Raw genomic sequence first — 72089 nt, forward strand, 5'->3', positions numbered from 1 at the left:
AAGCAATTGAAGAGGATGGCAAAAATGAGAGAAATTTGTTTGACATGTCGTCGCCGGAGTCGCGGCCAGCGGCGGCGAAGAAGCTGGAGTGGATCGTGTTCGGGGGTGGTGATGATGGGTTTAGGATGTTTATAAAAATAATTGGGGAATTAATTAGGGAGTAAAAATCAGAATGAAAAGTTTAATTTGGTCAAAATTATGATTAAACCAGTTGACCGTTAGTTTTTAACGAAAATGTTGATGGAGGACCAAAATGATCAAATTTCAATGTGCAGGACCAACAAATCCAAAAGATAATGCTTAGGACCAAAAACGTAAAATGGTCATATGTTCAGGACCAATTTTTGCCTTTACTCTAGAAATAAATACTAACAAATTTTCAGGACGAATAGAGTATTAGCTACATTTATTATATACCTTGTTTTCACTCACAAGTTGTTAGTCTTTGATGCTCTACATATACACAACTTATTTTGATGTTTAAAATTAAATTGAGACATAAATATGCAATTATGATCTCGTAACCAGTCGAAAGTTTATGTCTTCATTGTGGGCTTGAGTTTAGAAATGTACGTGGGATATTCGAGAGGATTGGACCCTTTCATCAACATAGTAAATAACGAAGCATAATCCATGTATAAACACCAGCTGTACCATGTTTTTAATCACAAAATTTGGGATATCCATGGAATATTTTTTAGTCGTACTCACAATTTTTGTATCCATCTACGTGTAGGATACCGTTACAGTCCCAATCCTGCTCACGTGGTTTATCATATTTATATCCACAATATTTTCTACTAAATCTAACACACACACACGCGCGCGCGCTAGCAAAAAATCATGAGTTGTGAAAACTATGATCCCTGTTTCCCGGACCAGCCCGTAGTGGATATGTACCTCCCAATATGGGCCAGCCTCCCCGCCTTCCGCCACAAGCCCGCCTTCATTTGGGCCGAAGACCGGGTGGAGGGCCCCTCCTTCTTAACCTACGCGCAGCTCAACTCCGCTGTGCATTCCATTTCATCGTCGTTATCACAATCTTTGCACAAGGGCGACACTGTGGTCATACTCAGCGGGCCGGGCCTTGAGCTGGTGGAGATCATCTTCGCTTGCCAACGAGCCAGGCTTATCGCGGTTCCCGTCACCCCTCCCCACCTCTCATTAGCAAACAATCACAACCACCACCACCTTGTGAGGGTTCTCTCCCAAACGAAGCCTTGCGCCGCCTTAGCCACACGCAGTTATATCCGCGCTGCAGGTAAGGGGGTATTTAGACCCCCCCTACCAACTTTGTTTTTTAAAATTGTTTCTTATTTTATAAAATCTTTAAATTTATTTAAATTTTGTGTAAATTAATGCAAAAGCTCCTATGAATAACACAGAATATGTTTTTAAGTATTATTTTCTGCGTCCGTTTCTGACTACTACGCATGACTATGCAGGAGAATACTCCTCATGCACGAGCAGCCGTCTGTCGACGCTTCTGGAACAACTCAGATGGATCGCGACTGAGGATTTGATGGAACAAAGCGAGCATCACGAGACGTCGGGATATGAGGGATGTAGAGCGAACGAGGTGTACTTAATTCAGTACACCTCGGGAGCCACAGGCATCCCAAAACCCGTCCTCGTGACGGCAGGCGCCGCCGCTCACAACGTCCGGGCGGCGAGGCGGTCCTACGACCTTCACCTGAATAGCATGATCGCGTTATGGCTGCCTCAGTACCACGATTGCGGGTTATTGTTTCTTTTGTTGACTGTTGTATCCGGGGCGACGTGCGTGCTGGCATCACCCAGCGCGTTCGTCGCCCACCCTAGGATGTGGCTGGAGATGATCACCGAGTATAAGGCCACTTGCACCCCCGTCCCCTCTTTCGCGCTGCCTCTCGTCGTTCGACGCGGCGGTGGGACCTCCGGCCTCCACCTCGAAACCCTCAAAAACCTAATCATCATCAACGAGCCAATAATCAAGGCTTCCATCGACGAATTCGTCCGAGTTTTCTTGCCATTGGGGCTTAATCCATCGTGCATATCTCCATCTTATGGCTTGGCAGAGAATTGCACCTTTGTTTCGACGGCGTGGAGGACCGGCGGCGGTGGCGGCGGTTTCCCAATTCATTTCCCAATTCACAAGAATCTGCTGCCTAGCGCGAAGCTGCCTACTTCAAGAGAAGAAACGCTAGAGGAAGATATCGAAATTATGGTGGTGAACGAGGAAACTCATGACCCCGTCGACGACGGCGTTGAAGGTGAGATATGGATTTCTTCCCCGGGTACCGCCCTTGGGTACCTCGACCACCCGTCGCTAACGCGTGAGGTCTTTAACAGCCGGCTACGCGACAGAGTAGCCGGCTGCTACATCCGGACCGGCGACAGGGGAGTAGTCGTTGGAAAGGAGAGGTATCTCTACGTGATGGGACGGTGCTCCGATGTGATCAAGGGCGCGGTGCATCCCCATTACGTGGAGACAGCGGCCTATGGTAGCTGCCCGAGGCTGCTGAGGCCAGGATGCCTCGCAGCGTTCGAGCATCGGGGCGTGGTGATGCTCGTGGCCGAGGTGCTCAAGCCCGAGCTAGAAAATAATGCTTTGGTGAGTGTGTGTGAAGGGATTCGGAATGCGGTTTGGGAGGAGGAGAGGGTGGAAGTGGGCGTGGTGGTTCTTGCGAGGAGCCGGAGTGTTCCGAAGACGACGTCGGGGAAGGTAAAGCGATGGGCGGCGAAATATGCGTTTGAAATGGATGAGTTAAAGGAAGTTGTGAGGGTGATATTTGGTGAAGATGGATGCAAGTCTACAGTGTTTGGAGAGAGAGTATGTGAAAATAGAGTGAGGGAGAGAAGTAAGGATCGGGCGGTTGTTGAGGAGGAGGAGAGACAAGGGATCCTTCTTGCTGGAAATCGTCTTTCCTTACAATCCTCGTTGTAAGAATAGTTGTACTTATTTAATAAGTTGCATGCCTCTCTTTGCTTTTACATGAGTGATCGTGATCGATATACAGTAGTCCCTTCGTTCCTGAAAGTTTATCACACTTCTTTTTTGTACTTATTTTTGTAAAAATAATAATGAATAGTTGTGAAACCCGATTTTGTCAACACTTGGAGGCTAGCTCCATTACTTCTCATTCCTCGCTCTTAGTCCAAAAATCATTTGAAGACTTCAGTCATCTGCCGAAGGGGAGTCACCACCGTTCCAGCCAGCAACCGTAGTTAGAAGATCTACAGTTTCATGGCTCTCGGAGCAAACAATCTCTACCGTTTTGCTTTTAAGTTTTTCGTAGTTTAAACTCGTGTTATTTTCTTGCATCCGATGTGGATCGTAGTTATTTTCTTGTTTAAACATCATGTGCTTTGAATCTCGTTTAAAATGAAGTTGATGTTTGTTTTCTCTCGAATTTCAGTTATCGCTTTATTTCTTTCTGTCTAGCTAGTTAGATCTAGTAATTTCATGTTGATTTTGTTATTTGCATCTTTGATTTATCTCGTAGGCTAGATCTGGTTATTATGCAAGTATTACAAGTTTCTAATTGGTTTAACTCAAAGAAAATGTCTAAGATTTGTCTCCGTTTAGTTTATGTTACCTTGATTTCATGTTGATTTTGTTATTTGCATCTTCGATTTATCTCGTAGGCTAGATCTGGTTATTATGCAAGTATTACAAGTTTCTAATTGGTTTAACTCAAAGAAAATGTCTAAGATTTGTCTCCGTTTAGTTTATGTTACCTTGCATGTTAGTAGTTTGAGTAACCGTAGGATTCTGCATGTTTAATCGTTTTGATTTCGAAATTGAGTCCAGATCCGAATGTTCGCAAGTTTAACTCAAGCTTTTGTTCATGGAGCCTTCATTTCTCTGCATTTTTGTATTACTTGGTGAGGAAGATAATGTCACAATCTGATTTTGGGACCACTTTATGCTTTTAACCACCTTTCACCTTTTGTCCTTTAACTTTTTCAGTTTTTTCTGCAGATCTGGTAGTTAGTTGGTTAGTGCAGTCTGATATTTTCTTTTACTTTTGTCTGTCCATTTATAGAAATTTTGAACTTTTCACATGCACCCAAGCAGTCCAGTTCTTATATTTACGTACACAGCCATATTTTGAGATGATAGTAACTTACTGGTCAGGATAGTATAGGTTCCCTTCAGTTTCACGTCTAGATTAAACTCAACCCCAAGCGTGGTAGCAAACCAACCCTTCTAGAATGTCGTCTCAATTGTATTACGCCTACATCTATCTCTCGATTATACTATACAGTAGAAGTGGGTGAGGTTTTGATAACATGTTTTAGGTTTCGTGTCAACGACACGACTAGGTCTGTGGTTCCCTCCTGACCAGCTGAACACACGACCCTGCTCAAACCTGCCCTTTCAAATGGCGCCGTTGCCGGGACGGATGGCATTTTTACATACGATTGTTGCATGACACTTTGGTGTATGTATTTTTTATAGTATTTCTTTTATTTTTGTTTTCCAGTTTATGAGAAGAGGCCCAAACTTCGAGCATTGGAGGCCAACGATACTCCCGCGAGGAAAAATACTTGTCACCACATGTTCTATCTTGTCGACCGCATTGTCTGATCTAGGCACGAGCAGTGACGAGGAAAAGGTTGCACTAGAGGAGCAGGAACCCAAATCACCAATCAAGTTAGAGGAAGGCGCAGCAAATATGGCCGAACTTATAGAGGATGATCGTGAGATCGGGTCATTGAATGCTCATTCTGATGGCGAGCCTCCGCAAGCTATCATTGCCCCAGCTGGGCAAGTTGCGTGTGATGTAAAGCAGCACGTTATATGTAACGCCCCACTTTTTGAACCCTAATTTTCGAACCCTAAAATTTTTGCATTAAATGTTTTAATGCCGTGAAGTATGTGGATTAATTGACGAGTGAATTAATTGTTTGATTTCTATGTGACCTAATTGTGCTTTGGAGTTGAGTTTTGGTTTGAATAGTCAACATTGTTGGAGAAATGACGTGGCCGTTGAATGGTCAATATAGTTGAAGACGTGACGAGAATGTGGAATAATCAATCTTGTTGAATTATGACGTGAGTGTTTGAATATTTGATGCGGGGTGAGATATATTGTGGTGAATTATTTTTCTAAGGGTGAATGAGATTAAATAGGATCATCAATAATTAACTTGCCCTTTTTATTTGAAACTTTCGACCCCTACCTTATTCCTAGGGAGATTTCGAAAATTCCCTTATTTAAGGGAAGAAGGAATTGTTTATTATATATTTTGATCCCTTATTTATTCCCTTCCATGAATAAATATAAAAATTCTAGCAAATCTTACCGTACCTAAGGAGATCTTGCCATATCCTATTTTTATTAAGATTTAAATTTAATTCCTTGTGGGAGAAGGAATAAAAAAATCGCCTACTCCATATATTATTGGGGGGGTTATTATTTTTATTCTATTCCGTATTAGTTTATTCTACTCCGTGAAATACCAAATTAAATTATAGGCTAATTAAATAGCCTAGATTTCGAATTCCTCCTTATTCCTCTCCAAAAATCACGCCAACTACACTCTACCATATCTTTCAAATCTTTAATTTATTTAATTAAAGATATTATGTTTTGCACTCTACAAATACATGAGAAACCCTAAACCTAGGAATAAAAAAAACACCTCCCTCCCTTCCCTCTCTCTCCCACACGATTATTCTCCTCCATCTCTCCTTCTCCACCAATTCTTCACCAATCCCTTGTTCTTGCATCATTTTGGAGTTGGAGATTCCAGATTTATTGAAGAATCGAGCCACTTTTCGCTTCTACCGATTGTTTTCGCAAGAGAAAGGTATATTTGAATCATCTTTCTCACCCTTACCTTTGAATCCATGTTTCTTGATTCCCTCATGCATATAATGACTTGTTGGTGAATGATATGTAAATGTATGAGAACATGGTTGTGATATCCTTTTGAAGCATGAATATATGTGCTTGGGTGAATGATGGATAAACCCTAATTCGAAATTGTGAAGCATGAAAACTGTGGCGTTTGGACAGTAGATTCCGATGTGTGTTTGACTGACCAAATGATCTTATTTTGGCATGAATTTTTAACTGAGTACAATTTGAGATGTCCTCTGTGTCGTGTATAAATTTCAGCCTCTTTTTGACGAAAGATGAATTTTTAATGAAATTTTGAAATCAATTGTGCAGTTCTGTCAGAATTTGTATTCTCGACCAGTGAGTTTCGTTTTTTATTTGACCGACCTAAACATGTGATTTTGATGTGAAATTTTAACTGGGTGACCTTTGATGTGTATACTAGGTTGTGGTAAAATTCAGCCCCAACGGAGGTCGGATGGATTTTTAATGATTTTTACAAAATGACTGCGCAGTTCTGCCAGATTTCTTTTATGTTTAAATAATACTTGTTGTCAGGTTTGAATGAAATACTTGATGCATGTGTGTCTAAGGAACGTATCTTATGGTGAGGTTATGTGTTATACGTGGAGGTATACTATGGTGTGTTTCCTTATGTTGGTAAACGTTTGGGATGGGTTATTTAAGAAAACGATGAAAGGAACGATAGGACATGCATGTTTTTGAGTCAATGATTGAGACTGAATTGTGTTACACATAATTTAAAGGTAATAACTCGCGCTCTCAGCGTGATAGCAAAGGGAAGGAAGTACTTGAGATCTAAGCAGACGAGGTGTGCTTTCTTTTAAATAAGGACGAGGTCCTAAATATTTTTATCGATGGGAATGAAATTGTGTTTATCATGCCTTATTTGATTTTAACGTGCCTATCTGATATGGCTTTATGCCATTATTATCTAAATCGAATTCGGGTCCTCGTAGGGCCGCAAACCCTACTTGGACTAGTGTACACCTATGGTAGACCGTGTGCTAGCGTACAGGCTGGCCAGTCTAGTGACTTGGTTTGTGGCCACATTCCATGTCATGTATTGGCAGATATGGTTAACGTCTATGGGAAAATGACTGATCAGTCGACTTTTACAATGGGAAATGATTTTGGTACCTCGGGCCTTTCTAAAAATAAAACCCTGATGGATACTTGAAAAGGGCATGATAAATAAATATTCTTTGATGAACTGTTTTCGGCGTTAAGTCCACTGAGTATTATTATAGTACTCAGCCCTGTATGTGTTTTCCTTATGTGCAGGTTGAGCGGCGACGAGCGGTTGGCGGTGTTGTGCAAATTAATTAAATTGATATGATTGACTTGAAACTCCAAGTGTCGTCGTGTCTCCACACATGACTTCACGTTTCTCTTGGATGCTTCCGCTAAAACATGATTTTCTTATCTTTTGGTTGATACTGAAACTATTGGATTACTGTTTTGGATTATTTTGATCCTTGCCATTTTGACCTAAATTATGATAGTCACTCTTCATTTTTTTTCTTTCTTCATTGCTAAAGCGTGACCTTATTTTCTTATACTTAATTGTTCATTAAATACTTTGGTCAAACCTCTTGATGAAACTCTAGCCTATTGTCCTTGTTGCATTTAAGTCCGTTTAAGTCGATCTGGACCCAAGAGTCTTGTTGAGTCAAAGTCTTTTCATGTGTAAATTGATAAATTGATAATCGTCGAAGGCTCAACACCACGACTCGTCTCCGCCCAACCACGAAGAAAGAGGTAAAAATATTTTGTGAGTTTTGGATTGAATTACATAAGTTTGGAATTTTCGATGGGAATCGAAGCTAATATGACATTTTGGAAATTTTGCTTGGAATATGAAATAATGAATATGCATGGATATGAAATTGTTATGTACGTCTATGCAAAAAAAAATGATGAATGTTGTTATGCAAATGAACTTGTATTTTACTCGATAAAGAAAATCGGCAAATATGTGTTAAACCTATATGAGATGGATGAATGAAGTTTTATATGATTGTGATTATTCAATTGCATTATGAGACAATATCTATGAGAGTGAACTTGAGCATGCTGCTATAGCTAATTGTAAATCGTGTGTGAATGAAATTTTTATTTGGGATTGCATAATTCGCGTGAGATGGTGAAACGCGAAGTGTGATTGCTATTATTCGACTACACTATGAAACAACTCATATTGGAAACGTTTTTCTCTTGCAACCTTACATAATTACAAATAGTGCGATGAATGTAAAACTTTATGATAATAATGAACGTGGAGGTGCAAAATGCCTAATGCGAGGCGAGCAGCCTATGGGGAGGTCGGCGTACTGCGATTCAACGAAACGCGAAAACACACGAACCTTTTTGCCTCAAAAATGAAATTTCATTCATTCTTGATATGATACTACCCTCGGGTTTAGGGTTTAGACCTCCGCTTCGTCCACCTGCGCATAAGATCCAGTCGGGTCAAGCCCGCCGGTGGAAGTATCGTTATGATGAAGAGCCGCATGTCGCTCACGTTCCTAGGAAACCAAGGCTTAGGGCACGTACGTCTAACCCTTTGGTCATACACGGAAATGTAGAGGATAGGCGCGCGATAACCCCTCCGCCCCCACATGCTGGAGGAATGGACGAGGAAGGGCATGGATTGGATATGGAAAGTGTTGGAGATTCCGAGGACCCGGAAGAGGACATGAACGGAGTTGACTAAAGATGATAGTCTTGGAATACATTGTTTTGCGTCCCCCATGTTTTAATTGTTTTATTCGACTTTCACAATTTTCGCCATATTTTTTTTGCTACCCTTCTACCGTTTTGCGTTTGATACTAAGACCTCGTTGGGCAACGTTTTGATTTGATATGCCATGGGAAATTTTCATCTTTTACCACCTTATGGTTCAATAACCTCTCATTATGTCTTTTTCATTGCCATTGTGTAATTTGTCTTTGCTATCTCATCCAATCATCACATTACGCCATCCTATTATACAACCATCTTTCAATGTCTTCTTGCATCTCATAATTCGCTACTCAGTAGCACAACTGTCTTTGTGACATTAATGTACAATTGCCCCTTTTGCTAATGAGCAATGACCCTTTTGTCATCCTATGGCGCAACCGATCTTTGATATGATAAAACTTTGACACTGCTCTCTTGCTATCCTTCTTTGCGACGGACTTTTGATATCTTGTGTTGCGAGAGCATTCCATCTTCCTTCTATACAATTGTTCCATGGACGTTGGTTGTCAACTGCTACATGACTATTGCAAATTTGGAAAATAATTCGTGTTAATGCCGCCGGGATGCAATAACCTAGAACCGACACCTCAGCCAACGAATGAGGAAAACGTGACGCAACCGATTCCACCGCCACCACCTCCCCCACCCCCAGTCGATCGGGAAATAGTAAAGCTTTTCCTAGAACAGAAACCGCCCGTTTTCGATGGAATGAGAGAACCGGCCAAGGCCGAATCATGGATACGCGCACTGGAGCGAATTTTCGCAATCCTAGGATGCAATGATCGAGAATGGTTAAGTTGTGTAAACTACTAACTAACCGCCGCTGCTGACTTTTGGTGGGACACAAGGATGAAGACAATGCCCCGAGACCAAGCAGAAGGAATGACTTGGGAAGGCTTCAAGGCGGAAGTGTATAGCAAGTACGTGCCGAAGAGCTACCGGAAGGCGAAGGCGTCTGAATTCTACAATCTGACCCAAGGACGTATGACCGTGATGGAGTATGATCGTGCACTCAACAGCATGACACGATACGCGCCTGATCAAGTCGATACTGACGAGAAGTTGTCTGATAAGTTCCGCGAGGGACTAAGGCACGATATAAAGATGTCATTGGCGAGCCGTGGGAGACTCCCCTATGCGGAAGCACTTGCTCTAGCACTGGATATTGAGGCAGCGATGCCTAAGGAGAGAGCCAAGGAAATCACTACCTCGTCATCACACCACTCCCGGGAGAAAAGGGAGTGGGATGATTCTAGGACTCCATATGACGGAAAACGGTACCAGTCGAGTCAGCATCGATCTCAACACGGAGGAGGACAACATACTTCTAGTCAGAGAGGAGACTACCGATCCAGGGCACCACAGTGCAACGTGTGCTCTAAGTATCACTTCGGAGAATGTCGACATCAAAACGTTACCAAGTGTTACAACTGCGGAGGGAATGGTCACTTCTCTAGGGAGTGTCCGAGCAAGAAGGAAGGATCGGGATCGAGGCAGAACGATCAAGGATCCCGTCAGCAGCCAAGGGCACCGCAGGGTGAATCGAGAGGAAATCGCGACCAACCGTCACGACAACAACAACCCCACCGCCCAAGACTTCCGACTTAAGCTAGAGCGTACGCGTTGGAACAAAAACAACCGAAGATGGAGCGGGGTGATCGCGAAAAAGGAAACCTGACAGGTATGGGTGAAATTCTCGACACTCTTGTTGTTGTGTTGTTTGATACGGGCGCATCACATTCATTCGTATCTGATTTGTGTGTGAATACATTGAGCTTGCCTGTTAGCAAATCTGAGCAGAAGATTGTAGTGTCTTCACCAGTGGGTGGGACAATAGAAATCTCTCGAACATTCTCGAACGTAGAAATCATTATGGGAAAACCTTAAGTTAGTCGCTCACAACCTACAAGTCATGGCAATGGGGAATTCTGACATAATTTTGGGAATTGATTGGTTAGCTGTGAATTTTGCTACTATTCGTTGCAAGGAGAGACAAATATCTCTGCAAGCTCCGGGGGAGGAACCCACCATATACTATGGAATCTCGATGAACCGGCGAACATCTATCATCTCCGCACTTCAAGCTAGTACGATGGTGAGAAAAGGCCATCCTGCTTATCTTGTCTATCTACAAGGAGAGGATAAAGGAGAAAGGAAAGTGGAAGATGTTGTCGTTGTACGAGAATTTCCAGACGTTTTCCCCGAAGCTTTGCCTGGACCACTGCCAGATCGACAATTGGAGTTCACAATCGACCTAGAGCCAGGGTCGGCACCTGTGTCCAAGGAACCATACCGAATGGCGCCTAAAGAGTTAGCGGAGCTCAAGATACAACTTCAAGAGCTTATGGACCTGGGTTTCATTAGACCTAGTGTCTCACCATGGGGCGCTCCTGTGCTTTTTGTCAAGAAGAAAGATGGGTCGATGAGGATGTGTATCGACTATAGAGAGTTGAACAAAATGACCCTCAAAAATAAGTATCCACTGCCGAGGATAGATGACCTATTCGATCAACTCCGGGAAGCCGGTGTGTTCTCAAAGATGGACTTGAGAGTCGGGCCATACCGCATACAATACCGGAAATTACGGTATGTCAAAATTCTATACCGATACCGTACCGAATTTACGGTATACCGGAATTCCGATATACCAGAAATTCGGTATGATAATTTTTGATACCGTTATCATACCGTAATAACGGTATGCGGTATGGTAACGGTATACCAAAAAAAACCTATTGTATCCAAAATATTTATATATTACATTTAAATTTTTTAAAATTTTAGAGAATTCTATTTTTTAAATTTTTTTAATATAATATATATATAAATGTAATACTCCCTCCGTCCCATTAAATATGCAATATTTCCTTTTCGGCACGGGATTTTATGTAGTGTTGTTTTGTGAGTTAATGAAGAGAGAGTAAAGTAAGAGAGAAGAAAAAGTAGAGAGAGTATTGTTTCCATTTTTAGAAATGTTTCAATTTTTATGGGACAGAACAAAAAGGAAAACGTTTCATTTCTAATGGGACAGAGGGAGTATATATTATAGCATATATATACCGAAGATTCGACATACCGTGGATTCGGCATACTGCGGTATAGAAAAATTGATACCGTTACCGTACCGAAACACTGCGGTATGGTATCATACCGTACCGGAAACTGCGGTATACCGAAAAATCGGTATACCGAAAAATCGGTATTTTAAGTATTTTACCGGTATGGTAAGTTCGATATTTCGGTATTTCGGTATAATTTCCCACCCCTAATTGAAGGTCCAAAGGGAAGACATACCGAAGACCGCTTTCCGCACAAGATATGGTCATTATGAGTTCGTTGTAATGCCGTTCGGATTGACGAATGCACCCGCAATATTCATGGATTTGATGAACCGAGTATTCCACCCATACTTGGATAAATTCGTCTTGGTCTTCATAGATGACGTACTTGTCTACTCGAAGAATGAGAAAGAGCACGAGGAGCATCTGTGAATCACCTTGGAGTCGTTGAGAACCGAGAAGCTATACGCCAAATTCAGCAAGTGTGAGTTTTGGCTGAAAGAAGTCAACTTTCTTGGTCACATTGTGTCGGCAGAAGGAATCCGAGTGGATCCCGCCAAGGTTGAGGCTGTACAACAATGGAAGGCACCTTCGACACCAAACGAGATTCGAAGTTTCCTGGGTTTGGCAGGATATTACCGAAGGTTCATAGATGGATTCTCCAAGATAGCGAGACCAATGACCCAACAACTCAAGAAGGGGGTAAAAGTCAATTGGACCCCGGAGTGTGAAGCAAGCTTTCAACTTTTGAAGGAGAAACTGACCACTGCACCAATCTTAGATGTGACAGAGCCTGGAATGAGCTACGTGGTCTACACTGACGCTTCGAAAGTGGGACTTGGATGTGTTTTGATGCAAAACAACAAAGTGATTGCCTACGCATCACGACAGTTGAAGCCACACGAGTTGAACTATCCAACCCACGACTTGGAGCTAGCAGCAGTTGTACACGCCCTAAAGATTTGGAGACATCATCTCTACGGGGTACGATGTGAAATCTTTACGGACCACAAAAGCCTCAAACTTTTTCGAGCAAAAGGATTTAAACATGCGACAACGAAGATGGCTCGAATTGGTGAAGGACTACGATTGTGACATCAATTACCACCCTGGCAAGGCAAATGTAGTGGCCGATGCCTTGAGCCGGAAAGGTCATTCCCAACTGGCCACTTTTCTCACCAAAGAAGAGAGCTTGATACGTGAATTTAGCAAGATGCGTTTGGAAGTGGTAAGGGCACCTGAAACGGTGGAAGGCCGAATTGCCACCTTGGTGGTTACACCTGATCTAAGAACAAGAATTACTGAAGCCCAATGAATGGATGTGAAATTGGAAGAAATTCGAGTCTAAGTAAGAACTGGCGAATCTGGGATTTTCAGTGAGGAATCCGACAATGCCCTCACCTTCGAAGGGATACTTTGCATACCAAGTGACGAAGGACTCAAAAACGAAATCATGAGTGAAGCACATGAGACTCCTTACACCGATCACCCGGTGAGTACGAAGATGTATTAAGACTTGAAGAAGTGCTTTTGGTGGAATGGTATGAAGAGGGATATAGCGGCATTTGTGGAGCGCTGCTTAGCCTGCCAACAGGTGAAGGCTCTACATCAACGACCGTATGGAAAGCTACAACCGCTAGAGATTCCCGAGTGGAAATGGGAGCACATCGCCATGGATTTCGTGACAGGATTTCCAAGGACTCTTAAAGGGAACACCGCCCTTTGGGTAGTTATAAACCGACTTACCAAGAGTGCACACTTCATACCGATTCCCATAACCTATGGATCAAACAAGCTAGCTCAAATTTATATAAGGGAAATAGTGCGACTGCATGGAGTACCAGTAACGATCACGTCTGACCGTGACCCGAAGTTCACTTCAACATTTTGGATCAGCCTACAACGTGAGCTAGGAACTCGATTAAGTTTTAGCACAGCGTTACACCCACAGACAGATGGGAAGTCTGAAAGAACGATCCAAACTCTCGAGGATATGTTGAGAGCTGTGGTGCTCGACCGAGGAGGAAGTTGGGAGTCCACACTACCACTGATTGAGTTCGCCTACAACAACAGTTTCCAGGCAACAATAAACATGGTGCCGTATGAAGCCTTGTACGGGAGAAGTGTAGATCCCCGCTCTACTGGGACGAAGTTGGTGAGAGAAGAGTACTTAGACCCGATGCAGTTGAAGAGATGGTTGGAATTATTCGACAAATTCGTGAAAGGATAAAAGAAGCTCAAGACAGACAGAAGTCCTACGTGGATGCCCGACGCACAGACTTGCAATTTCAAGCTGACGACAAAGTTTTCCTCAAAGTATCCCCGTCGAAAGGAATAACGCGTTTTGGTGTCAAGGGAAAATTAAAACCGCGATTTATTGGGCTTATGAAATCCTGGAAGGAGTGGGTTCTGTTGCATACCATTTGGCGCTACCCCCAAGCCTTGGAAATGTGCACAACGTCTTTCATGTGTCGCAATTGCGGAAATACGTGTTTGACCCAAAGCACGTGATTCACTACAAAGAAGTCGCTTTGAACTCGGACTTGAGCTACGAAGAGACCCCCAAATGATTTTGGTCCGAAAAATCCAGAACGTGAGAAATAAACCGGTTGCTTACGTGAAAGTACTTTGGAGAAATCATGGGCACGAAGAAGCCACGTGGGAGAATGAGGACAAGATGATAGAATTGTACCCTGAACTCTTCTCATGAGGGTACCAAATTTCAGGACAAAATTTCTTTTAAGAGTGGTAGGATGGAACGCCCCACTTTTTGCACCCTAATTTTCGAACCCTAAAATTTTTTCATTAAATGTTTTAATGCCGTGAAGTATGTCGATAAATTGACGAGTGAATTAATTGCTTGATTTCTATGTGACCTAATTGTGCTTTGGAGTTCAGTTTGCAGTTGATCCGAATCAAAATGAAAACTGCAAACAAGTCACAAAACAGTCCCCGAAATTCCGGCAAGGAAATCGGCGAGAGAAAGTACATGCAAAAAGTAAATTGTTTCTTCGCTCCTTATCGGAGCGGTGTTACACCTTCCAACTGAACAAAACACCACACTATACTACCCTAGATCTCTCATGGAACCAAGTGCGGGAGCTAAGTGAGTGATTTTAGAGAGCGACCCGAAACACCTAAGGAATTTTCTAGCTAAGAGCCTCTCTTCCCAAAAAAACAAAACTCCCTTCTTTAATATTTTTCCTCGTATTTATAGGCACGGCTCCAATCCCTAGGGCTATCTGTTTTTGTGGTTTGACGTTTATGCCCTCGAGGATTCTGTTCCTTTTATTCACTTTTTGCTCATGTTTCCTCTGCCCTGGTAAATAGAACACGTTCCTGGGTCCGACAGAATATTTCATGCACCTGGACTTATAAATGCGTGTTAGCACCGTAGAAAACACAGAATTTATATCTAAAATAGATGCATGAAACGAGTCTTATCAATAAGCACAAGATAAATTTTATCCCATAGAAAAAGGCGAAGACGAAGAGAATGGTATCCCTTAGGGGATAATTAGATGTCAGAATTTTATCTTTTTTTCCCTTCAAAACTCAAAATGACCAATTGGTGTATAATTAACTTAAATGCATAATTCAAGCTATGAAACTCAACAATAAACACATCAATCTATTAATTAAAAACTACAAAAGAACTAGGTTATCAGTTTCCTTACTAAACAAGGTTAGGGAGAAAATAAGACCAAGACTAAAGAGGAATATGAGGTTTATGTCGTAAAAAACCAGTTCTTTGAAAATTAAAATGGTGAACGCAAATGCTAGAAAAAATAGTACTATTTGCTATGATAAAAATGGTGGAAATTGGTCCTCCCAGCTGAGTTGAACATTAAGATATCGAGCTAGAGACGGTAGAACAAAGTGCTGGTTGGGAGGCAACCAATGTTCCTGAGTTTTTGTTCCTTTAATTTTTCGTATATAATTCATTACTATCATTGTTATGTTATTACAATAAAATAAAATAAAAGAGAGGAATTTAATTAGTGGATGTTGACACCGTCTCAGCAGACCGCTAACACCATCGTGGGTAGCTAAATAGGGTGAGTGGACCAAAAGCAGAAGCCCAACAGATGAACAGACCGCAAGCAGACACACGCAAAAACATATTAGCGGTCCGCTGAGATGCTATCAGCGGTTTGCTAAGGAAAGCTGGCCCAGATTTTAGCTATTTAAGGTGAGTTTTCTCTAACTCTTTCATTGCATTCTCTCCCGAAACCCTAACACCAACTCCCCGCATCTATAATTTCATGATTCTCTCTATAATTCACACTCACACTCTAAATTCTCTATCCCACTCCAAATTCTTAATGCTTCTAAGGATTAAATTGAGCTTCAGTCTCCTACTTTCTAAGCCTTATGCTTGAATTCTTCCATTGAAGTATCTTTGTTGTTGCATGGAATAGATTATTTGGATTGAACTATGCATGGCAATATTTACACTTTTATCGTAGTTCTACGGTTTAAATGCCTAGAAATTTAGGTGCAGGATTAGGCCATCTGCAACGCTGTCTCTTATTTGTCTATTAACCGTCTCATCCCTTAAATATTCATGGGCCCCACTGTACTTTTCACTCCATCTCTTAACTAAGAGACAGAACCTGCAACCCTCCATCTCTTATCCGTCTCTTAACCATCTCTTAACTTACTATTCATTCAATTTCATTTTTTATTTTTATTTCCAACAAATTCAATTAATAAAAACACATTTCATTTAATAAATAAAATTATAACATAAAATAAAAATACAACTTAAAATTAAAAAAAAAACACATAATTAAAATCCTAAAAAATAAAAATTACATAATTTAAAATACAATTTTATAGGAATTAAAAAACTACTCCGCCGACGAATCATCCCCCGAAGGCGGTGGCAGTGCACTCAAGCTACCTGGAGGCGGAATACCAATTTGTCTTGCCATATACTCAATTCCGGCAAAATGGGCTTGATATTGTGGAGGCGTCATGCGGGAAATATCCGCCATCGTGGCGGTCAAGTACATGGACAATAGGGTGTTCGAGACCGAGCCCGTCTGGCTTGATTCGCCTCAGCTCCTCCTCCCTCTAGCCGCCTTGGTCCCTTGCGGCTGACGGCGCCCACGGGAGGACCCCCGGCATCGTCTGTCGTGCCCTCAACCTCCTGCGAGGCAACCTCTTGTGCGGCGCTGCTCGAACCGCCCCCACTAGACGAGTATTGGCCACCCGCCGTGTGCTTTGTGCGCTTCGAGGTCTAGCCCGAGCTGGACCGGACACCGTTGGCCCACCTTTCCTCGTCTTTGACGGCCTCCCAAACATCGACATGTCTGAATTCTTTGCCGGTGTCTTCGAAATAGACTCGCAAAGCCGATCTCAGAATGTCGGCTCCCGTGGCTCCGCTTTGGTTATGAGCCGCTTCATTCTTGTAGATGCCACAGAATTTTTTGACCTCTCTGTCGACTCGGTCAAAGTGAGCGCGGAGCATCTTCAATGTGCGGCGGCGGGACCCCTTCGGCTTAATCTCGTTGTAAGCCTCGGTGACCTTTTCCTAGAAGCACGTCTGGGTTTGTTGATTCCCGCCGATGGGATCGTACGAGACGCTGATCCAGGCGTTGTACACAGCCATCGTGTCCTTGTGGCTGTACGGATGTCGGCCTACATCCTCCTCCTCCTCGTCCGCCTCCGCCTCTTCCTCCACCGCCCTGGAGCTTCCACCGCCTCGTCCTCCTTCCGGAGTGGGTTCATCCAGATAATCCTCCCGAATTTGGGATAATCCCTGCGAACTCCTCAGGGCGGAGGGACAAGCGTATGCGTCAACATCAAAATGGGGTGGTTGGTACCCCGTCGGCATCGACGAGCCCTGGGTGCCCGACGTCGACGAATCGGAGCCGGAACCACCCAAGACATTGTACATGCCCCCCCAGTTATCAAACGCGTTGATGTCAAACCTGCCGGAGCCGCCACCGCCATAGTTGCCGTCGGTGGACATTTTATGATGACAATTGGAGAGGTTAGATGAAAATTGGAGAGGGAATGAAGATGATTTGGGAAGAATAGATGTGTATTTGTGTGTGAAATGAGGATGAAATAGGAGTATTTATAGAGTAAAAAAATTAAAAATAAAAAAAAGGAAAATGGTCGAAAAACGGTAATATTACCGTTTTCAATTTTTATTTTATTTTATTTTTATTAAATTCGAATTTTTTTTAAAAAAATTATTTATTGCGTCAGCATGACGAAGCTCACTCGCAGGCCGGCGAGTGGGCGTCACGCATGGCGTCGGAGCGCGCCACGTCGCGCTAGCGCGTGGCGAGATAGCCTGCGATCTGTCTCGGTGGGACGGGCGTCTCGGCGAGACCTGGACGAGACGGGACGCTGCAACGCGTCTCGCCGCCGTCTCGTCTCGACGGGACTAGATACGAGCCACCCACGGGACGCGTTGCGGGTGGCCATAGTATTCTTGTTGTGAACTGTTGGTGATTATTTTTGCATATCCCTTGAGTTTCATTATTTATCTATTATGGTCATATCATTATGAGACTATTATTAATTCTATGAATTTTACACATTAATTATAAAGCCCATTGGATATTTCTATCAATTGGTTTGTTGTTGAATAATATTTTTAATAATTTGTTAAATGGTGGATAGATGATACTCTCTCTGTCCCATTGAAGATGACTCACTTTTTTTTATCACAATCAAAATGACTTATTACTTAAAATGGAAACACTTTATCTCTAATTTATTCTCTCTCTCTTACTTTACTCTCTCCTCTTAACACACAAAAAATAACTGCATAAAATCTCGTGCCACCCAAGGAAAGGGTCATCTTCCCTGGGACGGAGGGAGTATATTGTTGATTAAGACCAAAGTTCATGATTTTAGAAATATAAATCTTATTAGATATTTCTATCAATTGGTTTGTTGTTGAATAATATTTTTAATAATTTATTAAATTGTTGTTGATTAAGACCGAAGTTCATTATTTTAGAAACCTTGCGTTCCTTAAAAAAGGGGCGCGTGAGTTCCTCTCATTCTTTATATATAAACTCAAGGTTAACTTTCTTGTTTTCTGTCATGTATTTGTATTGTGGAATAGAAATTGATCTTTAATTTGTATACAGAATTGATCTTTAATTTGTATGCCGAATTGATCTTTAATTTATACATAGAACTGAATGTATTGTTGAATAGAACTGAACTTTATTTTATATAATATATAAAATTGATCTTTTAACTTATACTACATAGAATTGAATAAACTCCAAAATATGTGAAGTTACTAAATCAGAGTGCGTGTGTTGTGAAATGTGAAGTAAGGACCCGTGAATAGTTAAAGAGAGCATATGATAAAATTGATTCCAAAGTTGGATAAAAGTTGTACGTCTTGTAACTCTTTTTTTTTAGTCCGTCTAATAAAAATATATATTTTTTAATTTTAAAAAATTATTTCTGTAAAACTCATTCTCCAGTAACAATACTATAATTATTTTTTTTCCCTATCTCTATTATTTTATTAATTTTATATTAAAAACTATATTAAAGTCAAAGTATATATTCTTTGGACACGGGGGAGATATAGGAGTAAGGAAGACATTGCCATTGCTTGGGGGAAAGCATGGGACTCTGCCACAATTTGCAGACCACACTACATCATGCATTCGCACGTCACTATTGCCCCGTCTTTTTCTCAATCACAAATTCATTAATTGGATGTGGTGATTATATGGTATTTCTAACAATAAATAGATACCTAAATTTTACTGCCAAACTAGTACTACTAGAATACTTTACTGAGAATTATTTATGTGAGAAATATTGCAATACACAGAATTAATTAACATAATTAGCAAAGTAGATGAAAATTAGAGTATGATTTGATCCGAATTTATCCCGAAATTAATCAGGCAGTAATGGAGTTGAAAAAGGAGAAGATGGGATTATGTGGGTGGATAAATGTGGTGTTGAAAAACAAAAAGCCTGCGCAGGGGGTCATATCTCCCATACATAATTCATCTCCCCCCCCCCCCCCCCCCCAATTTTGCCAATGTGACATCTCAACAAAATCCTAAATTTTCTAATGATATTTTATACACCATCTCATCTGATAATAAAAAAAATTTAAATATTACGCATCGGTGTCTCAATCTAGGCGAAACCTATTCCGTTAAGTAATTCCCTAGGTAATATTATATTATTGTATTAGAATAGTAATTAATTCTCATTTCTTATATTTTATTCTCTTGTCTTTTTTACTCTATTATCTTTTTTTATTTTTATTTTTTTTTCATCTTAATTTTATTTTCTTTATTACTTTATTCTAGGTCTTACTTCATTATTTATAATTTAATTAATTAAGCATCACTATCAATTTAACTAATTAAGCATCACTATCTCCTAGTGCCAAAATTGTTTTACATAAGCCGGAACACAAAGAGTATTAATAAGAATGAAACACAACTTAAATATAGCGTTGATAACTTTAAAAACAATACATGAGTGTTTAGGAAGAGGTAGATTGAATGACAAATTAAAATTATAGATATATGAATTATACTCAATTAGTCATAGTTTAAGTGAGACCCATGCCAATCTAAGTTAGATGTTTCTATTTTACATATAAATTACTCTTTTCATCCTAGCTTAAGTAAGACGTATATATTTAAATAGTACTTTCTCCGTCTTAAAAAAATATATGCATTTAGGATGGCACGCAAATTAATGCACAATTAGTAAAGTAAGAGAGGAGAATGGTAGTTAAAGTAGTATTAGTGGATAGTGAGACTCACATTATTATTAGGCCATCCACAATGGGGCGCCCTAGGCGCGCCCTAAAGCCCGCCCACCGCCACGTCAGCATTTTATCCTCCTGCCCTTCCACCTGCAGTAGCATTTTACTATTGTTTTGTTATTTAATTTAAATGTTTTCAAATATATAAATGCATTTCACTAGTCCACCTCACAAGTTGTCGGAGGTGGCAACTTGTGCGCCCGGTGCTTGGTCCGCTTCTTTCTGGCGGGGGCGGTAGGGCGAGTTGGAGACGGCTCCATGTCGGAGAGACCCTACAAATCCGTACTGAAGTCTGGATCGTACTGCGTGTTGGCGTCGAATGACCGATATTCGTCAGGTTGTTTACCCGGCCACCGTACGCCACCTCCAAACATCGGGCTACTAGGACTTGAGTATCCACCGGAATCCATTTTATAGCGTAATTTGAGAGTTTAAAAGTTAATCGAAAAGTTACAAATGAAAAGTGAAGCTGGGGTATATATATAACAAAATTTTCGAATTTAAAAAAAAAAACTAAAACGCGTTGCATCGTCCGCGTCGCCCACAGTGGGCGGACGATGACGCGGATGATGCCCTATCGTCCGAGCTTCGTTCCCGGAATAAGCGTCGGGCGCGGACGATAGCATTGTCCGTCGTCCGCGGTGCCACAGTGGCGGACGATAGCGTCCGCCCCATTGTGGATGGCCTTAGTGTTTAATAGTGAATTCAAGTGGTAGAAGTTGTAAATAAATTGATGTATATGGGTAAAATGTGAAGGACAATTCTAGAAATGGGATGTACATATTCTTGTGGGATGGAGAAAAATGGAAATTGCACATATTTTTTTGGGACGGAGAAAAAAAATGGAAAGTGCACATATATTTTTGGGACGGAGGGAGTAGTATTTAGTGAACTAAATGAAAATAGTAAAATAAGAGATAAAAAAGGAATAAAGAAGAGTAAAATATAGTAAGAGATAATATAGTAGAAGAGGTAAAAGATTTAATAACCGTAAAAAAATATGGAGTATCTCATTTAGGATGTGTTATCCCATAAAAAATAAGCTCATTTAGGTTATGAAGAAGTAAGTACTTTCGCCAGTTTTCAATAGATGTCTCATACTCCCTCCGTTCTACTATTAAATATGAAACATTTAGTTTTCGGCACGGAATTTTATGTAATGATGTTTTGTGAGTTAATGAAAAGAGAGTAAAGTAAGAGTGAGGAAAAAGTAGAGAGAGTGTTGCTTACATTTTTAGAAACGTTTCATTTTTGTTGGGACGATCCAAAAAGGAAAACGTTTCATTTTTATTGGGACAATGAGAGTATTTGACTATTGTGACTTTTAAGAAATTGTTTGACGTTGTGAAGAAAAGTGGTTGTAAAGGTTTGTGGAATTTGTGTCATACTTATATATATTTACTCCATCCTTTTAAAGTAGAAACTATTTCTATTTTGGTCCGTTCATAGAAACCTTTTGTTTTAGAAAAAAATTTGTCGTATACGAGATTAGACCCATTCTCCACTAACAATACTTCAATCACTTTTTTCTTACTATCTCGTTCTTACTTTACTAATTGTACATTAAAATCAGTGTCATTGTAAAAATTTCCATTTTTGATTGACAGAAAGAGTATTAGTTCTACTTACGAATAATACTATTATTTTCGTCCCAACTAAGATGACACACTTTCATTTTTAGTTTGTCACAATCAAGATGACACATTTTTATTTTTGGTTACTTTCTCTCTCCAGATAATATATTCATCTATTTTTTGTCTCTCCAATTAAATATTCAACTCTATATCTCTTCATTTAGAGCATCCGCAATGGGGCGGACGATAGGCCGCCCGATGCCTCGGGCGCGCCATCGTCCGCCCACTGTGGGTGCGCGGACGATGTCCGATGCATCGTCCGCGCCCTATAAATCGTCCGCGGAAGATAGGGCATCGTCCGCGCCATCGTCCGCTCACTGTGGGCGACGCAGACGATGGCGCGGACGATGCAACGCTTTTTTGTTTTTTTTCTATTTTTTAATTCCGAAAAATTTATTTATATAAATACCTCCTACCCCACCTTCATTTGTAACCTTACCATTCACTTTTCCACACTCAAATTACACTATAAAATGGATTCCGGTGAATACCCAAGTTCGAATAGTCCGATGTTTGGGGGTGGTGCTAGGCCGGGTACAGACCCTAACGGATATCCTCGCTTTTTTAATCAATGTAGGATTTGCCGTTTTTAATTAATCGTGGTATTTTTTAATTATTTTGCATTGTCGTATTTGAAAACATTTAAATTAATTAACAAAACAATAGTGAAACCTATAGAGCGGCTTATAGGGCGCCCCACTGCAGGTGGAAGTGTAGGAGGATAAAATGCTGACGTGGCGGTGCATAGAGCGGGCTTTAGGGCGTCCCTTAGAACTTCATTAACCTCGGCCCGGTTTCAGGCCCCAAGTCCCATCCACGTAATCATTCCCCCAAATTTGAGTCCCAGGCCCCAACTGCTCTAACCCTGTAGGCCACAACCCGGGCCGCAACTAATAAATGAAACTATTCACAACTTCAACCTATTTTACACTTAAAATAAAAAATGCCAGAAATTTATAACACGGAAAAGTTAATTTTCGATCGAATTACAACATAGAAATTTAAAAATACAAAAAAACCATTAAAAACATATCGTCAATGCCGGAACACGTTGGTGCGAGTCCAAATCTCTTCGATTAGATCGGCTTGGAGGCGAGTGTGTTGTTCCTATTGGCGCATCATAGCTGAACGGGCCATGACATTGCGGATGTCGGGAGGAAGCCCTGCACGGGCGGGGCTATGACAACGTAGTCACTCGCGGTGCTGGCGAGTGGATCGTCGCTCCACAAAGTGACATTTTCTTCCTTGTCCTAAACGATCATGTTATGCTTTATGATATATGCATACATGATGTGTGAACGCTGCCAACCACAGGCCGCTCCCTTCACAATAGCCCACCGTGCTTGGAGGACTCCAAATGCACGCTCCACATCTTTCCGAGCCGCCTCTTGCCTTTGGGGAAACAATGCCCTCCGTTCTGTTGTCGGACATGTGACAGTCTTCAAGAACACGGGCCATCGAGGGTAGATCCCGTCTGCCAGATAGTACCCCATACTATACCGACGGTGGTTGGCCGTGAACTCTACGTTCGGCGCTCGCCCGGCACACAAGTCATTGAACAATGGAGACTCGTTCAACACATTGAGGTCATTGTTGGACCCCGTGAGACCAAAGTAGGCATGCCAGATCCACAATCGTTGGTCGGCTACGGCCTCCAACACAATCGGTGGATGTGTGCCCTTGTGCCGCTAGTGTATTGTCCTCTCCAAGCCGTTAGACAATTATTCCACTGCCAGTGCATACAGTGGATGCTGCCAAGCATCCCCGGGAAGCCGTGGATCCGCTCGTGCAAGTTCACCAACTTCCTAACGTCGTCGGTCGTTGGCTTTCTCAAGTATGTATCCTTGAATGCTTCAACGACTGCCCGACAGAATTTAGCTAGCCACTCCCATCCAGTATGCTCGCTTACATGGAGATACTCATCTAACATATCTGATGTAGTACCGTAAGCGAGTTGACGTATGGCAGAGGTGCATTTCTGCAACGCCGATATACTTTACCGGCCCACAGCATCGGTGGTTTGGCAGAAATACGAGTCGCGAGCTACAACTGAGTTGACAATGCATAGGAACAAAGGTCTCCGCATCCGGAACCGGCGACGGAACATCTGATCACTCCATCGCGGATCGGTAGAGAAATAATCTGTGAAAAGCCGCAAAGCAGCTTGTTCACGGTCTCGGTGAATATACATCCGAGAACGTGGTACCCGGATTTGTTGTTCGTTCCAAGCTTGAATAGCAGCTTGGTATCGTTCCACTTCGTTGTTGATTTCTTCTTGGATTGCCGGCACCGCCTCTTCTAACAATCGGGACATTTCAGCTTCGAAAAATGTTTGACGAGGAGGCATTTTGTCGAATTTTAGAAAGAGAAATGATGTAGAATGTATATGAAAATGGATGGAGTGGTATTTATAAAAAAATTCAATTTTTTTTTAAAAATAAAAATTTCGTTGCGGCCCGGCCTGAACACGAATTAACCCTGGGCCGGGCTGCGTTGCGTCCCGTCCCGAACCATCTAACGCGAGCCAGGGCCGGACCCCGGGACTGTCTCCAGGCCGCAAATCCTCCCCCTCCAACGCGACGCTCGGGCCATGACTCGCTTTTTGCGGCCCGGCCGCAAGCGTTAACGATGCTTTTAGGGTGCCCCACTGCTAATGCTCTTAATACTTACACCCAATCATTCTCTTTTCAATTAACAATATTGACCAACAACTCCTAAAATCTCATGTCGACTAAGAAATGTGTAATTTTAGTCGGAATGGAGGGAGTAGAAAAAATGAAATGAGATATTTAGAGACTGTCCAAATATGACAATATGAGCTACTCCATCCGTCCCATTCAAGATAGTTACTTTTCCTTTTTTGTTTGTCTCAATCAAGATGACCACTTTCTAATTTTGAAATAATCTTTTCTCTCCTCTCTCCTCATTAAAATATTCAACAACCTTTTTCCTTTCTACTTTATTTTATCTAACAACACTTCCTAAAATCTCATGTTATTTAAGAATGTAGTCATCTTGAATGAGACGGAGATATTATTCAAAAGAGACGGAAGAGAGTTACGTTTTTATCATGCTATATATTTGAGAATTTAAAGTAAATTATTATCCTTATTAGTAGTAGAATTCTTGATTGAATAAGAAATCCTATTGGTATACGTGGGTGGGTAGAAAAATTGGGGTGGTGTGCAATAATGAAGGGTGGGATGGGACCCAGTGGCAGGGCGTGGGAGAGGACGAACATGACATTGTCGGTTGTTTTTTGTGTTCAGATCGATTGTTAATCTCATCATCAGTTGTTTCCCACTCATCTCTCTCTCTTCCCCACCTTAGCTTCATCACAAGCAACCAACCTGTCTCTTGTTGGATACTTAGTTGGCTGTTGGAACCACTGCAACACTCACTAGCTACTCAAATTCTTCCCAATTTTTCATTCCCCTCTTTCCCCTTTCTCTTCTTCACCCAAGCTTTAATAACCCTAGCTTAATTAGGTCTCTTTTCTCTCACTCAATTCCACTAATTAGGTCTTCCAATTAATGGACTTGGATGAGAGGGTTGTTGGGATTTGCACTACAAGTCTCAATAATGCTACTATCTTATTATTAGTTTAATTTTTAGTGGTTGAGATAATATTTAGGGTTTATCAAGAATGTCTTTACCTGGCGAAGACAAAGAAATGGTGCAATTAGGGTCCGACCCGCATTCTGGCGGATCCAAACTACCCATCTACCGCGAGTGCCTCAAGAACCATGCCGCAGCCGTCGGCGGCAACGTCACCGACGGCTGCGGCGAGTTCATGCCGAGCGGCGACGACGGCACACTCGAGGCTCTCAAGTGCGCCGCCTGCAGCTGCCACCGCAACTTCCACCGGAGGGAGCCCGTGGCGGTGCACCCGCTCCCGTCCCCCTCCATGAGCCAGCACCACCACTGGAGCCCCATGGTGCAGCCGGTGAAGATGGCCTTCGCTGCCGCCACGGACTCGTCGAGCGAGGAGCTCAACTTCCACGCGGCCGTGGCGGCGGCGCCACCCCCGCCGCAGTTCGCGACGAGGAAGAGGTTCAGGACCAAGTTCACGGCGGAGCAGAAGGAGAAGATGCTGGAGTTTGCGGAGAAGTTGGGGTGGCGAATCCCCAGAGAAGACGACACCTCGGTGCAGAGATTCTGTGCCGAGGTTGGCGTCAAGAGGCAGGTTTTCAAAGTATGGATGCATAATAACAAGACTTCTTCTTCTTCCAAAAAAATCCCCCAACAATTTTAGAACTTTTAATTCTTGTATTGTCACATTACTTATTTATTATTATCATCTTTAATCGAATACGGAGTACTACATTACGCTACTCCCTTTTGTGTTATTATGAGTTAAGAGAGTAAAGTAATGGAGAGTTTGTTGTTTCCAGTTTTAAGAACGTTTTATTTTTTAACATGATAATCTAAAAAGGAAAATATTTTATTTTTAATAGAATAGTTTAATAGAATAGAGAGAGTATTAGTTTAGATGATGAGCATCGTATTCTATGTTGATATAGGGAATATGCATGCTTCTTTCTTTCTATTCTATTTACATTCCTTCAATTTTATTTTATATGTTGATATAGGGAGTATGTTTCATGTTATGGTTGTTTGATTAATGGTTTGGCTAGAGTTGTGGTTTCAACTGATATTGCATTTAATTTACGTGTACTAACTCATTCATATTGATGATATATTTTAATATTTGTACATTTATGAATGCATAATTGGTCCATGTTTTTCCATAATAGAAAATTTTTGTAAATTTTAGTTTGTTTTTTTATAGATTTCTGTATGTATTTTTTGTGCTGTATACGATTCAGCAGTATTTAGTGCTGCAAAGTTTCCAAGAGAAGCAATAGAACTCGTGCTATGAAAAAGCAAGCGAGTTTTATAGTGAATAATGAATTTTCACATTTAATGCAATTGGACTGTGAAGATCTTTTATTATACTTTTCCGTCCTCTAAAATTTGTCACTTATTTCCATTTCTCTCTGTCCCTAAAAATTTGTCACCTTTCACTTTAATCATTTTTTGTAGTGAATCTCATATTCAACTAACTCATTCTTACTCACATTTTATTATAAAACTAATATATAAAATTAGGACTCACATGCCACTAACTTTTTTAGCTCACTTTCTACTACATTTTTTTAAACCCGTGCCGAGTCAAATGGTGACAAATTATGGGGGACAGAGGGGTTATTTTATTTTTGATGTTCTATGTTTTTGTGAAAACATATGAAGTTCCTCATTACAATGTGAATCAAGCTAACTAGCACAAGAAGTAAACCTTTTAACAATTTCACTTATGGACGCTTACTATGTGAATCAAGCTAGTGCATTGGGTTACGATTTAGCTCAGAGCATTAGCAATAGACGCCCTTCTCGGTGCCGAGCTACCGCCGTGCGGGACGGCGGTCGGGAAAGGTGCCATTGCTAACGCCGAGCTGTGGGGGAAGGGGAGAGGCCCCTGAGAGCACGGGCATGGCCGAGGAGCGCTCAGCTGTCGCTCGGCGCCTATTGCGCGCCAAACGACCGCTGTCCTTTTTTTTAATTATTTCAATCTATATATATACATTTTGTTGCAATTCATTTTATTCACGAACTCTAGAAGCAATGTGACCAGATAAAGGCCGTCCATCTACAAGAGCAATTTTCGCTCGAAGAACAACGGGCAGACCATGGACGATGTAAAAGAGTTGTCGTACCAGCAGTTCCCTGAGGCGGACAATTCGCATGTTTTAAGTATTGGGATGCCTATGTGGTCCTGAAAATTCTCCCAAATTCGAGTAGGGGATAGCTGCTGGCTTCCCGTAGCGGATGAGGCTAACTACAGCAGCCGCGGGGGATCCATCGACCTCAACGACAATGTCGATGAGGTGCCATCCCCAGTTTCCTGCTGTCGGTGTCTGATTGGCCAGAAAACGGTGATGCGGATGTCGAGAGGATCAGCCGGCAGGTCCGCGAAAGTCCAATCGAGAGCTCCCAGTTCGAAGAGTTGGCCACGGCCTCAAGATCCAAGCTACGAAGCACCTGTACGACGTCAACCCCAGATTCAAGAGAGAGTTGTTTCTCCCGATGAATCAGATGAAGCGCAACATTGGGATGCCAGTTGATGACGATGAGCAGGATGCTGAGGATGCCGATGGGGATGCCGTTGGGGATGGTGCGGAGGACCCTGATGAGTAAGCCAGTCCGCATGGTGAAGCTTCAAGAAGAAAGTTTTTTAATTTTATTTTATTAATGTATTCTGAAACTTTCTCCAATTTTTGTCCAATTAAGTTCGTATTTGTTAATTTGATAAAATGAATTAAATGGGAGGGTTGTGGGAAGGCTAGGGCATTGACTAGGCTGAGGGATGGACCTAATGATGTGGCAGGAGAAATTTGTGATTGGGTTGTGGCTGGGCTGTGGGAAGGGCATCGCTATTGCTAAGAGTATCCGCATCGGTGCTCTCTACGGAGGACTGCGTCCGTGCCGCTGGCGCGGTAACCCCCTGTCCACTATTGTGCTCTTGCCGCTGGCACGGCGCTGTTCGATGCATCGAGCAAGTCCGTGCTGCTGAGCAGGCGACGTGGCGTGTTTCTATTCGCCAACGGATTAGCCATTGGATTATCTTTTTTTTAATCAAAAATAATACCAAAAATTAAAAAAATATATATTTTCAGATTCCAAAAAATATAGTCGTTTTATTACCGTTTTTTGAATTTTTTTGATTTTTTTAAAAATATTTTAATCCCAAAATTATCTATAAATACACACATTCATCATCCATTTGTCACATCAAATTATCTCTTATTCATATTTTTTCATACAACTCATCTTCATCTTCCTCTCTCACTCAAACCCTCTATAAAAATTAAAAAATGGATTCCAATGATATCATTGCGGAAGCGGAGCGCGAAGAACAAGAATACTATGAACAATATCGTGCCGCCTATGAAGCCTATGTCGCAGCCGCTACCCCCGCCCCTCCTCGACCAACTAGATCAAATCGCCACTACATCCCTCGTGACCGGGAGGGAGCCCACGAAAGGCTTGTTGCCGACTATTTTTCCGACCAGCCGTGGTTTCCGGAAAATTACTTTTGGCACCGTTTTCGCATGTCAAACTGGTTGTTTATACATATTGTCAACACATTGTCCGCCCATGTTGAATACTTTCAATCACGTAGAGACACAACCAGTCGACAAAGTCTCTCGGCATTGCAGAAGTGTACTTGTGCCCTCCGACAACTTGCTACTGGGCAAACGGCTGACCTCTTCGATGAGTATTTGCATGTGGGCGAGTCAACTGGAAACCTATGCCTCAAAAATTTTTGTGACGCCGTTCGTTCTGCTTTCGGTGAGGAATTCCTTTGGGCACCCTCCACCGAAGATTGACAACGGTTGCTTCATCTTCACGAAACAGTCCACGGTTTTCCCGGTATGATTGCCAGTATTGACTGCATGCATTGGAAGTGGATGAATTGCCCGAATACTTGAAGGGGGCAACACTAAGAGGCCACAAAGGCGGCGGCCCAACGCTTATCCTTGAAGCGGTCACTGACTACCGCCTATGGATTTGACATGCATATTTCGGTGTTCCCGGATCCAACAACGACTTGAACATGCTCTATTCTTCACCACTCTTCAATGACGCTTTGAATAGTGTAGCACCGGTGATCGACTTCACTGTCAACGGAACTCCATACCACATGGGTTACTATCTCGCCGATGGTATCTACCCAAGCTGGTTGACTTTCGTGAAGACGTTCAGCAATCCGCAAGACCCGAGACATGTTCTTTTTTCACAGGGCTCAAGAGTCTGCTCGGAAAGACGTCGAAAGAGCTTTTGGGGTCCTTCAAGGCCGATTCAACATTGTGAAGGCCCCGTCTCGGCTATGGTACGTTAAGAATATCGCCGACATCATGTACACATGTATTATCTTGCACAACATGATTATAGCTGACAAAGGACCGAAGGCGACTAACTTTTACGACGAGGATGAAGCCGGAAGCTCAACCGCGAGGTCTCCCCCACGCTGAGGTGTGCATACGACGGTGCGCAAGAGGATCGAAACAAGACACACAATGCGCGATACCAAAATCCACATTGAGCTACAAGAAGACCTAATCAAACACATTTGGGTGAAATTCGGCCACTAGTAGTGGATTTTTTTAATTTTATGAATTTAATTATGTAATTTTTAATTTTTAGGATTTTAATTATGTAATTTTAAATTTTTAGGACTTTAATTATGTATTTTTTAATTTTTTTAATAATTTGTAATAGTATTTCGGGTCTTTTTAATGCATTTTAATATTGTGGAAATATTTTTGTTTAAATTGAATAATAGAATGGTGGGACACTTAAGCATGTCCTTGCGGAAGAGCATGGATGTGGGTGTTGTGCTCTGGGGAAGAGCAAGGAGTAAAAAATGAATAAAAGTGGGTCCGGACCCACTTCCATGCTCTTTCCAAAGAGCATGGATGGGGATGCTCTAATGCTCTTAGCTTGCTGGTTGATAAGGGTATGACTTTATCACGTTAGAAATTTCAAACAATGCATATTGAAATCTAGCATGTGAGAGCTTGGTATCAATGTGCAAAAGTTTCAAACAATGCATATTGAAATCTAGCATGTGAGAGCTTGGTATCAATGTGCTAAAGTTTCAAACAATGCATATTGAAATCTAGCATGTGAGAGCTTGGTATCAATGTGCTAAAGTTTGGTACGTACGATTTGAATTTTCCAACCTCGTCTACTAAAGTCTAGCACGTCGGGTCTTGGTATGCTCGCCCAACTGTGTCATGTGTGCTTTAAATTTTCCAAATTCGTATTGCACATACCAATGTCGAGCGTTATGGGCCTTGGATTTGAACCCTAATAAACACGGAATTTTAATGTTTCCAAGGTTTAGATTTTACTCATTTTGAATGTATAACATGTGAATTATGATTTTATATTGAATACTCCCAAAGTCCTTTAAAAATAGAACAATTTCCATTTTGGGATGTCCCTTAAAAATAGACCAGTTCAATTTAAGGAAATTTTTTTCTTTCAAATGAGGTGTGTCCCATTTTCCACTAACAATACTCCAATCACTTTTTTTCTATATCTCTCTTACTTTACCAATTGTTTTAAAACTCGTGCCGTTTCAAATGTTTCTATTTTTTAGGGACGGAGCGAGTATATTATACTCCCTCCGTTCCACTTAAGATAAGACACTTTCCTTTTTAGTTTGTCCCAAATACGATGGCACATTTCTATTTTTGGAAACTTTCTTTCTCTAATTATACATCAACCAATTGTTCTCTTTACAATTAAATATTGAACTCTCTTTCTCTATCCATTTAATACTCACACATACATTTTCTCTCTTCAATTAAACACATTAAACAACAACTCTTAAAATCTCGTGTCGACTAAGAAATGTATCATCTTAGCCGGGACGGAGGGAGTACTAGTATTTTGACGTGTTTGTAGAGTATTTATAGAATAAGACTTAGAAAAGCGTGTTAAAATGTAAGAGACAACATTTGGAGCCACTGGAGCAACTGAAAGGTCCGTTGACATCAACTCAATGGTTGACCACACACCAGTCGAGCCTCGTGGTAGGGATAGTATACTAAAAACATGTTTCGAGTGGGCATAATGCTTACACAAGTCTCGTAAGTGTATAAGGTAACTCTAGATACACTTCTAACCCAAGGTAGAGAAAGTAATATTATCACAATAGGTTTGTCATATTATTATATGTCGGAAAACATAGATAAAACAATTGAGGCTAAGGGTTTACTCGGTACACGAAATTGAATTATAATACAATTTCAAATCCTTGGTTCGGTATAAATAATATATAGAATTGAATTTGAAGGAATTGATATGAAGTGTGTGTATGAGTATGCAGTGTGTGAAGTGTGTGTGTGAAGGTGCCTAATTTTACAACTATTTGGAATTCAAATTATCTACTTATGACATGGAATTCTAGTTTTGGAATTAGGAGGAATTAGAATTGTAATTCAATTCCAAATCCGCGTATTTTGTAATACAAAACATTGGATTTGGAATTGAAAGCTCCAATTCCAATTCCACAGGTACAATTCCATGATAAGCAACAAAACCTAAGGCTTTTGTATTATAGGCTGAATAATTGAAAATTCATTACGATACGTGACTCCGCCAGTCCTTTGCTAAACAGATCCAATTCCATGATAAGGAACAAAGTCTAAGGCTTTTGTATTATAGGCTGAGTAGATGAACAATTCATTACAGTAGGTGACTCCGCCAGTCCTTTGCTAAAGAAAAAACTATAAGGATCCATGGGATTGAGATCCATATTAACTACCCATGATATGCACAATTGTGATTGATCTATAATTAAGCCAACAAAACAAGGATAAGGTGGATCTAGCCACAAAATCTAGATCCAAAATGAGTTGATGGAAGATTAGAGAGTGAAGAAGTGTATGTGATGAGTAATGAAGCTTGGGACATGAAGACCTCAACCAAAACAATGGAAGCAACCATAGGCAACTTTTACCATGTTATATCATTCTATCGCTCCACTACTCCATGGATACACAAGCCATGGATGCATACTATACTTGATCAAATCTATGCAAGCAACTTATAGAGTAGGAACTGAATAAATCTAACAACGAAGATGCTCGTGAAGGAGTCTTTTAACATTCAACATTCATCAAATTAAGTTTTGAAATGCCACAAAATAGTATTTATTGGTAGGGGGACTTAATTCCCAAGAAAAGGACCCCACATTATTGAAATTTAGATAATACAATACTAACGCTCAATCGGGCATTCCTGATATGGTCAATCTCCCGACTCGAGCGAATTCTCTCGAATAGCTATGAGAACTCCCGATTGGGCATTTCTACAGCCCGACCAATGCAAACTCTCTGTCTCGTCCCTTTTCCTTGCCTGATTGTTCGATGGTGGAAATATGGGAGCGCCGACCGGGAGTTCTTCCTGCCTCACTTTCTAGCCTTTATGCGACTTGGAGCGTCATCTTCGCGGCAAGGAAGACACTTTTTGCAAACATCTCGCCATGGCTCTCGTAATGGGCCTCCCATACACCTTCAATGAGGTATGCTCCTCGGGTTCGATTCCCTTGGTCATATCATCCTCCCCTTTTTGGAAATGATTTGTCCTCAAATCCGGATCATCCCCTACAAAGTCAAAAGGTCTCAAGTCAGATACGTTGAAAGTACAACTCAATACTGAGATCAAGTTAGTGATCATCATGTCGTGTTGAGATTCTAGAATGAAGTCAACGGCTCACTGTCATCAACTCAATGGTCCGTTGAAATGGTGCTGTAATGACCACGATTTTTGTTTACCTTAACCTTATTAAATGAATATCGAACCATGAAGCGAATGCCTATTCCTAATTACTTTAAGTACGATAATTATACAATCTCTATGTTCGATTTTTGCATGATTAATGACTAACATAGACCTGGAATTTAAAGGAACAAGCAAGGTCCGAAATAGAATGAATATGCACTCGTTAATTCCTTAAATAAATGAAGTACAACGTAAATATTCCGAGCTAAGTTCTAGCTTACAAAAAAATAAATAATAACAAAAATAAAGGAAAAATAATACATGAGAAGGTCAAGATGAACATGTCTTGAACTTTATTTCCGAACTAAAGTGTTCTACTACACTTGTAAAAAAAAAGAAGAGAACTTGAATGCTATTACAAAGAGTATTCAAATATTGGCCAAGAGCTTAAGAAATCAAGTGCCATGTAGCTTGCACTTGTGGGCTTTCTCCTTATGCCCAAACCCTCGGTCTGGTCTTTGGTAGGAACTAGCGAACCTATGGCCGGTCTTCTTCCCAGCTCGGTGAACAAATCAGCCCTGCAACATAGAGGAAAAGACGGAATTAAGTAACCAAATTTGAGGTAGAAGATTAGCTATTCCTAAGTAAAGAGAGGGAGCATCAAACTTTCCCAAAGGAGATCAAGTACCTTGCCAAAAGCCAAAAGAGGCAGTGTAACAGCTACTCTTGCACTCTCAGCCTGAACCGAAGGCTGCCATGAGACAATTCAGCCTGCAACAGCCTGCAGAGCACAGCCAAACAACCACTACACCCTTGTTGTGCACCTGCAAAAATCACCATCAAGGACTTGCAGTTAAAGTGGCTGCAATGACCCAGAGAAGAGTACCTGCTGCAGAAGGAAACAAAACATGCAACAATCCACATTAATGCTTCACTAGTACACGATTTCGGCTATAAAAACCCTCCCCACAGCCCACACTACCTACGAACGCTCCCACACTTTTTAGAACTTCTCCAGCAACATAACAAGCTAAGGAGTAAGAGAGCTGAGGTCTAGGAGCCTTTGCAAACCAGCCGCAGTTTTCAGGTAACCATACTACAACTTAACATCATATAGAGGCACCACGGTTTAGGAACCTCAACTAGCATGCTAAATCTCAAGTAAATCAGTAGAAAAGAAAAAGACACCAAGCATGAAGCAATTTGGAGCTATTACATGATGAAAACTGAGGAACAAAACGCTACTGCCCTCCACTTAAACCCGGCAGCTTAGGAGTACTCAACTCTCAGAACATAGGAACTCATCATGTGTACATATAGGTTCCCTTCCAATAGTGCCAACGATTATTTCAATCAGTAGAATAGGAGCTGATAACCCTAAGCCTAAAATCCAAATTTGTTCTAGCTGCCACAAGCTCAACACCTCAATACCAATCAAAATTTGCAAATAACGAAGGAAGTTATGATGGGCTAGAGAGGGCTTAGCTTTAGTCGGGGAACAGCGAAAGTGAGAGGGCGGCGCCTCGAGCTTCGTCGAACAGCAGCTGAGGCAGAGACCTCGTAAGAGGACGACGAGCCTTGCTGGACTTCGGTAATGGTGCGCGAACGCCGGGAGGGAACGACGGCGGCAAATTACGGGACAGCAGCGGCTGCTTCACCACGCCGGGAAGCGGCGAGACCTCAGCCGTGCGGCACTGTCGGACGGCGACGACGAGTTCCGAACGAACGGTGGTTTCGCCGGAGAAGGGAAGGGCGACGGCGCTCGAATGCGGGAAGCCGCCTACCTAGGGTTCGTTTTCCCTCAATTGGTGATGTAACTGTTCGGTTCAGAAGAGAAGGAGGCGAGAGGAGGAGAACGGAGGGAAGTAGAGAGGGAGGCGTGGGTGAACAGTGGTGCATGGCGGCGTACATCGGTGGCTCCACCGAGAGGAAGGAGGGAGAGAAGGCGGCTAGGGTTTTGGAGATTTGGGGGAGAAATGTAAAGTGAGGAGGGAGTAGGCCGACGTTGGTGAAGGGAGTATAGTTTTAGAGGGGGCCATCTTTTTTTGATTGAGCTGGGCCACAGAAATTAATTAAATTGGGCCTGTTTTTATTAAAATGGATGAGCCGTTCAAATTAAATTCTTAAAATCATGGGACCTCCTAGTCTTCTTTTGCCCGATTGAATAATGGATGGACCGCTAATTTAATTTCACGATGATGGGTGTAATTCACGGATTTTAATTTAATGCTCGAATAATTGATGTAGGAAATGGTACGCTAATTAATTCCACAATGATGAATAGACCCCGGTTTTATTTTATTACTGGAATAAATTGCATAGGGAAAAATGCTCTCTTGCTAATCGAATAATTTTGTAAACCTCCTCATTAATTAAATCTCTCAATTTAATTAATGCTCAAGGACTCTTCTATGAAACGAGAAAAAGAATAAAATGACCATGCACTTAGGATGCGTTCACGTTAAGTCTTTCGACTTCTTTAAGCCTAAGTTAAGTATACTTTATTTTTTTTCCTAAAGGGGCGTCATCGCATGTTGAGTAAGACCGAGTCAAGGAACTTTCGGTTACGGAATTACGTTTTGAGGTGGGAATTCTTTTCAAAATGTGATGTTGTATGAAAATGTGAATATGTTTTGAATATATTGTCATGCCATGATTTGTTTTACGATTACCTATCTGCTTGGCTATGCCAATCATGTAAAATCGAATTCGGGTCCCAGTAGGGCAGCAAACCTTAGTCGGACTAGTGTACACATATGGGAACCGTGTGCTAGCTTTCGAGTTGGCCGGTCCAGTGACTGTCGTGGAATGTGGCCACATTTCGGTTCACATACGTTCAGATATGGTATCTATGATTATGTGATTGCACAATCAACTTTATGAAAATAAAGAAAATTTAGTGATTTGGGCCTTTTAAATTAAAATCCCGTGTTCACTCAACGGTGGCTGACAAATTTAAATGATACTTATATTTTGGCAATATGTCCACTAAGTATATTAAAGTACTCAGCCATGCATGTGTACGAGGAGACGAAGGTGTTGAGAAATGATTATTAATAAGTAGCAATATGTAGCCCAAAGTAGTGTGTCTTCATACATGCTACTTTGTCTTGGACTCTTCCACTGCAATATGACTATGTGCTAGTAATTATGAACCCAGTTATTATACTCTGATTTTATTTTGACTATGTACCATCTTCACCTTCAGAATTAATGTTTTTGAGCTTGGCTTATCCCTTAAGTTGATCTTTTTATTTGAGACTATTTTAGTAACGTTATAGTTGCGCTCACTATCACTAGGTAGTTGTGGTCGTGACAGAGTGGTATCAGAGCACCATTCTGTCGCTCTAGACCCAAGAACCTTCTTTTAAGCCTTAGTCGAGAATAAAAGTACTAGACTAGAATATGACTAAAATGTTAAACTTAAAGGAGCTCAACACCTCGACTCGTCACGTTCAACCGCAACAATGAGGTAAGAAGAAGTTTACGAGAAAACAAACAACTGTTTATGAAAGGTTTGATTAATGACAGATTATCTTGTTATGAAATTTTTTTTGAAAAATGCAAGGTTTTCAAGGAAAAAAAATGTAGACGTCATTTCTCCATACTGCCTGTGAAATTTCAAGCATAAGAGGTCTTTGAAAAAAATGTTAAAGTATTATGAATTGCGCATGTTCGATTATGCGGAGTATGATGATAGCTTAAGGAAGTTTTTAGAAAGTTACGGAATGACTAATGCATGCGAACATAGGATGCCTAAGAAGTATGTTAGGCTGGACGCTCTTGAACAGTATTGTAAGTTGATGACTTCCTTACCGCTCTTCTAAGCGATAAAACGAACGAGAACATGCAAGTTAGGGAAAACCCCTAATTTTGTTTTAGATACAAGGAAATGTTGATGAATGGGTCTGAAAGCGGACCACGCCTTCTCCTCTACCTTATGTCTTGTCGAAATCACGATTTATGATGTGGTATTATGGAACAATACCAAATGTATAATAATGAGCCTTATGAATGAACCCATCTATTCTTAGATGGTAACGATCACACGAGAGCCAAGAAGCTATCTACGACACATGGGCGTCTCTTGGACGTTTTAATGATGCGAACAATATGAAGTTCCCAAGGTCTTTATGATAACCAAGTCATAACCGCATGAGTGCACCCTTAATCCTGTAAGGGAGGTGTATCCCTACACGGATGGAGGTCATACCCACGATCTAATTAAGTGACTTAATCTTGCGTAACATGTCAAAAATGGCTACGCGACCCAGAAACAATCCTTATAGCACGTTGTGAAGCACGATGGAGAATGCAATGCTTTACGAGAATCAACGTTCTAAATTATCGAGAACAATATGAAAGTATGATCTTCAACTGCAGTTATTAGTTTTAACAGCACGAGGAATCCCATCTTGGAATGCATGTTTTCCTAGAACGCATTTATCATGTCCGAGCTCCACAAAGACAAACAAAAAAGTGTCACATAACCAGAACCGATGATTATGATCAATAGTACTTACTTGGATTCCCACAACTTTCTCTCTAAGAATCCTCCTAAACGACAGTACCCCTCGTCTATTTCAGACTTTAGATTGACTCACATTTTTGCAAGTAACACGTCAGTATTCCTTTTTCTATGCAAGTTCTGACTCACTTCTAGTTTATTGACTGCAGTCCTTTGAGTCATCGTTCATAAAGAGTAATTATTTGACTTTGTAAGCTCCGATCATAAACCTTCAATTCTAAAGTGGCTCGCATCTATGACCTTCAGGATAATCTCATTCCTCGCACGTTCACTGAACCTCCTTAACAGTGGTGTCCTGCCGTCTATTTAAGACTTTTTATTGACTCACATTTTTGCAAGTACTACACCACTTTCATTTTTTCCACGAAAGTGGTGACTCAGTTTCAGTTCCCAAAATTGCAATACTCCTATGTTTCAAGCATCGTTATTTGTTGTTGTCTCCTTTGAACTACAATATATAAGATATATATCCCGATTTCTTGGACTCATGCAATAAAATTTCATTCTTATTATGCTTACATTTATGACCTCCAAAATAATCACGCCATTTAAACATTTTCCTCAGAGAATTTCATATTGTTTTGGAACTTTTTTTCACCTCTCTACTTTGTAACCATGTTGTGGCAATATCTTTCTTACAAAGGTGAAATTATTCTATCTCAGTTCCACTACATGTATTATTCTTAGTCTCGGCATTTTTCTTTCTGCAATTTGAAGTTAAGGCAAGTATACTGCACTTTTCCCTAACGGGTTTGATCTAGCTGATTTTTTCAAATAGTTCATTTCAGTGTAGTGCCTTTAATGAACCTATGAAATCATTGATGAGATTTTGTTATTCCATATCAAGATGTCTTTGAAACATGATCAATGTTCCTTCATTGCAATCGCCTACGTTTCTAAATTTTTCGCGGCTGATCATCTTAGGCGGTGACATGTTTGAACCACTATCCTTGATGCTCAGATCCTTTCAATTTAATTGGACAATTGTACTGTCCTATTTGGCAGCCTACTATGGAAATTTACAGTTAATTCATTTCCATCCGGTCTTTATGACCTATCTCATATTGTTTCGAGCTCCCCTCAGGAGTGAGCCTCAAGTTTTATGGGTTTATCTGAAACCAGTTGGGGCCACGTTGTTCTTTGAATGGACATGATAAGCTCAATTGAACTCGGTACTTGCCTTCAGAGTCAATTATCGACGAAAATTCATATGAGTTGCACAAGAGATGTTATTCTTGTCCCATTGGGTATTCTGGAGTCCTTCAAATTTTCAGTCATACTTCTTCTATGTGATATCAACTCCTATCCAAATTAAGACTGTTAGATTAATCTTCGAGTTCTTGATACAAGACTATCGGGAAAGATATAGTCTTAATCCCTTTCAGATACGCATGTTAGATAAGTCTCTATTAACACACGTGCAGAAAATGATACACCAACCAGAAGCGTCGCATGACTGACAACACAAAACATTAAATATTTCACATCTACGTTCCGCTTGTAACAAGCTGGTAGAAGATCGAATATTATGTTATCTAGATAAGTAACTCCTTGACGAGAGAAATATTAAGGAATATACATGGATCAAATGACATTCGACGATGTACAAGACCTATATATATAACTGTTTGATCGATCGGAATGCTTATTCCGGGTAAGATAAGTAAGCTACAAGAACGAAGACTCAATCATGGTTATGTAAGGAAAATCATGGAGAAAATCCGAGTACATTCGTAGTTTATGTTTGACGAAACAAATTCCATCAACAAGAGAGATTTGTCTGAGAGGTGGCCAGGAAGAGCCACAAGTTGGAGAGACATGCTGAAAAAGAACGCGTGATAGCACCATTACTCTAACCATCCCTACTACGGAAGAGGGGAATCGAATTTTTTTCTTTTTAAAAGAATTATCGCAAGAGAACAAATATGGAGTAGTAAAAATGTAAGAATTCTAATGATTTAAAAGTATTTTTTATGCTTATTTAATTTCGGTTTTAATACCTAAAATTCAATTATTTTGTTTAGTTTTGTGCAATAATTCTTCTGATTTCCTGACAAACAGTAAATGTGTGATTTAATGGTTTGTGGGTAATCGAGAGATGATCCACATTTTTTATTGAAATCGATAATATTATAGATGGCCCACATTTTTTTATTGAAAACGATAATATAATAGTCAATATCCTCAATAGGCTAAACCTAAGAGTGCGAACATTTTAAGGTTCTTGGGAACTATTTGGAGTTGCATATATGTGATGTATGACAACTCCTTTGCATGAAACCTATTTTCTCTAATATTTGTGAATAGTTTTTTGATTCGCCACAATAACCATATAGTCAAGATTGGATGTTTAACTGTTAATTAGGAAACTAAAGTAATAAAATCAATATCCCTAAAATTCACTTATTTTCCTAATTTTATTATTTGCATTATGCTTTATTTTCTTATTTCTTGTTTATGCCTAAGTTTAAATAACCATAAACCTTGTTTTTCTTGATTGCATATGACACTCGACTGTGATAGACAATTTTCAGTACTAGTCTTTGTGATTTCGTACCCCGTATTGATCTTTAGATATAAGATCTCTGCATTAATATTTGCAGTTAATTTTAGTGTGAATACATAGTGCATCATCAAGTTGAAGACATTAAATTTTAAAATGCGTACACTGTGTATACACGTCAACCAAAACTTCATTTACTTACTCATTCAATCATGGATCTTGTCTTTTCTTATTACTTTCACTTAAACTTAGTTCGCCTAGATTTGACATAAACTCATATACAATAGATATTTAACCACTTATAACATCAATCTATAAAAGTATTCCATCATTTTCTCATAACTCAATTTACTACACAAATCTATTTTTTCAATTATCGGATAGCCCACATGTATAAAATTAAGCTCAATATCTAAACATTCTTAAGCCAGAACTTTTACCAAAACCTTTTGTTATCATCCAACATTTAATACATTTTCACTTTATATCTTTCACCAAAAATAGTATTCTTTCTGTCACAACTAAAATGACATACTTTCTATTTTAGTTTGTCCCAATTAAAACGACATATTTTTTTAGAAACAATAAAATAACCGTCTCTCTAATTAATACACTTGGTCACTTTTTCTCTCCATTTAAAATATCCAACTCTTTTTCTCTCTCCATTTAATACTCACATGCACATTTTTTTTCTTCAATTAAATAAATTAACCAATAATTCCTAAAGTCTTGTACCAATTAAAAAATGTATCATCTTAGCCTAAACAGAGGGAATATAATAATATATATTCCAAGCAACCCCAACAATATATCCAAATTCCATCAAGAAGATACATTATTTCTATGCTTAATACTTACCCCGTCCCTCATTAATTGAAACCAGTTGACTTGACACGAGTATTAAGAAATGTTGTAGAATGTGGGTGGAAAAAGTTAGTGGAATGTGAATTCTACTTTTATATATCAATTTTATAATATATGTGAATGGAATGAGTTTGTGGAATGTATGACCCATTACCAAAAGTAACAAAAAGTAAGAGTTCTCATTAATTGACGAGGGATGAAAAGAAAAAAATTGGTGTCAATTAATGGAGGATGGAGTGGGAGGGAGTATTAGTACTATTTGCGTTGATAACTTACCATACAAAATATGGCTTCTCTATGAGCCCACATTTTTAGTCGATAAATAAAATATTTCAAATTTTAAAGAATTAACCATAACAGTTTTTCAGTAACAATTTGATCACGTCTATGCCAAAGCTCGGCACAAGCACAGAAAAGTTAAAATAAAACGGTGCTGGTGCCAGCTTTTAAAGGATTAACCAAAACAGTTTTTCAATAATGATTTCATCACAAATCTCCAAATTCTATGTCAAAGCTAAGAGCTGTGCACGAGCCGCTGGCACGAGCACAAAAAAATTGAAAAAAACGGCTCGCTTTTAGCTCAGAGCGTGCTCGTGCCAGACTCTTAGCTCGGAGCGTGCTCAAGGACGGATTTGGATGAGGTCAGGCGGGGTCGACCAACCTCACCTATTACCACTGTCCACTAGAATCGGGCCTTGGAGCTTCCGTCCACCCTACGGCAGCCCCGCTTTGACCCCACGAGGCCATTAGCAACAAAAGATGTAGCAAAGTTCCAGTCTTGTAAGAGCATCCTCATCCGTACTCTTGTCAAAAGATGTAGCAAAGTTCCAGTCTTGTAAGAGCATCCTCATCCGTACTCTTGTCAACGAGCACGGATGTGGGCCCAGACCCACTTTTACTCCCTATATCCGTGCTCTTCCGCAAGGACAAGCTCAAGGGTCCCACCATTCTATTATTCAATTTAAATAAATACATTTCCACAATATTAAAATGCATTAAAATTACCCAGAATACTATTACAAATTATAAAAAAACTAAAAATTACATAATTAAAATTCTAAAAATTAAAAATTACATAATTAAAATCCTAAAAATTAAAAATTACATAATTAAACTCTTAAAATTAAAAATTACATAATTAAACTCCTAAAACATAAAAAATTACATAATTAAACTCCTAAAAAAAGTTACATAATTAAAGGCTAAAAATACCCCGTGGAAGACTATTCATCCGACTCTACCCCCAATGTTCTTTGGAGACCTCGTATCATTGCCACATGCGATCGAAGTTGCTCGGGGGGTCATAGTTGACCTATCGGCCAAATAGAGTTGGGCCAAAACCCCCCACAACGAGTTGGTGAGGGGTTGAGGTGGCACAAAGGGAGCGGGAGCGGGGGCGGATGGAGTTGCGGCGCGACGGCGGTTGGCCGTCGACTTCTTCCTTCCTTATGGCTGGCGTTGGGAACTACTCGGGCCGGCGTCGGGGCTACCCAAGTTAGCTCCTGCGAGCTGGGTGGACACCTCATCGGAGCCGGCGTCGGATAGGGATACCGACCTTGACCGTTTGCTGGAGGAGCTAGAGGAGGATGATACGCCTCCCCTATACTTCGGATGCACACGTACCTCCTGCCAAACATTGAGGTACTTGAACGGTTTGTATTGTTGGGATTGGTAGGTCGCCAACGCGGCACTGATGATGTCGACCTCGCTTCTGCCGCTCCCCGCCGACGCTCTTCCTGGAGGTAATACCCCTGAAACTTTTGGATTTCTTCGTTGGCTCTGTATATGGCATTGCGCACCATACTCTCGTTGCGCTCGATTGTTCCAGTCGGTCGGTTTTGATTGTACCGGCGACAGACGCGCCACCAAAAATAGTCCCCGGATTGGTTCGTGCCAATCTCCGGATCTTCGGAGATAGATAAAAACGCTTTGAATAATTGATCCATCTTCCCCGGAGTGTACAGGGTGCGGACACCACGAGTAGAAAGATGAGGAGTTTGAGAGCTGCCGCTCCCTCCCACTCTAGGTACGGGTGGTTCGGGTGCCCACCTGTATTGCCCATCGGGGGCATCTTGGTCGTCCACCGGGTAAGGTCGATAGCCACCCGGGGCTTGTGAACTTTGGGTTTGAGGAGGGACCGAAAATTCCGTTTTCGAACTAGGAAATGGTTGCGAGCCGAACCATTCGTGGTTTCAACCACTGGAGCCAGAGGGGTGATCCCCGGAGCCGGTAATTTTTTTGTTGTAAGAGTGAAAGAAAGATTGAGAATTGTAAGAATGAAAATGAGAGAATTTAGATGAGAATTGTGTAGTGTGGTGTGAAATTTTTTGTGTGGAAGTGGAGGTATTTATAGATGAAAATGTGAATTTTTGGGGAAAAAATTGAAAAATAAATTAAAAGTGAGGAGAAAACGGATATAATTTTTTGGGAAGTGGAAAAATATTTTTTTTATTTTTAATCGAATTTTTTAATTAAAATCCTTTTTTAAAAAAAAATGGAAATTCCAACTGCATTTGTCCCTGTGGATGTTATTTTCTCTTCCCAAAGGAAGCATTGTGCATGCTCTAAGGGCATCCACTACGCGGCGCGCCACCGTCCCGCGTTCCGTCGCGGAGGGACGGAACGCTCGCGCGACGTGTTGCGACACGCCGTCCCGCGCCCATCCCGATCTTGTTCCGCGTGCCTGCGAGACACGGGACGGGCTGTCACGCCACGCGCCATGGCGACATGGCGCACCCCTGCGCCATGCGTGACGCCCACTCGCCGGCCCGCGAGTGGGCGTCGTCACGCTGACGCAATGAATCAATTTTTTTTAAAAAAATCGAATTTAAAAAAAATACTTTTTATTTATAAAAATTGTTTTTATATTTAAAAACAATTTCTACAAATAAATAAATACAAGAAATTCGTAATAGCCAAGATATATTTGATGGGCTTGCGAATTTATGAAACTCATTCTTGGTTGCTTCTCTTTTATAGAGACAACCTTGAATGTTTTATGTTCCACTTTCGATGTAGGACAAAGTCATTCTTGGTTGCTTCTCTTTTATAGAGACAACCTTGAATGTTTTATGTTCCACTTTCGATGTGGGACAAAGTCATTCATGGTTGCTTCTCTTTTATAGAGACAATCTTGAATGTTTTATGTTCCACTTTCGATGTGGGACAATGTCATTCTTGGTTTCTTCTCTTTTATAGAGACAACCTTGAATGTTTTACGTTTCACTTTCGATGTGGGACAAAGTCATTCTTGGTTGTTTCTCTTTTATAGAGACATCCAAGAATGATTTTGTCCCACATCGAAAGTGAAACATAAAACATTCAAGGATGTCCATATAAAATTGTATTTTAAATTATGTCATTTTTATTTTTTTTAAGATTTTAATTATTTTTTTTTTAATTTTAAGTTGTATTTTTATTTTATGTTGTAATGTTATTTTAATTTTAATGAATTGTGTTTGTTTTAATTGAATTGTGTTAGAAAAAAATAAAAAATGAAATTGAATGAATAGTAATTTAAGGGATGGAATAAGGGACGGAGCGTTGCAGGTTTCGTCCCTTAGTTAAGGGATGGATGAATAAAGTACAGTGGGGCCCTCAAATAGTAGTTCAAGGGACGATTAAGGGACGGTGGGGGGACAACATAGTGGATGCTCTAATGGTGAATCCATATTTCCAAAAATAAGATATATCCCATCCCGGCTGTCCCAAACTCTACCCTCAGGATTTATTCTTTCCCTGTACGTCATATATATTCAATAAAAAAAGGACATTCTCAACGTTTCTTAAAACTCGAGACAAAAAGATGTATTTCTTTTGTCCCATGTTACTAACACTTTTCGTTTTAGGTTCAAAGTATAGAATTGAGTTATTAGTTAATTAAATTAGTATTTTAAGTGTAATAAGTGAACACCTAATAAATGAACACTTAATTACCTCTAATAACTTTATTAAATACCATAATTCGAATTATTACAATTAGTTTGGGACGAGCCAAAAAGTGCGAATTACAATATATAGCTGGGTGATGTATTAAATTACATAATTACCCATTATCGTCATAAATAATTAAATTTGGTTGTCACTTGACATGCCATTTGATAGTGCAATTTTGAAATTGATATTTAGTCTTAGTTATGTAATAAGATACTCCCTCGGTCCCATTTAAGATGAACCCTTTCGTTTTCCACATGTGTTTTGTAAAAATCATAATAAATAGTTAAAGTGGAGAAAAAGTAAAGTAAGAGAAAGAATAATGTAGAAGAGAGTATCTTCCATATTATTCTCTCACTTAATTTACTTTCCCTCCACTTTAACTATTTATTATGATTTTTACAAAACACGTGCGAAAAACGAAACTGCTTGTTTTGCTTGGACGTCCACGAGCAACATGAAGATGTCAATGAGCTCGAGGCCATGGTCAAACGGTTGTGCACGATGAGGGGGAAGCTCAACCAAGGAAGATGTATACGGATTGCACAAAGTGTGTTGTTTGAAGTTTTTTCTCAACTATGGCTTTATATACACAAGAAAAGGTGATGGTGGTGAGCTAGTTGAGAGAATAAACAAATGAATATCTATATTTATTTAGATGGAGGGGGGAGGGTATGTAAGAGATGTTATTCTCTTGCTTAAGGGACAGAGCATGAATATTTTGACAAAAGAGCAAAAATATCTATGCTAATCTAAAGTGCAAGTTTGATGAAAAGTCCTTAATACCCTTTTTGGAGGGAAAATAGAAAGATGAGGTGTCTTCTATTCAAAAATAATTTTTTAAGGCAAAAACAATTGGACAAATAATAGCCAATAAAATGCTAACTTCTTAAAGAAGTGTTAAAACACATTTAAATAGTGCACTACCATTAAATTTTTTTATAATTAAGTTATTAAATTTATATATTAATTAGCCTTATATTTGAGTTAAATTGGAATTGTGCTAGAGAGTTTAGTTTGCCTTCCATTTATTTAGGTTAAAATTGAGATTTAATCATTTATTGCAATACTTTTTAATATAAAGAGTAGTGTAAATTCTCACATTATTCAAAACAAACAAGATGCATAAAATATTATCGTTATTTTAAGTGATAGTAGTAATTTACTTTTTATACGTATATGTGGCGGGAAGTAAGTAATTTATTCTTTCCAATATAAAAAATTCTTTTAGTCTTTGGAAATGTATATCAAGTTATGTTATGGTCTGAAATTAAAAGAAAGAAATAAACAGTCAACTAAAATTTGATTATTGGATAATACAAATTTTCTAACTTGACTTCTCAAAGAAGTTTTAAATTTATATGATTTAAATTATTCATATATTTAATGTGGATATTTTTAATATTCCATATATTTTTTTCAAATTAATTTTTTATAAATTAAGCTATTAAATTTATAAATTAATTTACCTTTTATTTAGCTTAATGACTTGCATAGCACTTTCAATAAACATCTTTACTCACACATATTTTCTTTATTTGTATATCTTATTCTAATTAATTCATACTCTTTGATAATTAGTCACACATCTTATTTTTGTCATTAATTTTATTGTTTTTACTTCACTTAGATTATAAATTAAAATTGCATAAATGTTTCATTCACTAGGGAGTAGTAAATTCTTCATTTTGAGTGAGATGATAAGTACATTTCTGTTTTTTTAAATCTCCATATTTCTTTCAATTCTTATTTTCTATATATTTATTATATTTTATATTCATTATTTGAAACTCTTATGTCCCGTGCATAGCTCGGGTATTAATACTAGTGAGTGTAAAACATGACAAATATTTTCTTGTCTTTTTATAATAGTACTGCCATTTATCTTGGTGTGCAAGTGGGATAGTATAAGGGAATTATTGTGCAGTTGGATGGAATTAGATCCCCCTAAACAAAAGGCCTCTCTAATATTAGATGAAATGCACACAAGATATTCTTCTTTTTTTTATGGTATGCTATTTCTCTGTTCTTACCTTCCACATTTTCCACCATTTATTTGTTCTTCCCTAGCTAGTAGGCCTTGTATTACAACTTTCAAAATATTACCACCGTTCCAAAATAAGAGTTACATTTTGCTATTTCGGTCCGTTCCACAATAAGAGTCACATTTCATATTTACCATCAATGGTAAGTAGACTCCACATTTCGTCAACTTATTTCACGCACATTTGATTATAAAACTAATATATTTAAATGGAACTCATAGTCCACTAATATATTTAAATGGAACTCATAGTCCACTAATATATTTAAATGGAACTCATAGGCCATAATCCGTATGGACCAACTCGGCCTACCAAACTTCCCCTCTCACGGTCCTACAAGTGATGTATAGGTTTGAGTTATATTTGTCGAGATTGTTTATACATAGGAAGACAGTAGGCTGGTGTCGTATCCATTGTTGGGATTCGGACCCCATGTTACTCTCTCTATTGATGTTGAGCATGTCACTTTTAGGCATGGCTCGTGTTTGTTTTTTATTGTCTTTGCTGATATATAGGGATGAGGCCCCCGCGAACTCTCCACCTCGAAGGTGTTGGATTTAAAAAAAAACTTATTCAACCCACTTTTCATTACATTTCTTAAAACTCGTGCCATACCAAATGTGACTCGGGCGGAGGTAGTAATAGAGTTGGAACTGATCATCCAGAAACTACTAATTCCAAAAGATGAACGCCTATCTATACATATATAAAAGGGGAGTTTTGGCCTTATTTTGAATATTCATGAATTCAGGGTATGGATTTTAATATTTGTAAATTTTAAGCATGATTCAAATATAATATGCCGTTACCATTTCAACTCCATTTAATATAATTTATGAAAATTAGCTAATTATATTTAACATATTACAACTGAATGCGTTAATTTAACATAATGAGTTTACCGTTACATCTCTATGTAGAAAAAATGGGTCACTGCCGTTACAAACTTAAATTGATATGTGAATATATTTGTTATAATAATTATTTTATTTGGCAGGTAATATTATATGCTATGATTCCAAAGAGACATCAAATTTTGAATTATAAAATTAAAGATTTTGTCATTGTATCATATATAATGAACGGTGCTCAATTAAATAATACAAATGAGATTACTACTAAATGAGATTGGAATAAGCATATCAAAGTCAGTATCATTACAATTGTATTTAGGAAAATGAGTTGCTACCTTTACAAAGTTAAATTGATATGCTAAATTTTTGATTTACAAACATCATGCTTTTGTCTCTTCCCTTCCACTTCTCACAATAATTTGAAAAGTCGTATATGAGACATTTATTACAGTATTAATATTAGTTTAATTTAAAATAAATGAATAGTTATTTTATAGAATCTTTTCTTATTTTTGCAGGTATATTTTTGCTTTGAGAAAGTTCCAAAAGTAGTACTCACAATCAATACTAAGACTGGCATCCGTAAACTGTTCGTTTGAAAAAGTGAGAGCCATGATGATGGTTGGCGGCTGAGGGAGAACTGAGAGCTAGGTTTCAGAAAGTGAGCTAAATGTCATATAAATTGAGAGTAGGTCGAGTCAAATTTGGATTGATTTTAGTTGATGGGCTAACATATTTCAAATTGTGTTGATATTCGACTTGATCATCCAATTTCACAAGTAATACAACCTCCTTTGAGACTTTAAGGCTTGGTTATTTATTGTTTTAATATTATGATATTTAGTTATATAAAATCAAATATGATGTAATTCCATGTGTGCGTGTGACTCAACATATGAATACCTAAACGGAAGAATTACTAATATTTAAGATGATGACGAGTTCTCTAAATTTCTAGCTAAATAGTGAATCCAGAAGGAATTAAATTGAAAATTAATAATGTTAAATTATGAGTATAATTTTGTTTAGTTAGGTCATTTATATTTCGTTCTATTTTTAGCTTCTTTTCATACTATTGGAATATACTATAATTAATATTAACATATAAAATACAATCTAATAAATTATACAAGATGCTTATGTTGTAAGATAAATGAATATAGTTATGGAAGAAGGATGAATTATTGAAGTATTAGATTAATTGGTTTTAAGTGAATATAGGTATCTTTACAAATATATCATCGTATATTCAATACGCGGAAAATGAAATGGATCGTGCATAGCACGTGGGTTAGTTTTGAGAAAATTAACCAAAATGCCATTATGAATATTTTAATAAAATTTGATAATTTGAAAAGTTTTTAGAGAAATAACATAAATAGTATTCAAATGTCAACCTTAAGTTAGGTTTATTGAGAGGGTTTTTTTTTCAGTTTCAAAAACTCTGTGAATTCCTAGCCCTTTCTTCTTCCCACACATTTATGCTATTAATTTTCTATATTCGTATTTAATTAAAGACAAATAAAATTTTATATAAGTTATAAAAATTTATTTATAAACTTAATAAGTTCAAGAATGAGTGACAAAAAACCTAATAATTGAAAAATGGAATACAAAGTTTATTACATAAGCAATTTTAGAAATAATAGCACTTTTTAAAAGTCTTACTTGTGCCGTTTAACAACACTATGGTTTTTTCTATTTTAATTAAATCATTTTTGTTAGTATTGGTTTTATATTTAAATATATATAATAACTTTTGATGTATTAAACGTATGCATTATTATTTTAGCTTAGAGCTAAAAGGCTCCAATAACATAAATGTAAAATGCATTATTATTTCACGTATTAGAGCTAAAAGGCTCCAATTGTATATGAATATAGAAGGCCAATAGTTACATGAATATAGAAAGATAAATGGCTCCAATTGAAAATGAAAACGCAACATTATTGTTTGAGGAATTAGAGCTAAAACTTTTCATTTGCACCCACGACCAATCAAAACTGATTTGGCTCTATATAAATAAATGGATGCACTATTGAAATGGAGAACCCCCAAGAACAAACACAAGTACATAAACAAAAAAGATTAATGGCGAAAATCTTAAGTGAGCAGCGGCAGCCGGAAACAACCATGTTCACCCATCCCTCGACCTCCGGCGTCATTCCGAAGATAATTGAGATCGATTTGTTTTCTTTCATTTGTAAAGGCTTCTCTATATTTGAATTAGCTTCAAAATATACATCGAGTGTATGTATTTTTAGCATTTTTCAAAGATAAATGGAGAGAGACAGATAATTAGAACTCATGATTGATAGTATTTGATTTAATTTATTTACGTTTAATAATTTAAATTAACTAAAATTCATCTATATTGTAATTCAGTTTAGCCGATTAATAATAAATTATTAATATGCATATTTCAATAAAATTAGAAGTTGGAAATATTTTTTTTGTTTTTATGATAATTAGATGAAGATGAAGTGAGAAAGTTTATGAAAATCCATACTAATACATATCTCCATATAATTGAGATGAAGGAAACGGTTTAGATTCAGGGTTCAATATTTAGTGTTTAGGATTTATGATTAATAGTTTAGGGTTCAAGTGTATTGAGCCATTCTAATTGATCTCAAATCTAGAAGATAATAAGGTTTAGGGTTTAGTATTTATGGTTTAGAGTTCAGAGTTTAGTATTTATGGTTTAGGATTCAAATGTATCGATCGAGCCAGTCATATTGATCCAAAACTCTCTTTTATATATGTATAGATTTGCACAATTTAAAAAAAAAAACAGAATGTCAGCATGTTTTTTTAATTAAAATTACACTTTCTTGATATGAGCATATAATCAGATTTGCAGCCAAGATTCGGTAAAAAAACCTCTACTATCAGTAAGGATTATCAAGTAGGCTGACCTAGGCATACCGGGTTCTCACAGAAGTAATCGCGTACCAACCTTGCACGGCTTCCTCCCGGTTACGATGGATGTAAATCCGGGATCGCCTTTGAGGCGCTGCGGCTTCCTCCTCCTCCCTACATCGATCTTCTTCTAGCGATTCTTCCAATATTCGACGCATTTGCTCAAATGGATCCATGAATGTATTAAATTTGAGAGAAGAATAATGTTTTGAGATGAAGAATGTAGAGTGTTTAAGTGAGAATAGAGAGTTTTTTTTATGGTGGATTAATTTGTGGGAATGATTTGATATTTATAGAAGTGAATTGGGGGCTTAAAAAATACAAAAAAATTTAAAATATGTAAAAAACGGCTATAAACGGCTAGTATATTTTTGAGATTTTTTTGAATTTTTTGAAATTTTCCTGATTTTTTAAAAAAACAAAAAAAAACATTTTCGACAAAAATTAAAGACGTCCACTCGCGGGCCGGCGAGTGGGCGTCACGGACGAACCAACGCTCACCACGTGGCCAACGCGGGTGGCGAGCTGCCTCGCGCGCTGCATCTCCGCGGCGAGACAAGGGATGGGCTGGTACCGGGCTGGGGACGAGACGGAGCCCGCATCGCTGTCTCGATGCGGTCTCGTCTCTCCGAGACGAGACCGAGCCCCCGTCGAGACGCAATGCGGGTGCTCTTACTTTATTTCACTTTTCGTATGCGAACTCTACATTCCACTGACTTTTTATACTCACAATCAAATATAAAACCAATAGTACTTTAAATGAGTTTCACATTCTACTCACCTTCTCCCTTTACTTTTCTTCACAAATTCAAATAATTTCTTAAAACTTGTGTTGAGACAAAAGTAGGCTTGCTTATTCGGCCTGTTCTGGTTCTAATCAGACCGGTTGATCGGTTTCAATTTTTCATAAATCCTAGAATCGGGATCGGAACCAGTCGGTTCCGATTTGGAACTAGCGGGTTAAGAACCAGTCGAACGGAACCGATGCGCAATTTAAATCCGAATTTATTTATAATTTTAAATAATTCAATACTATCTAAATAATAATCTAATATCTGAAAATATAACAAATAATACCTAAAAATTCAAACAAATACAAAAAAACATGCAAACCAACAATACTATAATATTCATCTATAGGTAAGAGTGATACTAAGTGTAGTAGGTCGGACTAGTTTATGTTGACAATTCTTTTATTAAAAAAAGGAGTTCTAAAATTTAGCAATTTTTTTAAAGGAGTTTTAAAATTGAATTTCATTTTCCTTTTTTTTTGGCTAAACAAATATTCAATGGAATTTCCAATACTAATTAATCTTGTTGTGACTTTTGGTTTAATACGAAACAATTACTAAATCAATATTCACAAACAAGTTAAAATCGTGTGTTAAATGAATTGTTACATAAATTTGTTATAAAGTTCAATTTCTATTATATGAAATGATATATTACTTGTATAAGTTCTTTTGGAAATTAAAAACAAACTTATGATGTCCTACTCATACTAGTTAGTTCATAAAAAAATAGATTGGGAAAATAATTGTAGATTCAAAGCATCACAATTTAAACATTTTAAATATTTCAGAAAACAGAGCTCGCAAATTTAACACTGTTCAAATCTAAAATTCACTAAATATTTCAAATTATTCTATTTCAATTCAATATTAAATCAATTAAGTTATATTTTTAGTATATTAAATTATATAAAATAATTGAATTGTAATCCGGTTCTCGGGTAGGAACAGGTCAGTTATGGTTAGAACCGAAACCGGTTTCATTCAAAAAGTTGGAACCGGTACGGAACCGATTTTCCGGTTCCCGGTTCCTCAATTAACCGGCTGGTTTCGGTTCCGGTTCCGTTTTAGCAAGAATTGGAGAACCGTTTAAGCATCCATAGTCAAAAGGCTCTTTAAATAGTGGATGAAGGACGGAAGGGGTAGTAAAGATTTAAGAATGGAAAGAAGATGAAACAATTGGTTAACGCAACCAAAGATCCTAATTGGTAAATTAAAAAAAAAAACGATTGAATAAGGCAACACATAAAAGATAAATTCTTCTCCGGAGAGGCGACAACAATCAAATTTTATTTCTAGATAATTAGATAGTGTTCCGTTTCCAAGATAAAATAATAACAAGATACAATCTATGATTGAGTTTGTGAGATTATTTTAGTCATAGGGGGTTAGCTATGACTAATTATCCCATGATTATCCATCTAGGATTGAGTTGTATGATTGAATCTCATGAACCAAACACACTGCAAATTTAATCTTGTATACAATCTTGCAAACCGAACACCGCCTTAAAAATAGAAACATAAGCCTAGTGCATAAAATGTGGAAGGCCATTAGGATTGTTGCACTTGTTGCTGAAGTTGATAGATTAGTTGTTTTAAGTGATAGAGGAACAGGCTGTAGCTTGAGGGTGATGAATGACCATCATGAAGTTCTAGATTAGTTGTTTAAAGTGATAGAGGAACAGGCTGTAGCTTGAGGTTGATGAATGATCATCATTTGGCAATTTCATTACAGGGGGTGTGTTAGGGTCATCACAGCTTCTCAGTGTAAAACACAACACAAATCATAATCATTGGATCCTTAAGATTGGATGGTTGTGATAAACTATATTATTATACTAAAAATCTACATTATTAGCTAAGATAATTATTAGACTGGAAATCTATATTATTAGACTAAAATGCTACATTATTATCCAAGCTACATTATTAGGCTAAAAATCTATATTATTGGATGACACGTGACATTAATCTAACCGATCACAAGATCCAATGGACGACAAATGTTTTGTGTTTTCCAAATATTTAGTGTAAGATACTCAAATTTCTTATTCCATAAACGCGAAAACAAAATAAAGACTCTTTGTAGTTTAGCTAGTTCCCTCCCCCAACCCATGTTTCATTTTTATAATTAAATCTATGTATCAATCTCAGAATTATTTGGTTCACGTTTGCAACCGCTGGCAGTCGTGTACTCGTGTGTATATTGATTCCAAAATTTTCAATCGAGAATCTTCTGAACTGAAATCAACACAAATTTGTATTTTATGGTTTAAATTATTTATTGTTGATGAGCATTCATAATAGGCATAGCCCCATCTCACATTCTATCTTAAATTTCCTCCTGCCACTGTAGCAGCCTATCTCATAGGGCATCTGCAGCCCATCCTCAGCCTATCTCACTAGATATATCTTTATAATTCATTTTAATTGTTGATGATTATTATTAAATAATAAAATAATAAAATGAAATAAATTGAAGAAAAAAAAACATATTAAAAAATCAAACATTCGGGGATTCTCTATTGGGATTTATTCTAGTGCAAGAGAGAAAATTTGTAGTGGAGGGAATGAGAGGTGTGAATAAAACGAGAACAATGACGTGTGTATAGAGAATTGAAGAAAATAAATAAATTGGAGATCGGCTCCCCGATCATTCGACAGTACAATAAATGATTTAACAACTCAAGATTTATTAAATATTATTATTATTGTTATCTAATATCTTATTTTAAATTTGTATACTAGTATTACTTAATTGCCTTGAAGTTTATGTTTATTATGTGATGATATCTTTTAATTTTTGTAAATGTTTATTATAAATATGATGTTGGTTTTCGCAACGAAAGATTTCCAAGTTTAACAAATTATAAATTAAATCGTTTTAGTTTAATCGAAAGATTTACATCTAAACTTGCTTAAATCAAATCGCATGCTAGAAATCACGTCTGTGAGCATATAATCACATATATATCTGAATACATGCTGTGATATGATAAATTGTACTATATGAATTCAAGTAATTGGATTCGATCACCTCTTTAATTTAATCTCAACCACGGATCTTTTGATCTGTTCTCTTGTGTGGGCAAAGCTAGTCAAAACGACATAGACTGAACAAGATTTGAAGACAGAAACACCCTAGGGATGAAATTCCAAATTTAAAAAATTCCCACTCTCACTCTTCAGGGGGGGTGAAATTTTTTAGTTAAAAAATTATGAAGACTTAATCTTCTGTCTTCTAGGCTTGTCCTCTTTATATAGTTAGTATTTTGAGTTAGATGGGGATATATAGAGGATTGGATTTGGCCACAGTAACTTTCACTGATGAAATTAGAAATTTATTTAATTCAAGTCCAATCTTAAATATTATTATCAGCCACTATAGATATATATTGACTATTCTTCCAAGTCAAAATTATGAGTATTGGGTACGTCCCCTTTAGTTAAATCATTTCCCTTACAAAGATCTTAATATTCATTAATTAATATTAAGTGATTCTTATTAATTAATTTATTTTTCTAAGAATATTCTAGTTGGGAGGCCTTATTTGTTATTAATGGAATAGATTTCAACTGACCAGTTTTTTTGAATAGTAAAATCTTTTTCTAAACACCTCTTGAGGATATTATCAGATTGGACTATCAAGATTCATTGCATTAACAATATTATCCAATCTATCAAGATTCTTGGACAACGAAATACCCTAACCATTTCATAAGTCAAAGTAGTTTTTAATTAATATCGTATGTTCAATGTTATGTTAACAATAATTAAGAAATGGCCATCACCGATGCCTCATCTTTCAGTAAATAGCCAAAAAAGACCTTTCTCTATGTTAGATCCGTTCAGTAGTGTAGTTCAGTGCTATGCCATAGCGACATTGTTCATTTGCTTAGGTTAGAAAACATTCCATCTGACATCAATTCTCTCACGATAGGTAGTCAAAGCTTATCTAGATTGTGAAATTTGTCTATCTAGGTTAATCAAACACCTAATCCTTTCACATGATATTCAAGCGTCTTGGTTGGAAGTGTCTTTGTGAATGGATCTGCCAAGTTGTTTTCTTCTGTGATCTTGACCACCTCAGTGTCACATCTCCGCACTATATCACGAATATTGTGATATTTCATCTCCATGTGTTTACTTCCCTTGTAAGCACGTGGTTCCCTCGAGTTTGCCACAGTACTAGAGTTGTCACAGTAGAGAGTGATGCTTTAAGGCATACTTAGAATCACATTTAAATCCATTAGAAAGGGTTTGAACCATGCTACTTCCTTTGCAGCTTTTGATGCAGCCAAATATTCAGCTTCCATGATAATGTTATAATTAAAGTAGAGAGAAAGTAAAATAAGAGAGAGAATAATGTAGAGGGAGACTCCTCTCTACATTGTTCTCTCTCTTATTTTACTTTCTCTCCACTTTAATTATTTATTATCATTTTTTAAAAGTGAGTGCAGAAAATGAAACGACTCAACTACCATATAACGAGTCCAAAGATTTTCATTTTTAGTGCTGAGATCTCTTGAATGACTTTAAAAGATTTTCTTTAAACATAAATCCATACTGTAAAACTGCAATGCATGCAAATGGAGTTTTACCTTTAGGTCAAGTGATTGATTTGCCAATTTATTCCGCTTCTTTAGAATAAGTTATTAGATATTATTATACCATTCTTTGCAAATTTTACATATATTTCCCTTTGAGTGGAATAGAGTCCTAATCGTACCAAAAATCTTCCTCATCAGCATTGCCTTCAAAGGGAAGAGAACATGCTACCATGACCAATATCGATTCCCACTTCTTTTCCTTTCAAATTTGACCCTACACACTATTATCTTAGGAATCTAATTCATTTATGAAATTTTAAAAATAATTAATCTTTACAAATGAATATTAAATTATTGTTAAGTTGTTAATTGGTTCTTCAACTTTGCTTACCGCACTTGATAGGTTTAGATGATGATGTGACTAGAATTTAGCTTAAAGATTTCAAACTTAAATTGATTGATGTCATTAAAAGGTTTAGTAGCCAACTAGACATTCTTCACTACAATTAATTATTTATCAGTAGGGTTGTCAGTATTATATAAGTTATGTTCAAAATTTACAATTTGACCAATGAAAATTTTGCTAGATGAATGTTGGTTAATACTCCCTCGGTATTTAATTAATTTTATTTTACAATTTATATGTAGTTATTTATTTTCATTTTAAAACAACGAACACTTAAAAATATGAAATTGAAGAGTAATTAAAAAACGTTAGAAATAAAAAATTAAGGATTTGGAGTAGGAAATTGGTTATAGGTTGTACTACCTCCGTCTACTAAAAATAGATATACTTTTGTATGACACGAGTTTTAACGTGTAATTGTTAAAGTAAGAGAGATGAGGAAAAAAAAAGGAGATTGGACAAGTAATGTTAGTGGATTGTGGAGTTCACATTATTAATAGTATTTTAATATTTAAAACTTTTTTTATTTAAAAATTAATCTAATTTTAGTAGATAGTTCAAAATAGTAAAACTAGTTAATTTTTGTAGGATGAGGAAGCATTATATTGTCATAAACTTTTAATTGAGCAGAATACTGATATGATGGCTAAGAAAATCAATCATAGAATGTTTGAGAATTAAAATGAGACCGAGTTGTATATGCGGGGTGGGGTCATTGACCATCCATATATATGTGTAATGTGCCATTCAATCTTTCAAATTTATAAAGATGATTAGCCCTTCATTTCTTGGCGGGATTAGAATGCTTTTTATAATTCTAAAAAGCCAATTTTTCGGCGGTGTGATTTGATGGTAGGAACATTAATTAATATGGATAATTATTTGTACAAAATGACATCAGTTTGACGATTTTGGAGCACCCGCACCGCGGGCCGCCCGCGTTCCGCGTTTCGTGCCGGCGGAATGGAACCGGCGCGCGACGCGTTGCGGAGGTGCGTTCCGTCTCCGTGTCGTTCCCAAGCCGTGCCGGGTGCCGACGGCACGACCCGCGGCACGGTCCGCGAGTGGGCGTCGTCACGCTGACGCAATAAATTCATTTTTTTTAAAAAATGAATTTTTAAAAAAATATTTTTTATTTATAAAAATTGTTTTTTATATTTAAAAACAATTTTTACAAATAAATGAATACTAGAAATTCGTATTAGCCCATATATATTTGATGGACTTGCGAATTTATGATACTCATTCTTGGTTGTCTCTCTTTTATAGAGACATCCTTGAATGTTTCATGTTCCACTTTCGATGTGGGACAAAATCATTCTTGGTTGTATCTATTTTATAGAGACATCCTTGAATGTTTCATGTTCCACTTTTGATGTGGGACAAACTCATTCTTGGTTATCTCTATTTTATAGAGACATCCTTGAATGTTTTATGTTCCACTTTCGATGTGGGACAAACTCATTGTTGGTTATCTCTATTTTATAGAGACATCCTTGAATGTTTTATGTTCCACTTTCGATGTGGGATAAACTCATTCTTGGTTATCTCTATTTTATAGAGACATCCTTGAATGTTTTATGTTCCACATTCGATGTAGGACAAACTCATTCTTGGTTATCTCTATTTTATAGAGACATCCTTGAATGTTTTATGTTCCATTTTCGAGGTGGGACAAACTCATTCTTGGTTATCTCTATTTTATAGAGACATCCTTGAATGTTTTATGTTCCACTTTCGATGTGGGACAAACTCATTCTTGGTTGTCTCTATAAAATTGTATTTTAAATTATGTCATTTTTTATTTTTTTAGGATTTTAATTATGTCTTTTTCTATTTTTTTGAATTTTAAGTTGTAATGTTATTTTAATTTTAATGAAGTGTGTTTGTTTTAATTGAATTGGGTTGGAAATAAAAATAAAAAATGAAATTGAATGAATAGTAATTTAAGGAACGGTTAAGGAAAAAATAAGAAACGGAGGGTTGCAGGTTTCGTTCCTTAGTTAATAAATGGAGTAAAAAAGTACAGTGGGGCCCCCAAATAGTAGTTTAAGGAACGGTTTAGAAACGGTGGGGGAACAACGTTGCCATCACTAATAATATGATTGGTTCTCTTCGCATTCGCTCTCTATCGGTGGCTCTGGATTTATATAAACCTAATTTAAATGCAATTCACAAAATCCATGAGCTAACTACAAAAATTAAAGGATTTTTTAAAATAATATTGTCAGTTTAAAACTGATGTACAGAAAATCTTTCACATCTTTTATTTGAAGTTTTGAACTCTTGAATTAAATTTTGCAACTTGTCTGCTTTTCACCAATTTCAATCTGACCTTTTTGGGTTTTCAGTTTTACAATATTTATAGACAAGAAATTTTTTAATGTCCTTTTTTTATACTACCAATTGAGGTTATGAGTCCTCTAAATAAGGTCAATTTATACAAATTAATTGTAATTAACTTTTGAAAAATAAATCATAACTTTAAAACGCATATATCTTTCTCGATTTAAATTATTTTTTCGCACAACATATATCAAATTAATGATAATTTCATAAGGATTCTAACGATATCTCGCTTGCATATGTTCCGATGTCAAAATTTGAAAAAAAATTCTAAAATAATTTTAAAAACGTCAATAAGGGTATTAAGATCAATTTACAACAAATTAGTTGTAACTAATTTTTGAAAAATATCTCATAACTTTAAAACGCATATAACTTTCTCGATTTAAATTATTTTTCGCACAACATATATCAAATTAAAGATAATTTCATAGGGATTCTAACAAGATCTCACTTGCATATGTTCCGATGTTAAAATTTGAAAAAAAATTCTAAAATTTTAAATATTTTCGTACAACGACAAATGTCAACATAGTATATAAATAAGTCAATATAATATATAAAATATGTCAATATCATAGAATGTCATTATTAAAGTAATGTGTTTACATTCTCAAAGCATTGTGTTGATATTTTCAAAACACTATATTGACATTTTCATCCAAAACCCTAATTTGGTGCTTTTTTTATCTTTTTCAATTTAATTAATAAAAATAAAAATTACACTTGGCAAATTTGAGACCACTATATATCTAAAATTAGTTGTAGTTAGCAATTAAGGGATAGTTAGTAACTGATGACAGAACTATACACCATGCTCGATGATATGATTCACATATATTTACTTATTCTATAATTGATATCTGAGTATGTACCCGCAATCAATGTCCCATGTTATTTATAAAAATTATAATATCTAATTAAAATCACAACTATACATAATAAATATTAATTAAAATCTTTTACATATTTAATAAAAAATGCAAACACACGTCAACAACATATAATTAAGAAAACATATAATTCAATAGTGAAACAAAATCACCAAAAAAGGAAAAATATAGTAAATAAAAATTCATGAACAAAATCATAAAATACTTCATTCATAAGTTTTGGAAGATATGCGTACAAAGAGATGTACTATATTTTAACTTGTAAAATATAAATACAGAGTGACACATATTTTAATAAAGATTTACTTATTTATAGTACATTTAATTTGTAAAGTTTATTGTAGTTTCATCAATAATATAATCCACAAATTAATAATGTTCTAAACATTAATATGAAATAATTATTCCACAATTTAAAACCTGCGTCGAGCCAAATGCGGACGACATTTCACGGACAGATGGAGTATTTACAATCCTTCATTCCTTCATTTAACTATTCATGAGTCTCACTTTTTTATTCATATTTTTATTACTTATTTATTTTGGAATCTAATTAAATTACTTATTTTAATTTAATTAAAATACCATATTCATTAAAATAACATATTCACCTACAAATGAATTTAAATTAAAATTTTAAATTACTATTCAAATTAAATTCACATGGTAACCTAAATATAAATATTATTCAAATCAAATTCACATGATAATAAAAGTATAAACATATATTAGAAAAAAGGTAAAAAAAATTAAAAGAATGCAATAAAAAATGAAAATACTATAAATATAAAAAATAAAAAATTATGGAATTCATTATGAACCAAGAACATGTAGGATTTACCCCGGCACTTTTAGGACTAAACCAAACATTGATTTTGTATTGAAATCCGACAAATGTATATAGAAATCAAAAAAATATTTTTCCTCAGTGCAAAACTAATTGTCACATATTTAAATCACAAGCAATGTCGGAATTGAAAAACTATCTACTCCCTCCGTCTAGAGGTCTCCAAACCGAACCGAATCGGACGAACTGGCCCGGAACCGTCACCGGCGGTTCGAACCGGGACCGGAACCGCCGGTTCCGACGGGCCGGTTCAGGTTTGCGAATTTTGAAGAACCGTAACCGGCGGTTCGGAACCGCCGGTTCGGCGGTTCCCGACAACTCCCGACACCTCTTCAGGCCTACTTCCTAGCCTTTTCAGAAACCGCTCCCGCGGCCGCCGGTTTGGGCAGAAACCGTTGACGGAAACCGCCGGCTTCGACCGAAAAACTGCCGGTTCCGGCGGTTCCGCCGTGGTTTTTAAAAATTTGAAATTGACGAAAAACCACCGGTTTCCACCGAAAACCGGCGATTCCGGCGGTAAACCGGCGGTTCGGCCGTTATTTTCAATTTTTTTTATAATCACAATTTTCCCCTATAAATACCCCCCTCCTCTTCATTTCTACTCACCCCATTCTTGTGTTAATAACAATTTCTCTCTCAATCTCAATTTCTCTATTCTCCATCCTCATTCTCTCAAGTTGCTTACGTTATTTGCGCTCATAATTTACTCACGTTGTTTACGTTATCATCTTCACACAATCACACTACTCTCTATTCTCCACTTTCAATTTCCATAAATATTTATATGATGTCTTCATCTCGTCGTGGTGGCGATCGGGGCAAGAGAATTGCCCAAGATCAAAGTGATACTCGTCGTCGACGTGCCCCTTCTAGAGCACAAGTTGCGGAGGAGGTGGGAAGGCTAGCCACTCTTCGAGCTCAAGTAAGTTATAATATGTTTTAATTTTTTGTAAATTCATTTTTATTAAATTCTTAATTTCATTTTTCAACATCTATGTGTGTTTTATTTTTGTGTTAGTATTTTTACTTAGTTGTATAATTTTCATATTAGGAAGAAGATCGAAATGCGGCCTTGTTACTTGCCCTCGCCGACGACGACCAACAAGGGGGACATTTACATTCGGCTTCGCGTTTCGAGTACGATGTGAATCTATCGTCGGACGAAGGCGATGATGGATCGCATCAATTCCCCCCTTCTAGCACCGGCCAAGTTGGCGTCAATGACGACAAAAGAAAAAGATGCCTCCCAAGTTGAAATCCGAGATTTTCACCAAACATTTCAAGAAGGTCCCGGTGGTAATTTCAAATCCTAATGATCCGACCACTACCGTTGAGACAAGTGAGTTCAAAGCATATTGCAACTATTGCGATAAAGTCTATCCATTTGTTATCGATGGGGGATATGGTACTCTCCATCGCCATTTGAAGGCAAAACACCCCGTGGAATATGGGCATTCTAAGTCCCAAAGCCAAATAAACTTCCCCGCCGGCTCATCGTCTCAAACAGGTACGCCGCTATTTAAATATGATCCGAAAAATGTTACCGATGCTATGGTAAGATGGGCGGCAATGAAACATTTGCCATTCAATTTTTTTAATGATAAAAAATATGAAGTTACTATGCAAACCGCTTTTAATGTTGCTACAAAGAGAATTCCCCCCTCTACTGCTAAAGATCTAACAACCGTCAGTTTTTTGACAAAAAAAGAGAGGTTGGAAAATTTCTATCCACCTTGGGGCACAAAGTTAATATTTGCTCCGATGTGTGGACAGATTCTTTCCAACGAAATTCTTACATGGGAATTTCATGTCATTTTATAGACAATAGTTGGTCTTTAATAAACGTTTAATTGGTTTTCGACAATTTCCATCCCCACACACCGCACAAGCAATTGCATATTTAATTATTCAAGTTTTGAATGAGTATGAGTTATGCAAGAAGATATTTTCAGTTGGTTTTGATAACGCAACCGCTAACACCGCAAGTATATCCGATTTAATTGCGGCTTGCTCCCCGGCGATAAGTGGTAAGTATTTTCACCAACGATGTATTTGTCATATTTTAAACTTATGTGTACAAGATGCTTTGTCTTTATGGCAAAGACATAATCAACCTATTACTACAGTTGTATCCTTGATCCACTGGAAGCCTCAAATTGGCAAGGCGTGGAAGAAGTATTGCCACACGAAGAAAATAAGGTACACAACTTTTACTTTAGACGTGTCTACTAGATGGAAGTCTACATATGATATGTTGCCTTCTACATTGGAGCATATAGAATATTTAGTTGATTTTTATAGAACTTACCCAGTTGATGATTTATATCTAACATCTTCTTGTTGGGATCAATGCATGAGCTTGTTTAAGTTATTCAAAGGTTTTCGAAATGCCACTATTGAGTTATCGGGTGTATATTATTGCACATCCGTTCGTGTTTTAGAACATTGCATGATCATATCACTTGGTTTTAAAACTGCAATGAAAAATTCCACAAACAATCTTGAGTTAATGTGTGTTTTATATTACATGGTTGAAAAATGGCTCAAGTATTTCAACGAGATCCCCACGGTTTTTTTGCTTGCCAAAGTTTTGGATCCAAAGTGGAAACTAGTTGGTACTTTTAAAATTTTAGAATTTTATTACAACAATTTGGCTTCTATTGATCTTGAACCACTCCGAGCTTTGCAAACTGACGAGGACGACAACTACATAAACCTAGCCCAAACATTCCAAATAAACCTCCCCCACCTCCCAAGCCTCCAAAGAAGTTTTGAGTTCGACTTGCGGGCTCTCTTTCACGATTACGAAGCCAAGTACAACCGTACCCACCAAGTGAGACCTAGACCTCCGTCAAACACATAACTTTGGCTTCTTCCAAGTTGATGACCCCGACGCCCAATCCCAATTGGCGGACCTATACGGCTTCAGCAGCGGAGGAAGGACGACAAATTCGACAAGTGAGTTAGACTTATATTTTGACTCACACTTTTCATTCAATGAGGAAGAAGGAGGTCTCGTTCCCTAACAAATCGACGTCCTAGATTGGTGGGGATCACACGAGAAAGATTTTCACATCCTTGCATCAATGGCCAAGGAGATCTTTTCGGTTCCGGCTTCCACTGTCGCCGTCGAGTCCGCCTTTAGTGTTGGAGGCAACGTCTTGGGCGACAGAAGAAGTAGACTCACCGGGCAAAACATGGAAGCAACCATGTTACTTGATGATTGGTGCTCCGCCGAAATTAGAGACCAAGAACCGGATTGGAACAATCAAGTAGTACAACCCGACCAAGACTACTTCCCCGACGAAGAAGAGTAGGCGCGCCGCCAATTCCTACGATCAAGCCAAATAGGTAAGCAAGGTAAGAGAACTACGTGGACTTTGATTCCAAAATGCAATTGAGCATTGAGGATACGTAGGCATCTCAACTTAAATTTTAAATTTAAGTTGAGCTCAAGTCATTTTCCTTTATTTTTTCCCCCTTTGTTTCGAATATGTAATTTGTAAATTGTAATCAAGACTTTAAGTCTTTTGTAATTTATAATTTTTAAGTTGTAATTTGTAAATTTTAAGTTGTAATTTGTAGTTTTAAAGTTGTAATTTGTAAATTTTTAGTTGTAATTTGTAATTTTAAAGTTGTAATTTGCAATTTTAAAGTTGTAATTTGTATCAATAAATTGCATTTGTACATCGCTTTATTCTAATTTTATTTAGACAAATATATTTACATTTTTTACTTGAATTACAAATTCACAATGTATAAAAAAAAAAAAATTGAACCGCCGAACCGGACGAACCGGCCCGGAACCGGACATGCAACGGCGGTTCCGGCGGTTCACGGTTCAGGAACCGGAACCGCCGAACCTTGACCGGGCCGGTTCAGGTTCACTTATATTTTGAACCGGAACCGGCGGTTCCGAACCGTGAACCGCCGGTTCCCGAACCGTGGTGACGTCTACCTCCGTCCCACGTGAGTTGAGACGTTTCTTTTTGACCCGGGATTTAAGAAAGTTGGGTATAGTGAGTTAAGTAAAGTAGAGGAAAGAATAAAGTAAGAAAAATAAGAGAGAGTAAAGTAAAAGAAAGAGTAAAGTAGGTCAGATTAGATATTTTATTTTTAGCCAAAAAAAGAAATGACTCAAGTAATGTGAGGCAACTCAAAATGGAATACGACTCAAGTAACTTGGGATGGAGGGAGTATAAAATACTCTCTCAAACAATGCATAATTTTACTTCTCTTTTGTGAAGGATTATACACCACAACTTATACAAGTTTTTAACTAGTTCACAGATTTGACTTTAAGTATGGATCATTGCGAAATTATACTTTTATTTTATTTTAAAAATAAATTTATTAATAAATAAAATTAATGATATGTACTACCCCGTCACTTAAAAATAGAAACTATTTCATTGTGGGTCGTCCCTTAAAAATAGAAACTTTCTATATTAGGACGTGAACCGCACAATCCACTAACGCTACTTTTTGTAATTTTTTTCTTCCTTTCTCTTACTTTTCCAATTCTTCTATTTAACAATTGTGTATCAAAAATCATGTTGTTTCGAAAGTTTCTATTTTCAGAGACGGAGGTAGTATAGTATCTGTTAAATTTTAAAATAGGATAAAATGAAACTTACTCGCAGACACTCAAGTGGGTTTCACGATGCTTCCCATTGGTCGACGTGGATGGGCAGCCCCCTCCATCACTTGGTCGACCAATTTGAAGCATTTGTCTCAAATATTAGTATAAGCTTAGATTCACAGAATGGGGTGAGCAACACCACTAATAAAAAGTTCTGGGCTTTCATGATGAATGCAATTTGAAAAATATATACATTGGGCTTAGGGTTTATTATTTGTGATATCTATACAGTAAAAATATATACATTGGGCTTAGGGTTTATTATTTGTGATATCTATACAGTGGGTTACACAATAGCACGCCACTAATCAACTGACATACATGGGGCACGATTTGCAAAATAAATAAAAAATATTACTTCGTACATATTGTACATTTTTATCATTTTCGTCCGTTCCCAATTAATTATCCAATTTTAATTTTTACTATAAATGAAAAGTAGATATCATATTTCATTAACTCATTCCCCTCATATTTTATTATAAAATTAATATATAAAAGTGAGTTTTATATTTCACTAAATTTTAAACTATTTTTTTTACATTTTTTAAAATTCATACCGAAATCAAAGTGAACAATTATTAGGAGATTGAGAGAGGAAGTAATATTTCTTTGTATCATCAAAGGATATATTCCATGCACGTGACTTGAGCTTTGTCACGGGGATTACCATTCTTAAATTAAGTGCCAATATAAATACAGTACATTAGAAAAAGTATAAGAAAAAAATAACAGTGAGCCCTAAATCTCATACCTTCTTCCTCTCTTCCGCCGCCAAACTATTTCTCTCCGCATAAGAATTCGCAGGATTTTGTAGGATCCCATTTCCACATATTTCTTTCTCAACTATCCCTGCATCTCATGGAAGAGGAGACGTCGGAGAAAGTAGAATCAACTTATTTTCTCAAGGATACATTTTAGTGGATTGACAATTGAATTATCTTATCAATTTGTAATCCTTGCTCACTTATTGGGATGGGCGGCATTGAAAATATTATGTTTATCAAAGAGATATTTCGGAAAAAAAGTTTAAATTTGCCGACCTTTCGAAAAAAGGGATTCCATTCGCTGACCTTTCGAAAAATGGGAAGGTGACATGCGAATTTTTCGAAAAAAAGGATTTTCGAATTTTTATGTATTTTCTCTTCTTTTTTTGTTATTATTTCTTTCACAATATTTATAAACAGACCAAATTACCCATAAGATTTTTACTACATTTTTTATTTTTATTTTTATTCCAATTCTAGTTCTTCAAATCACCTCCAATCAACCACCGCCTCCACCCTCATCCTCCTCTTCCCCCCTTCACCACCTCCACCACGAAACTAACCGTGGTTGTTGAGGCATCCGTATCCCACCACTGTATCCCCTTGGATCAATCTGTTCTATTCATCAGATTATTCCAATTGCTTTGGAGAACCATAATACCTGAAGTTCTCTTCCTCTACAATTGCAATAGATACTCAATGCTATCGCCTCCATCTTCATCTATCGTCGCCACATCCCCAAGAGAATATGATTCCACCATGTGTAGCTCTGCTTCCATCAACACCCACATCAGCCTCGGCCTGAACCTGTCGTGAATGGCCACCCGTAGACGTCACCACGATTCCGGAACCGGCGGTTCACGGTTCGGAACCGCCGGTTCCGGTTCAATAAATTGATGAACCTGAACCGGCCTGGCCAAGGTGCGACGGTTCCGGTTCGTGAACCGTGGAACCGCCGGTTCAAGTGAACCGTGGAACCGCCTGTGATTGGCCGGTTCCGGGCCGGTTCGGCGGTTCGTTTTGATTTTTTTTTTCATTATAAATATGTAATTCAAGTAAAAAATGTAAATATATTTGCATAAATAAAATTAGAATAAAGCAATTTTAGAGATACAAATTACAAATACAATTTTATTGATACAAATTACAACTTAAAATTACAAATTACAACTTTAAAATTACAAATTACAACTTAAAATTTACAAATTACAACTTCAAATTGCAAATTACAGCTTCAAAATTGCAAATTACAACTTATTACTTAACATTACAAATTACAACTTTAAAATTACAAATTACAACAATTACAAATCGAAAAATTTAAATACAAGTTACTTACAACAATTACAAGTTACTTACAACAATTACAAATTTACAACTTACAAGTGTTGACAAAAAAGACTTAGAAGATCATTACAAGTTCGGAACCGCCGGTTACGGTTCACAAATTTCTTGAACCTGAACCGGCCCGTCGGAACCGCCGGTTCCGGTCACGGTTCGAACCGCCGCCGCCGGTTCCGGTTCCGGTTCGGAACCGCCGGTGACGGTTCCGGGCCGGTTCAGCCGGGCCGGTTCGGTTTGGTGATGTCTAGCCACCCGATTCTCTGTGACATCCATCCGTGATTCCGTGTGAGATACTACTTCGAGAACAGAAATTGTAGCGGTAGAATTGGATCTGGAAATCCAGGTTCTGGGTTTGGGTTTTGAGGAGGAAAATTGGGGGCGTCGAACAGAGTGATGATTGATTTTCGGGAAAGAGATGGATCTTAATTGGGGATTCTTGTCGGCCTTCTTTGGCTGATTGTTGCTACCATTCTGGTTTTGTGTTGATCAGAATGAGCTGAGATTGGTTTGATGAGTGAATTCTGGTGTTGATAGGAATGAAATTAAATCAAAAATTTGGTTATATTCTTTTTTTTCCTCTATAATTATTCATTAATTTGCCAATTTTGATATGGGTTAGGGGGAAGGAGGGCGGGGTGGCGATCATTTGCAGAATTAAGTGATAATAAATTGGAGTAAAAATATTAAAAATTGTGGTGAGAATATTAAGGGATAATTCGGTCAATTTGTAATTATTTGGAGAGAAACAATAAGAAAAAGAAGAAGAAATAGAAAAAAATTTGAAAATCCCCTTTACCAAAAAATTCGCATGCCATGATCCCATATTTCGAAAGATCAGCGAATGGAATTCCTTTTTTCGAAAGGCCTGCGAATTTAATCCCTTTTTTCGAAATCTCTCGTTTATCAAATGAGATGACGTCCAAATGAGATGACAGACGTCGGAAAGACAACTCTTATGTGTTCACTAAATCTCAAGACTGATTAAGTATGAATATATTATTGCTCAATGTGTTGTATACATGAATGAAATTGGATTGTTGCTAGAGTGCTTTCCAAAGATTATCTTCGTAAGCATGAAGATTGCTAGCTCTGATTTTAGTTTTAATGTTGCAATCATCATTGAAATATAAAATGTTTCCTACTATAATTTTTGTTGATCATTCATCTTTAATGAGTTAAAGTCAGAATATATAATCTCTCAACTTAGCTATAATGCTACTGGTAGCTTAATTAGCAATAGTACATGTTAATTTCGTGCCCCCTTTACTGAACTTACTCAAAATTCCTAACTTACTGTCCTTGAAGGCTGATGTGTCGGAGTTCGACATAGGGGAGCCAGCCGACCTATGTTTTAGTGGCGATGAACATGTATTCGAGGACGAGGACAAAGAGAACGTTGCTGACTTGGGAGGAGGTCGTCTGGATTTTGGTACTGGAAGTGACACCGAAAGAGAGGGGGGATGCCAAGAGCCTGTGGCTCCTGTGAATGCAGGAACGGTAGTCAATTAGCACAATGCACTGGCGTGGCTAGGTCTATAGCACGTGATGTTGTGTCAGAGGTATGTAATATAGTTGAAATAAATATTGTTGACATTTAGTATGGGTGTTTTGTGTATTTAAATTGATGGTTGAGTAGGTATGTGATTAGGGTGTTGACATTCGACATTAGTTATTAACATTTAGTTTTTTCATGCAGCACGACGCAGTAGATGTAGCCATATGTTCTGCCTTGGAAGCAGTCATTGAACGGTGATGCTGCTTTCAAAACTCAAACAGCTCCGGAAGGTGTTCAAGTGGGTAGATCACCTGTACGTGAAGATAGCACGTATGCTGAGCGCCAGCAAGGAGCCTCAGTGAGAAGAGAACGATCATTGTCAATTCCTAATTGCAATACCCTTACAACGCGTATTAGCCCACATGGACTAGAGAAGAGAGGGATTGTTACCAATTCCTACTTGCAACACCCTACAAGGACGTAAGCAAAAAATTGACAATGTTATTGTGTTGTTTTTACAAAAGTGCCTAACTTGAATAACTTATGGTTGAAATCTAGGGCTCATGTTTTCTACTCCGATGATGTGTTGGAAGTTTCTAAGAGGAAATTCAGCACGTTGAAGCCACATGAAGCTGTTGCAGTTGTCGATAGTTGGGCTTCGTATTTGAATGACATGGAAATGCATAAATCAACAGAGAAGCCTAGCCGATTGTTTGTCACAACATCTCCCACCGTAAGTGTACTATTAATATGATGTAATTTGTTTTATTTTTTTTCACTGACATTGTGTAGCGATTGGAGTCTTACAATGTGGTTGAACAGACAACTAATTGGGAAGAGTCTGAAGTTGTGAATTAATTATGTGAGGAGATAGATAGTCAATTCAACAACAATGGAACTCTTGACTTCACAAAATTTGATTTGGTAATTTTTTCTCATGTTTAACCAAAGGCTATCTGTCCTTGAAACTGAATATTGAAGCAAGTGTGCTATTATGTGTATGTTTATTTTCCAATATTCTCAAATAGGCGGTACTTACCTTGTTTGCTTTTCATTGAAGACTGGGGTCGCAGACATGCTAGACAATGTCGTTCCAGATAATGGGATTCTAGATTGGAATAAATATGGGAGTGACTTGAATGCATTTTTTGATGCCATGAAAAACTAGTGTTGATCTTTGTGGGTACCGAAATGCTTGGATGTAGACATGCACAAACCGAACCGGCCCGGCAGTTAACCGCCGGTTCCGGTTCATGAACCGGAACCGGCGGTTTGAACCGTCCGGAGGGTTGCCGGTTAACACGGGCAGGTTCAGGGTCGGCGAATTGTGAACCGTGAACCGGCGGTTCGGCGGTTTGAACCGCCGGTTCGGCCGAATTTTAAAAAAAAATTATTTATAAAAATTAATTTTTATATTTAAAATCAATTTTTACAAACAAATAAATACAAGAAAGTCATAATAGCCCATATATATTTGATGGGCTTGCGAATTTATGAAACCATTCTTGGTTGTTTCTCTTTTATAGAAACATCCTTGAATGTTTTATGTTCCACTTTCGATGTGGAACAAAATCATTCTTGGTTGTTTCTCTTTTATAGAGACATCCTTGAATGTTTTATGTTCCACTTTCGATGTGGGACAAACTCATTCTTGGTTGTTTCTCTTTTATAGAGACATCCTTGAATGTTTTATGTTCCACTTTCGATGTGGGATAAACTCATTCTTGGTTGTTTCTATTTTATAGAGACATCCTTGAATGTTTTATGTTCCACTTTCGATGTGGGACAAACTCATTCTTGGTTGTTTCTATTTTATAGAGACATCCTTGAATGTTTTATGTTCCACTTTCGATGTGGGACAAAATATGTTGAAGTACTTTCTTTTATAACTACATGTTTAGAGCATTCATTCATCTTTTTCCAATGTGGGATACAAAACTTTCTTTTGTCTTCTACTTTTCTTCATGTTTTGTATGATATATATAAACAAAATTATTATTCAAATATATTCTTGATTGATAAAAATAAAGAATTATTGAGAAATATGATTTGTATATCAAAAATATTTATTTGTATAATAATTATTGTTAGGTTTATACAATTTGCATAAGAATTATTCTTTCAATGTGTATAATATTATTTATTAGTTAACATATACATAAATTTATAAACATAAGCAAATCATTAATGATAAATAACTAATGAATAATAGTTTATGTAATAATATTTGTTATTATTACATAAACTATTATGTCCTATTAATTATTGATATTTTTTTAAGTATTGATACTAATACTGGACATAATAGTTTATGTCCAATATTATTTATGTATTTATAAACTATTATGTCCAATATTATTCTATAATAAATTTATGTATTTATGATCAAAGCAAATTATTCTATTTCATTAGTTATTTATGTATATATTTATAAAATATCAATACTTAATATTGGACATAATAGTTTATGTAATAATAACAAATATTATTACATAACTATTATTCATTAGTTATTTATCATTAATGATTTGCTTATGTTTATAAATTTATGTATATGTTAACTAATAAATAATATTATACACATTAAAAAAATAATTCTTATACAAATTGTATAAACCTAACCATAATTATTATACAAATAAATATTTTCTATATACAAATCATATTTCTCAATAATTCATTATTTTTATCAATCAAGAATATATTTGAATAATAATTTTATTTATATATATCATACAAAACATGAAGAAAAATAGAAGACAAAAGAAAGTTTTGTATCCCACATTGGAAAAAGATGAATGAATGCTCTAAACATGTAGTTATAAAAGAAAATAATTCAACATATTTTGTCCTACATCAAAAGTGAAACATAAAACATTCAAGGAAGTCTCTATAAAAGAGAAACATCCAAGAATGATTTTGTCCCACATCGAAAGTGGAACATAAAACATTCAAGGATGTCTCTATAAAAAAGAAACAAC

The 72089-nt window shown here is 37.7% G+C and overlaps 2 protein-coding genes and 1 long non-coding RNA gene across 5 annotated transcripts; 2 read left to right on the top strand and 1 right to left on the bottom strand.

The window, feature by feature from the left end:
• The first annotated feature begins 843 nt into the window (after positions 1-843).
• Positions 844-2926, top strand: LOC121760493 (long-chain-fatty-acid--AMP ligase FadD26-like). The gene is made up of 2 exons (XM_042156151.1): positions 844-1261; positions 1446-2926. Exons 1-2 carry the CDS (start codon positions 844-846, stop codon positions 2924-2926), a joined length of 1899 nt encoding a protein of 632 aa, XP_042012085.1.
• Positions 2927-25309: 22383 nt separating this feature from the next.
• Positions 25310-26425, top strand: LOC121761032 (zinc-finger homeodomain protein 2-like). 3 transcript variants are annotated; one of them, XM_042156611.1, is made up of 2 exons: positions 25740-25821; positions 25869-26425. In XM_042156611.1, the coding sequence occupies exon 2, from the start codon at positions 25870-25872 to the stop codon at positions 26329-26331; it is 462 nt and encodes a 153-aa protein (XP_042012545.1). In that variant the 5' UTR covers positions 25740-25821; position 25869; the 3' UTR covers positions 26332-26425. The 3 variants fall into 3 exon arrangements, with proteins under 3 accessions (XP_042012543.1, XP_042012545.1, XP_042012546.1); XM_042156612.1 differs by having other exon boundaries at positions 25746-25828; positions 25876-26425; XM_042156609.1 differs by having other exon boundaries at positions 25310-26425.
• A 7153-nt stretch (positions 26426-33578) lies between these two features.
• Positions 33579-35402, bottom strand: LOC121762238. Its single transcript, XR_006042180.1, has 2 exons — positions 34063-35402; positions 33579-33952 (listed from the first exon to the last, which is right to left on the bottom strand). It is a non-coding gene; the product is annotated as an uncharacterized LOC121762238 (long non-coding RNA).
• Positions 35403-72089: the final 36687 nt, after the last annotated feature.

The sequence above is a fragment of the Salvia splendens genome, chromosome 13 (assembly GCF_004379255.2).
Source record: "Salvia splendens isolate huo1 chromosome 13, SspV2, whole genome shotgun sequence".
Taxonomy (NCBI): Eukaryota; Viridiplantae; Streptophyta; class Magnoliopsida; order Lamiales; family Lamiaceae; genus Salvia; species Salvia splendens.

Excerpts from the sequence above, each read along its gene's own strand:
- LOC121760493 (XM_042156151.1), top strand. The coding sequence starts at position 844 with ATGAGTTGTGAAAACTATGATCCCTGTTTCCCGGACCAGCCCGTAGTG. Across the intron at positions 1,262-1,445 it reads CAGTTATATCCGCGCTGCAG|GAGAATACTCCTCATGCACG; the intron begins GTAAGGGGGTAT and ends ATGACTATGCAG.
- LOC121761032 (XM_042156609.1), top strand. The coding sequence starts at position 25,723 with ATGTCTTTACCTGGCGAAGACAAAGAAATGGTGCAATTAGGGTCCGAC.